This window comes from Mytilus edulis, chromosome 6 (genome assembly GCF_963676685.1).
Source record: "Mytilus edulis chromosome 6, xbMytEdul2.2, whole genome shotgun sequence".
Taxonomy (NCBI): Eukaryota; Metazoa; Mollusca; class Bivalvia; order Mytilida; family Mytilidae; genus Mytilus; species Mytilus edulis.
Genome location: NC_092349.1, coordinates 73,617,018 through 73,689,106, shown reverse-complemented (window position 1 = coordinate 73,689,106; position 72,089 = coordinate 73,617,018). Strand labels below are relative to the sequence as shown.

General features: G+C 31.4%; 1 protein-coding gene across 4 annotated transcripts; it reads right to left on the bottom strand.

The window, feature by feature from the left end:
- Nucleotides 1-17,098: 17,098 nt before the first annotated feature.
- On the bottom strand, nucleotides 17,099-61,743 carry LOC139528382 (T-box transcription factor TBX2b-like). Of its 4 annotated transcripts, none has more exons than XM_071324348.1 (6): nucleotides 61,579-61,743; nucleotides 30,754-31,032; nucleotides 27,739-28,015; nucleotides 23,019-23,242; nucleotides 20,821-20,993; nucleotides 17,099-18,890 (listed from the first exon to the last, which is right to left on the bottom strand). In XM_071324348.1, the coding sequence occupies exons 1-6, from the start codon at nucleotides 61,638-61,640 to the stop codon at nucleotides 17,830-17,832; spliced, it is 2,076 nt and encodes a 691-aa protein (XP_071180449.1). In that variant the 5' UTR covers nucleotides 61,641-61,743; the 3' UTR covers nucleotides 17,099-17,829. The 4 variants fall into 4 exon arrangements, with proteins under 4 accessions (XP_071180449.1, XP_071180450.1, XP_071180448.1 ...); XM_071324349.1 differs by having other exon boundaries at nucleotides 27,748-28,015; nucleotides 61,579-61,728; XM_071324347.1 differs by lacking the exon at nucleotides 61,579-61,743 and having other exon boundaries at nucleotides 30,754-31,404.
- Between the last annotated feature and the right edge of the window lie 10,346 nt (nucleotides 61,744-72,089).

Here is a 72,089-nt window from a genome sequence, read left to right as displayed (position 1 = left end):
TCCCATATTTATCCCCAAAGAAGAAGCGTCATCGTCAGTCAGGCTGGTTTGTAGGTAGACAAACTCTTGCCTTTCATCACCTTTGAATAAAAGAAAGATTTAATAGTTGTAATGTCGGGTGGCTTAAAATGAAATCCACAGACAATTAGAGAAAGTATTAAACAGACAAATTGTTGTTATCTTGTGTAAACTAACTTTGATATCTCAAGTAGTGCATGCTCTCTGTCGGAAGATTGTCTCCGGTTAGTGTATTTGGCTTTCTGTAGACTGTTGCACAACCTTGCTGATCAAAGCCTGATTCGGTGTGAATTATGATATAACGACAAACAATGAACTTCTTGCATGTGTAAAATGATTAAACGAGATTATATTTAAATGCGAAGTTGTAAAGTATATAACAAATATTAGAGTCTGATGTTCAGACATAGTCGTCACCAAAGCCAAACCTGGTAAATGCGGTTCATTGGGTTTTTGTAAATTATCAAATTTTAGTTCCAAATTTCAGTTTTCTTTTCTGAATATTGCAAATAATGGATAACAGATATTATCATAGATTTATTAGGTATCACTGATTTTTAGAAGAATTGCATATTATAAAAATATTAAAATTTAATGAGAGTGTACAAAAATTGGAAAAACAACCAAAGCAAATATACCCAATTATAAACATCAGTTGATATAAATGAAGTTTTATTCGAATTTTTTTTTATCAAAACGTGTTTTACGTATAATTTTTGATACTGAACCATTAATATGGAAATGTTGAATGACTTTGGAAAGTTTATCTCAATAAGTAAAAAATGGCAAAAGGTTGATTCTGCACTCTACTCGTTGATTCTTAATAGCATGTCATTTTAAAACTATTGTATGAATATGGAGCGACGATAACAAAGGGCAAACAAAAACCACAAGTTGAGGAAAACACAATAGCTGAATGAAAAAGGACGAACTGACAACCAACGACCCAAGAAACACTGCACAGGAAAGAAAGAGAATAACAGGGCAGTATCCAAAACGGAATGTCTGAGGTTCGTTGTATAGTTCTTCAAAATAAAATTAATACACATATTTAAATGTAAATATAACAAAAAGGAGGAATAATTCACCAAATAGACAATTAAATAATCTAAGGAATAATTAACCCGAATAATTCAGTCGTTATATTCCGCTGATCTACAAGGCCCCTCGTGTGGGAGAAAATCGGACACGGAAAGGGCTTGAATTATTCGAGTTAAGGAATAATAAATAATTCGAAGTGAAACCCCCAAATATACTATGACAAAAAAAAACCCTACTAAAACAAAATGACAAACAGTTAACAAACAATATATCAAAGCAGCACAGACTCCATACAAAAAATATAATGCTGACCTCAGATGATCTGGGGTTTAATATGGCTCCAAATGAATACAAGAATTCCATTCATTTTTTAGATTTAGTTTATCCTCGAGTTCAATTGCTCATATCCCTTACGGATTGTTTCTCCTTTAACCAGTTTATGATCTTCAGACATAACTATCATCTGGTTCTGTGTGTGTATATGTATATATATATATGTGTACTAGTGTGTATTTTAAAATAACAAGCTATCATTAATTATCATTTTTTAGTCTTAGTAAAACACACAAACAAAAAAATAAAATAAAAACTTTAAATACATTCCATAACAAGCTGTTTGCAGTATTATTAACACAATTTTTTTTATTTTTTGTAAAAGACAAGCAAAAAATAAAATAAAAACTTTAAATAATAAACATCCATTTGGTGAGAAGACGTCAAAGTTGTATAGTAAACAATGATCCACCTTTTCTTTACGACAAATCTTGTAATAATGTTTATTTAGAAATGAATCTTGTTTATTTAAAACTCAAATGATATTTAAAACAAACTACATGTGCAATGAAGGGAAAGTATAAAATATACTTAAGGTGTTAAAATTCGTTATGGCATTGTAAGTATGTGCTGGCTTTAGCCCCAGACTGCCGCCTTTCGTATTAAATTTACACGCGTTAGTAAATTAAGTAAAGAGGGCGTCTAAGTATTGTGGACTCGGCGTCAGGAGAATCTGTTTATCCTCTGGCTGGTCACTATTTTGATAATTTTCATTTCAAGTACTATCCCAGTAATAAACAGACTTATATATGGATTTTAAATATGATTTGGAGTGTTTAAAGAGTGGTGTAAAACGACTTTTATAACCACGTCTCAATAGAAAATGAAGATAAAATTTACTTTATGTGTATACTACTTGTAACGAGTTTTGTTTAAGCCATAATTATAATCACTACCTTCTCTTCAGTCAATATTTCTATTGGTTTTCTGCAATTGCTTCATGCTATGTTGCAATCTTAAAAGTCGTGAATAATGTTGTCGACCTCATTGATATATATCTCAAACTTTCTCTTTCTTTGATTCATAATAATTTCGGATAATTCAAGACTCGTTGTAAATCATGACAAATCATCTTTATTAAAAGAGAATACTCATTACTTGTGCTGCTTGCTGGTATCACATTAGTCAAAGAGCCGAAAGTCTAAGGGCTGGTATCGATATACTTCATCGTGTGCCTAAGTATGATAACTCTAGGGGTATTCAAAACCTGAAACATATGACTGTTGTGGGATACGATGCTTGTAGAGTATTTAATATAGATGTAAACAGACATTTTGTATCAAGTATTCTGAGACAGCAAGAACATATGATTAATATATGACGAATTATTTGTGTACAGCTAAAATATAGTGGTTACTGCTTTTTTCATAGACAGAGGTTTTTTTTAGAAAAAAAACAAACTGTACATCAACCAATATAATTCATGTGTGTGTCCAAAATATATGAAAAATAAAATCGAAAACTATATTGTCAAGACGAAACAGTATGTGAAAAGTTTGATTATTAAAGATTTATAAATAAATGAACTTATAATTGGGTTAGTACTAGGAGGTAGATTTAAGAATATTCGGTATGAGCGCAAATGAGGCAACTCTCCATCCAAGTCAAAATTTGTAAAAAGAACCATTATAGGTTTGTATCTTTGGTTATAGTGATTTGTTTGGGGGGGGGATGGAGAGGAGGATGGGATGGAATGGTAGCTAAATACTGACTAACATCTATATGTATCTCTCTTATATGCTAACCACCCAAGAGGATATTTATTAATGTGTTAATAAACAGCGGTAATTCTTATGATGATCTTGATAATCTAAAAGTCGTCCGTAAAGTTTAGAGAAAACGAATCTGGCTTTCTAAAAAAACATTTCTGTAAACTGCATGTCACGTATCATATAATAAAGACGTCTTTGTGTTGCCTTGCAATCATAATGTTAGCAGAAATTAACATGCATATAAAACATTCTTGACCAAATTATAAGTGCTTTTACTAGATGCGTAGAAAATTATCAAATAATAACTTTAATTCTTAATGTCATTTTGTCTTCAGTCAGGAACCTTGCCAGTGGTTGTCTATTGTTACAGCTTAACGGTGTTGTCCTTCAAGTTGGCAATTGGATCATGCCAAGATGTCATGGTAAATGTTCTTATAGTTACTATTACATTACTTTGCAACATTCTTAGAATCGTTTTGATTTAGAGCATGACATGTATGACCTTATGTTGAAATCTAGAAGTCTTTCGGATGTTTAAGCCTTTTGGTGGCTGTCTCATTGTCAGACAACCAACATCCCTTTTTTTCCTTCCTGTTCACACTTTTGAAGAAATATAAGAAGTGCTACTGCAATATACTGATCATATTTGACAAAAAACAAAGACGCATTTTTATGAGGACATCTATATCAAACATAACGTGTGGTGTATAAATATAAACTCTATTTTTAATAAGCCGTGAAATTGTCGAATTCCGCTGTTAAATTATATTTAACTAAGTTTTTGAGATTTTTGGAATGTATGAGTCTTATACAGTTTTTTTTGTTTTTAGACATATCATCAAAATCGGCTGCTGGAAAAAAAATGGCTGCTATAAGTTATTACTAGTTTGAGTCTGGTTATTTAGCAGCTAGTTTATTTCGGAGACATGAAGGTTTAGGTAGACCTGAAATACCCGAACGGCGGTTACCAAATAGGATTTCATGACATTTCACGCGTTCATGATGGTATTAAATTTAAATCTTAGTCAAGACAATTTGGTGACAGGTTTATATAGTATTAGAATTAACAATTGTATAAGAAAGTGAGAAAAACACCCGCAAGTATAGTACGTACCTATTTTTGTAATAAATAATTGGACAAAAGGGATCAAATATTATAACTGCTTATTATATTAATTAGAGAGTGTAAAATTTAAGTGGTATAAATCTAGTGAGGCATTTAATAGCATTATTTTAACTGGTTAGTCTGATCTCGTCAGATATATTCAGAAAGTATAATCATCTGGTATAGCCTGACGCCTGTATAAGTAATATTTAGTTTGTAGGAGACGAAACTTACTAAATGAGCGACAAAAAGGAGACTTTTAGAGTTTTGTGTTTATGTTAATTATTTTCACCTTTGAACAACTGTAATCTTTATATTATCTTAAAAATTTTAAACGATGAATCAGTCGTAAGGAAAAGATTATTTCATTTCGAGCTTTCACTTTAATATAGTTTAAAAAATGTTATAAGTGGACAGCTAATTGGTCATCTGTCAATTTTATGCTTTTTAGATATATTTTTAATTTACACTTTCCATGTTTAAGATCTATATGTGGGAAGAAAACCGAAGCAGTTGATCTACATTGACGCCTGATTTTCTCGACACATTATCCCTAATTTAATTTAAAACAGTAAATTCATAATTTATCTCAATTTTCAAAATTGCAAAACTGTATCAAAATTCATGTGTTAAATTGATAACGTTATCGGGGCATCATTTGCACTGAACAACTCTCTTTGACATCAAAAGAAAAATATTAATCAATGTTGTCAGCTTCGAATAACCAAAGACAGACAGTAGTATTATTTTATATCATAACACCACTTATAATTATATAATGCAGCATTTTATTACACGCAAACAATCAAGATTGATATACGATTGTGTTGGAAATGTAAAGAAATGTCTGAAAAAAACAAGCACGAACAACTCTTCATTCTTACATTCGCTCGTGCCTGTATTTAAAGTTGAACCTCACTGAGACAGTAACTTTAGATGTTTTCATTCGAATGACGTTTTATAAATATAAGATCAATTTATTCAATAAGTTATTTTGATTTAGGCTTGGTTTTAATTTGTATTTTCAATTCTTTTTCAACATTATTTTAAAAATATACAAATAAAGCTACAGTGGGAAGTTAGTACACACCCATTACAATGGTATACAGTGCAACGCCAATCTACATGTTATACTGACATAGGGTTATAAAGCTGTCCTTAGTATCTCTTTTATTGAACACATGTTGTTTAGGGACAGAGAAGCACAACAATCGGTTTAAACGTATCAAGCTGATTGACTGCTGGTCAAACTTAAATAAGACTTCCAAATATTTAAATCATATGAACCTTATTCACACTTTGCTAAAGAGTATTTCAGATCATTAGAGGCAACAGTAGTTTACCGATGTCCAAAATCTTGCAAATCCTTGAAAAACACCCAGAAGAATGCAACTAACAAAATGTCCAAACTGTTAAGAAACAAAACCTTGAAAAAAATTATATAATTCTTCAGAGTATTAACCCAGTATAGTATTCAGTTTAAGATTTACCACGCTTCCTATACACAGCGAAGAAACTTTTCAATAAATCGTCTGAGGGGCCATAGCCGGTTGCTAAAAATAAAATTACGAAGATACTGAACTCCGAGGAATATTCAAAAAGGAAAATCCCTAATCAAATGGCAAAATCGAAAACCCAAACACATCACATGAATGACTGACTTGGTATAGTCATGTTCTTAAGGAGAAAACGGTGGGTTAAAACCTGTTTTATCGCTAGCTAAACCTCTCACTTGTATGACAGTCGCATAAAATTCCAACGCTAAGTTTCAGAAGCTATCAGATATTAACTCTTTTACCAGTGGCAATCCAAATTTCCAACCCCACAACCCTGTCGACTCAATATACTTATTTGATGTATAGTTCAATTTGTTATTGACTATGCAAGAGATAGCTACTATTTCATGGAAGTTAGACAATCAACAATCAATCAATCATAAAACCAGATTGGGTAGTTAAGGACAGTGGTACCCGTCTTGATGCGAGTATATATTACATGTTCAAATTAAGTAAACTTACACATAATGTGCTATTTAAGTTATTTAAACTGTTCATTACATGGAAAAAGAAGACTTAACCCTTATTTTAGACGACTAAATATCAATTTAATGTATCGAAAAAAGTATGACAAAAGTTCTTAAATGTCTTTAAATGACCCTGTGTCATGTAAGGTCATGTCATCCTTCTTTTTTTGTTTTCTTGCACTTATTATCATCCGCTTTAATCATTATATACGCCGAACATTAATAATGATTTTTACCACTAGGGGACAAAACATAAAACTTTAAGTGGTGAAATTGAAGAAAGTGATAAAGATTAGAATCATAAAAATCGTGCAAATTTCACGCTTCATTACTATAATATGGAGACAGTGCACCACACAAATACATCTAAATACCACAAAATTACTTCACTATCTCTTTCCATCAGACAATAAGTGAAAATGGTTTTATGATTTCAACGAATTAAAAACAATTTTGTTCCTATCAGTAATCTAACTCGACTCTCTGTGGGAACCTGGCATATATTGCATATGGCTGTTGGTATCGAAGAGTCTCCAACAGTCTTTGATGCCTTCCGAACTGTCATATTGAATATCGACAGCAGACGACAATAACAAGATTTAAAAAGCTTTATATAAAATAACGTGTGACAAAGAGTTGCTTCTTCTCGCAAAAACTCAGTAATTGGAGCCATTTTGTATTTTCATTGCACTTTTTTGTAAATCGTAATGATATTAGTATTTATCTCAAATTATATCGCATGTGCTTTAAAAATAGTTGAAAGAATCTCTAACATGATTAACGCTGTCGGGAGGAGTACAGTTGACTGCTATTTATTTATCAAAATAGATCAATTGTTTCTTGACAACTGCAACTTGCAAGGTTTCGAATCTAATTGTACAAGATCTAACCTTTGTTGACAGTATCATATAAAAAACCCGAGATGTGATATAAAGTTAAATAACAAAAATACCGAACTCCGAGGAAAACTCTAGACGGAAAGTCCCTACACTATATAGAAAATGTTAAAATCAAAAGCTCAAACATATCAAACGAATGGATAACAACTGTCATATCTCTGACTTGGTAAAGACATTTTCTTATGTAGAAAATGGTATAAAAACCTGTGGTTTTTTTTGCTAGCTGAACCTCTTACTTGTATGACAGTAGCAAAAATGTCATTATATTTCAACGATGTGTTTACAAAATCAGCAGGCATAATAGTTAAAACTGTCAAAAATAGGGGTACAGCAGTCAACATTGTGTTAGTTATATATGTCAATAAAGATAAACAAAAAACATTTAGACAAAGCATATTAGCAAAGACAAGAACACGAAAATCTACAATAGCACAATTACACAGTGACGGGATGTACAAGTTCCGAGCCACGTCAAATGGATATTTTCAAAAATAGACTAAACAGTAAAAGTAATAGTTTACCAAGACGAATAAAAAAATCATAAAATAATATCATACCACGTTATTAAGATGATAAAAAACGTCGGTACATAAAATCTATACTTGATTGCAAATGAGACAAATGTCCAAATGATGTGAATTTTTAAAAGCAACTATTACATATGTCACCGTACGGCCTTTAACAATGATCAAAATGTTTAACCAATACAGTTTATATAGTCGGCTTTATAACTGGTCCCAACGTGACAAAATGCGAAACAATACAATCGAGAAATTCAACGACATGACTAATGACGAAATAATAAACAAATATGATAGACAGCAACTTATACGACAACAACTAAATTACTGCCAATATCATAGAGCTGGCTACTGGGTGGATTGCAAACTCTTGGGGGGGGGGGGGGGGGGGGGGGTGGACAGATAGTTAACACGCAGGTTAATATAAGTGTGTCAAACCCAAAATAGAACAATGGAGCTTATATAATGAAGAGCAGGAAATAACAAAATTATCTTAAAAGGCAATTTAAAATGTCTATCATTCGAAGACATTTGCAAAACGGAAAAACACTTGACATGCTCGAGTATATGGATAACATCCGAAAGAAGTAGAACTTACATTATATATAACACACATTAAACATAGATCAACAAGGGAAAATGTATGACAAAAATTCCGAACTGAAAAAGAGGGAAATCCATAAAAGTTTAAAAGTGACAAAAGCTATCAATCAAAAGAACGAGTGAAAAACAACTGCCATATTCTTGATTTGGTACAGGCATTTTCTGCCGGAAAAAAGGGTTTGTTAAACTTGGTTTTGTAGTTAGATGAAGCTCCCACTTGTATAACAGGAAAGGAGACAAGGGTAATTAGGATATTTAAAAACATGTAAAGAAGTTATGATCTTTCAAAGATATGTGTTATATTGCAGTTATTTGCTATATAGATATAGGAAGGAAATTCTGCAAACCCATGCTACCGCACTATTTTTAAATTGTCAACAACTGTTTTGTGTATAATCGTACTGACAATGGTGATACTGAGGGAAAAGCGTATGGAAAATTGATCACAACTTGTTGAAAATGTCTTTCGAAATAATTGTTCCGAAATGTAAGTCAAAGTTTTGTCTTACTAGACATATCACCTTTTTTGTGCATGCAAGTTTTCGAAAGTCCATGTTTATGATATTGTTCATATTTCATTCTGTATAAACGGCCAACGTGACTGATTTTTGAATTCTTGTCTTAGCTGTGCTCCCATTTGTCTGAGACGCTAATATTACATCAAGGAAGAGGAGATTACTTGCATCTGTAAACAACGTCGATTAAACGCTTGAAATAAATTTTAAAGGATTTAAGAGAGTTTGAAAAATCGCACGACGGGCGCATATATTTCGTTAGATTTAGGTTGTCAGTTACATCATGGGATAAACCAATTAGTAGTTTAATACATGCATACATTAAAATTCTAGACATGAAATGTGTCTATGTTTATTTCTTAATCCCATTAACATTATACTTCTAACGATTCGAGAATAACTGTATATCCATGTATCAACAAACGCCCATTTGACTTTGAATATTTGACACAATCGTATCTCTCGGTCCTTATCGAAATATGAAAATAATGACATTTCCGCGCCATGTTTCACAGGTAGCGTATTTATATACGATAGTTGGAGACATCTTGACGTTCAGACATCCTTCTTCGATTATTGTTTAATAGCAAGTTCCGAAATTTCACAAGGAAAAATATGTCGTCTTTGTTTGATTTGGGTAGATTTATTCGGTTTTAATATTCAATCTTATGGAGACGTTCGACAATTTGTTGTGGCCAATTTGAATTATAACGTTATTGTTTATCTTTTCATAAATTCTGTTTTTACCGATTTTTGCATTCAAAGGCGACTCTTGACACTTATATCGTAGCTGAAGTACAGTCAGTATAGACAAACTGTGACACGAAATACTTTTCCTTATGTTTGTGTAAATAGTCATTCTGTAATATCTTTTTCTTAGTATTTTGTAAATGAAATAGTTAAAACTTTAAGAAGACAACAAGAAGGCAATCTTAATTCAAAAATCACAAAGGACAAATGAAAATGATCAAAAATAAAAGAACTACCCACAAAGTACAGACTTCATAGTAGAACAACTGCATGAAGTGCTATGGATGGAAAAGCAATTTTTACTTATTTAGTGACCACGTTTATGTTACTTAAAGCTAGTAGACTACTCTCCTCAACAGAAATATCACTGCAATAAATATACACAAATTCCTAACAAAATCGAATAATAGTATTGCTAATCTCAAAAATAAACATACTACATGTGACTTCGATTGCATAACAGTTTTAACCATCTTACACCGACTACATATGAGGGGATGGTAGCGTTAGTTTATGTGAAAGTTTATGAACTATATACGTTCAAAACAATTACCGAAATAAAATTGTGTTCAATAATTAACGGATTGCAGCAGAAGTTAAAACGTATAAATAACAGATAATAAAACAGTTAACAACGGTTATCAAAAAACAAAAAGCAGTGAAAATATCAAGTCACATGAAATAAAACTTCTTATAGCCATCAGACCCATGGTATAAATCAATTTATCCCAATACTTACGGAATATAAGAAAATAATCTCAGTCACTTGAAGAATAAAGCTATCTGCTGAGACCCTCCGCCAATTTTTGAAGGCGATACTATCAGTAGAACAGCAAGGTAAACAAGCAGCTGCATAAATCCTATGCAGAAAATTGAAGCAACCGAGCAATAATTCCAAGAGACTAACAGAATTAAGAAAAGACTCTGATAATATATATATAATTCGTTTTACAGAAACTCAGTGGGAAAAAAGGTTTGAAATCAAGGGATGGAAATGCGAATTCATAAATTCTGTTTTGACATACTTCCTTTATTCGAAAAGTATAAAAATTACAACCATATTAATATATTACAAGAAAATCTATTTCAAGACCCTACATGGTTTATATGAATGCCAGACATCATGCAATAGGAATATACCGTCCAAAGTATTTCCAAAAAACCCCATCCTATTAGATATATGATAGCAAACACATTAGAAATATATGTGGTGTGTAACAGGATTCGACACCAGACTAGTACTTATAGTATGCAAGTATGGATTTAATAGGGAAATTAGAAAAGTCTAATCAGATTTATTTTGGTGCTTTGAATATGAAAATATGGTAGTGATCATGAATTACTTATTTCCAGTGTTAAGATAATTTTTTGTCGACAGAGAGAAAATCAGGAACAGAAGAAAAGATATGACACAGATAACTAAAGATACCAAAAGTTGCACACGACATCAAACTTAAGTTGATGAACATATTTCAGGTATTAGGAGAAACAGAAGGCATAGAAGAACAGTGGATAGATATTAAACAAGCAATATGTGAGGTTGGCGAGCAAATACTGGGATTTAAAGACAGGAAACAACCAGGATGAATCACTGCCAATAGTATCCACAAAATACAAGAACGGTGAACGGATAAAACATAAAAATAATGATACAAGATCACAAAGACAAAAAGAAAAGCTGGAGAGGATCATAAAGAAAAGAACAAGGAGGTAAAATTTAGTACAAGAGATGATGAAAGGAAATATATTGATACCATAACAAAAAGTGAAGAAGAGACAGCAAATAAGGGAGAGCAGAACAAGCTTTATATGCTGATCAAGAAAATTTCCAACAGTGGCATGAGAGGGAACAGACCTGTAAAGTCAAAAGAGGGACCAACAAGAAGGAACAATAAGGAACAATAAGGGAGATGCATGAAAAAACACTTTGAAGAGATTTTAAACTCGGAAGATCCACCAGTACTAGCAGATATTCAACCATGAGATGTTGTTGGTATGAATATTAAAGGCACTCAGTAATGGATAGGCTACAGGTATCGACAACATGAAAGCTAAACTATTGAAAACTGATTAAGCACAATAGAAAAAAGTCTTTTGTCATCTATTTACAAAGATTTGGAACAGGAAATAAATACCAACAGACTGGCAGAAGGGAATAATAGTCAAACTCTCAAGAGCGTTTTACACTATCCATCGAGAAACTTAAAAAAATCATGGCAAACTATGGAATTCCAGGTAAAATAATCAGGATGGTGCAAGCATTTTATGATCACTTCAGTTGTGTAGTCGAACATAAGGGTAAACATTCGGAATGGTTCCACATCAAATCCGGAGTCAGACATGGCTGGATTCCTTTTCTTACTGGTTAAAGACTTGACAAAGAAGAAAACAGCACAGAAAAAGGCGTGGTTTCAGCTGGGGAAGACTAGGGGTATTTGAAGATCTTGATTTTTCAGATGATTTTGCTTTACTTTCAGCAGCAAAAACACAATTGCAAGCCAAAACAGACACAAAAGATAGCTAAAACAACTGGATTAGAAATAAACAAGAAAAAAGTAAAATAATGTGTGTAAAGAGAAACAACATCCAGCCTGTTAAATTGGACAACGAATAAATAGATATGATAAACAGCTTTACATACCTTGGAGCGGTCATAGATACCACAGACAATGCAACAATTGAAAGTTTTGCAGACATAAAGATTCACAGAAACTTGACAAAATTGAATAAAAAAGGCAAAATTTGTTGGTCAAGAATGTCATTTAAGTATTTAAGTGCATGACTCTGATTTTTCTTTATTCATTATTTCACTTTTTATATAGACAAACACAATTCTACAAAAGACAACAATGAGAAGGATAACGATTTAGCCATTCGAACTCAACCAAAACAAACAAAGAGAATCTGAGTTGCTATACTAAAGGGTATAAAATGCGGCTTCTGTTCCACTAGTGATTCTCGTCGTGTTACTCATGTCAAACTAAACAAAAAACAGTGAGAAGTAGCATTCGGTAAATATTTAAAACAAAACAAAAAAAGGAAAAGGAAGAAGGAATTGTTACGGTAGGTTAAACAAGCTCCGAATAACAACAGGTAATATATATATTAACACTGTACGCATGCAGATGCTGCTGATGTGATTACACTGAGAAAGTTATAGCTGGCTAGGTGATTTCTAATGCCAAAAAATTATATTCTCGATCAAATATATCATCGTCTTCTATATTTATTATAAAGTCAAGATATAAAATAGTTTTGCGGTATCCTAAATTTCAAGTTCAATGTAAATAATGTGTAAAACATACGATATTGCACCAAACTTTGAATTATTCATTAAAAGAAATTATTGATATAAAAAGTAAAATCACAAAAATACTGATCTCCGAGGAAAATCCCAAAAGGAAGGTCTCTTATCAAATGGCAAAGACAAAGCACAAACACATCGAACGAATGGATACCAACTGTCATATTACTGTCTTGGTACAGACAGTCATTTTCTTATGTAGAAAATGGTGAATTAAACTGGTTTTATAGCTAGCTAAACATCTCACATGTATGATAATCTCAAAGTACGGAATTGAAAGTAGATGGATAACGCTACCTTCTTTTGATTCTTAGTGAGACTGTATGAAATCTATATCATACTTATAAAGGAAAACGTCCCGAGATTAGGAGCACATTAGTTCAAATGAAGGCATGCCGGTCGTTTGGTGTTAAGCCTGTTCATCAAACATACCAATAGAATTGAGAATGGTAACAATAATGTGCTAAAGAGAAAACATCCAGACCATAATTCAGAAAACAGCCCAAGGCGATTAACGAGTCTTCAAAGCAGCGAGTAAATTCCATACACAAAGATATATATTATAAAATTTCGAAAAAGCATAGTAACGTAGATCTATATGATATTGTATATAGTTGAGACTATTTATGAATGTAAATTGTATAAAACATCAGAGGTATTTTTTGTCTTTCTTAAAATGTCCTGTACCAAGTCAGGAAAATAAATGGCCGTTGTTATATTATAGTTAGTTTCTGTGTGTGATACATTTTATTGTTGTGTTTCTGTTATGTCGTATAGTTTTCCTCTTATATTTGATGCGTTTCCATCAGTTTTAGTTAGTAACGCAGATTTGTTTTTTTTCCTCAATCCATTTATAAACTTCGAACAGCGGTATACTACTGTTGCCTTTATTTACACGCAATAAATTTACAAAAAGAAGCATTCAATTCTTTAATTATATTCAAAACATATTACTTACGTTAAAAGTTCAATACATTTGTTTTAACCTCAGTCTAGAAACAGGCGTTAAAGAAAAGTGTCTTTGAAAGCTGTCAGATAAGAAAGCAATCGCGAATTATGAAAATTAAATTGGAATGTCACGAATAGCTATTTCAAACATTCAACAGGCTACGAATGTACTGCTGGATCGTGGATGTATTATATAATTTACAGATAACAGAATTCATTAGCACCTCCACAGCTTTTTTGTAAAATAAAATGCATGCTTGATATCTTCATATTTTGTTTTGACTTCTATACTTTGAATGTCCGATCTAATTACTCGCAGATCTCAATAAAACCACTAGATACAGTGAAACCTGTTATAAGAGACTACTTAAAGGAGAGCAAAAAAGGTGGTCTTACATACAGGTCCAATCTATATGAAATGAACAACAGAGGAACCTATAAAAATGGTTTAATATCACGGTATTTTGCTAAATACGTGAGGTCTCCCAAGCAGGATTAACTGTATATAAAAACAAATTATATTTAAGACAGCTTGTGTGAGTATATTCAATCACACCTTCAAACTAGTGTAGTTATAATCTAGGTTTGATGTAATCTTACAAGTCCAGCATATTACTTCTGATCAATATTGACAACATGTACTTTTTAAACAACTTATTTGACTTCGCATATCAATGCATGTTATCATGGCTGATTTGGCTTTTGGTTGCACAAGTTGCTGAAACATTTTGAATTCTTATTTTTGATAACATAATGACAAAAAGATTTTTGGGGAGTATTTACCATGTACGATCTCATGTATGGGTGTATACACGCAACATATGCTGCAGATTTACATAAACACAGATTTCCTCATAAAATAAAAAAATAATAACCTACACATTTTGTAATTGCGTCGTTGAGTTGCTGCCTCGTATATAACCAGTATACATTCTTGTTTATGAGCGACTGTCATAAGTGTGGGAGGTTTAGCTAGCGATAAAACCAGGTTTGGTCAATAATTTTCTATATAATAAAAATGTCTGTTCCAAGTCAGAAATACGACAGTTGTTGTACATTCGTTTGGTGTGTTTGATGTTTGATTTTGCCATTTGATTACGGACTTGTGTTTTGAGTTTTCCGCAAAGTTCGGTATTTTTTTAAATTTTATTTTACTTTTTGTTCATATTATACAAATACAAATTTCACTGGACTTGCAAATACACATTAGATATATGTTGGTTATTACATTTTAAGAGAATAACCCAGTTAGTTCTGTTGATGTATATATGATATATGACAATAAACATATTTACCTAGAAGTGTTATAATTCATCAGCGATGTTTGTTGTTTTTGTGGTTAAATTTCACAAATTAACAATATAATACAATGAGTAGATATGTTTAATGTATAGTCAACATTGATATTGTGCCAGTTGTGATTACTGTATGTTTAAGGAGTTAGACCTAGGTTAAGGGAAATAACTCTTAAAATCATCAGTACGTTTTTGTCAACCATTTTCAAAAATATATTCTAAGCTTCTAGGTTACATAGATTATTTTCAATCTGTTTCAGGTAAATGCTTAAAATACATTGATGAACTTGACTTTTACAAACGCTTAACTGATTTAAAGAGTTATCTCCCTGAACCAAGGTCTACCCCCTTAAAATATTGAAAATTTCGGGCCAAACCATAAGTTCAAAACCCAATAACAGTAGATCTGTGTGATCATGTCTATAATAAGATATGACTTGAGCCATGTGATCACGCCTAGTAAAACAATCAAATTTCAATCGAATGGTTAAGCGAGAAAAATACCAGATTTTTTGACACTTCTTGTTGAGCTTTTCTGGTACAAAACATAAAAAATATATAGATAGGGTAAGTCGACTTTTCAATTACGTCAATCTATTGCCGTTCTGTAAATATTTTGTTAAATAGGAAACTAATAAAAGAAGTTGTCTTTTTTCATTACTCGGACTTTAAATTTAAAGACATCAGAATGAATTTCCTCGATCATGTAAATGCGGTCAGCTCAGTGATCAAAATAAAGGGGGAGGGGGTTCTGGGTATGGGCTCCCTACCCTTTATGACAAGAACCGCACCCTTCACAATCTGAACTTCATGCTTATTAGGTGTTTTTGTCTGTAATGATGCAATGTTTGTTTGATTATGTTAGACAGCTGTGTTGTATGTCTGTGATGTATGTTTACAGTTTTTGGCTGCTGGATCCCAATTTTTGTCTCATTAACCAATTACATATAAAAATAAGAAGATGTGGTATGATAGTCAATGAGACAGCTCTCCATAAGACCAAATGACCGATTGAAAAGGTCAGTATACAGCATTCAAAAATTAGCAAAACGCATACCGCATAGCCAGCTATAACAGGCATCAAAATGGCAAATGTTTTACATTTCAGAGAAGAAAACGGTCTAATATATGTACAAAATAAATGAGCGAAAAACAAATACGATAAACATCAACATACTACAGCTCTTGACTCTGTACAGGCACACACTGAATGTGGCGGGGGTAAAACCAGTTTGTCATAATACAACATTAGAACGAATAATTAAAATCTGTAGAAAAAACTCATCAGATGGATATAAATAGAAACACAAAATTATACAGAGTGGACGTGGAAGGGTACTAATACATCCCAACAACAAACAGAAATGAAGTACAGATTTGAGAGTACTCGCAGTTACTGACAGCTAGGTAAAAGCCGAAAACTAATACAAAATAAATCAAAAATTATGTCTGTTTTGTTTTGTTGTTGTGAGAGACCAAAAGATCATCTTTTAAATGTAAATATTTAGTAAATTATCGCATGTAACAAAATTAATGCCATGATATTGCCAAAATTGATGAAAGAGGCGTTTAACACCAACAATCGATCAAACGATCAATGAATCAAGTACCAAGGTTTTTTTTTTAAAGTGGGTGTACATGGAATATACTAAAAGTCTCCGACCAATTTCAACTGAAGGGAATACAATATGGAAGTAATATGGAGTGACCCGATGTTAGCAACAAATAGGCAATCGTCTTCGTTGTTATTAAAGGCAACAGTAGTATACCGGTGTTCAAATGCATAAAACAATTCTGGGTTTCAAACTAAAACAGCGGGAAACACGTCAACTCTAATAGGAAACAAAGGAACAACAGCAACACAAAAGTACAAAAAAAAACAAACGCTAACAAACGAAAACACGAACTATTTGATACAAAAACTGCCTTGGTACATGACATTTTAAGAAAAAATTGTGGGCCGAACATGAAAGACGAATATGTTCACACACTATTTTGTTCAACAACAAAAAAGACTAAAAAAACCCTATATTCTATAATTTTAATATTTTATTTGTTTCTCTGTTTTGATTATCATAATGCAGAAATACAAACATAATAACAATTATCACAACATCATAATAAATAATTTTACACATATACATTTCTTTTTTTCCTATTTCTTAATTTTTCCACATTGAGATAATCTGGATTAAACATTAATATGTTGCACAACATTTAATTCTCATCTTTATGTTGTTTGAAAGGAAATATTTTCCAAGAATATGATTAAAACTTGCAGAAAAATGTACCTGTAAACTGAATGAAGACAGAAATATGTTTATTGTATATAATAAATGACCAGATATTGCTAAAGAAAACATTTAATAATTTGCGTAAAATGACTAGAGAAAAAAGGTTTTCACCTTAGTAACATAGCATATCCTGATCGTTATTTTCGATTTTCTTTCAAACATGAAAATCTTAAATTAAAATTCTAAAGGAACCTGAATAATAAATTATACACGTATGTAATTGCGAAATATGATTACCTATATCATAAAATTGGATTTTCATCAAACTAGCACTAAATTCGGACACCTGCAGTTATGCAACAGAAACTGAACATGTAGCACTGTTAATTAATTTGCATGTTTGATTTTGTTTCTGAATAATTTTTAAAGTAGTTTAATAATTTTTGATTTGACCAGAAAACGATATAAACCAAACGAAAGTGTTTGATAACAATACTGTAAAATAATAGACAATTCAAAATGTAAAGATTAATGAACATCGGCCATTGATCGTTCATGTGATTCCATTCTTTTTCTGTCCAGTACATTAAGCATTCGTTCCATGTGTCTCAGTTCATTATTAGGATTTGAAGAACTTGACATTCCTTGATAGGGCATACGATGTCCTTGAGGACTGCGTGGTCGAATAGGCGATGGTCGACTAATACCACATCCTTCTGCCTCATTTCTCAGTTGACTTCCGGAACCGGAAATGGGTGATGTACTAGGTACAAATGTTTTTGATGACTGTAATGAATACGGTGAGTATCTTGGACTAGTGCGTGAAGGAAAGATAGGTCCCACATTTGTGTTTGATACTTGATTTGGAGATAAAGCACCTCCTCCATTTAGTTCAGAATTAAGACTAGAATAACTTTGTGATAACATGTGATTTTGTAATGTCAGCTGATTTAGTGTAGACAGAGCATGCGCGTGTGAATGACTTGGTGACAAATGACCCATTTCTGAATGTCTAGAGGTAGGTATAAACGGCAGCTGTAAACCTGGTGGTAAAGAAGGGTTTCCTGGTAACAACATCGGACTAAGCGAGTACGGCATTCCGGATGATGAAGACGAATATGGATAGAAGAACGGAAACATTGAATGAGAGGCTGATGGTTGCACTATTGTCACATTTGGGGGACTAGAAAAATCTTTAGACAAAAAATTATGACTTGATCCATGATGCCGTGATACAACGGGACTGTTTGGTGATCTACTCTTAGTTGGAGAATCTATTTTCGAATCTGTTTCTGAATTGTCACTTGGTATGGATTTACTTGTTCTTTCCACACTCATTGATGGCGATACTGTTCTTGAACTCGTTGGATTTTCTCGTCCATGATCAACTAATTCGTGTGGTCTATATAGAGCTTTTGTAACGGGTGTCCTGTTTTTACATATGTCTCCATGACCAGCGTCCGATTCCCCTTCACTTTCTGAAGTTCTCAATTCAATGTGGTTAGTTTGTACTTGTTCTTTTTCTTTAAGTTCCAATTCCTGGTGAGTTTCAGTTTCAGAGGTTTTTGACTTTTCGTTTACCATTGTATCTATATAAAAGAAAAAAAATGTGTCAAAAGATTTTGCAATATTTTTTTCTACTGCACAAATAAATGTGTATGCTATAAACAGACGTCAGTAAGTCCATACAATTTTGTCAAAAACTTAATTAATCTCAAAATTTGTTGGCTGTTTGGATTCTATTTAATGTATAAACATCAAATTAAAGCATTTAATCATTCTAGTCGCCTCTAATCATATATGTTAAGATATTCTCAAAGACACTTCATTACAAATGTAAACTTCTCTGATATTCGAATGCCTTTATCTATAGTATCTATATACATTAAACTTTTAAATGCCTATTTCGAAGCCGGGTGTTAACTAATGTCAAAAGCTTGCAAGTGATATGATACAGAAAGTCAATTTATAAATTAGATTACATAAGCTTCGATCGTTCATCGTTAAAACTAGCACCTACGTTGTTAGTAGGTTCCGGAAAAACAGGGGTTTACCGTGTTTGGTTTATGATAAAGGAACACGACTGCAAGATTTATAAAATGAACAGCAAAGTTTGTATAGAACTTGTATACATTGAATCCTAATTATCACCGATTAAAGGATTGTCAGAGTTTTGATTCGAACCACTTTACTCAATACCACAGTGTTCTAAAGTTAAGCCTTTTATCAGGGATAATACGTTAACGTTCGATAACTTTGTAAAGAAAAACTCTGACCACTATGCCTGTTTGTTGTAAGTCGTCTTCAAAAAGTCAAACAAAGATAAGAAACTGAACTGTATCTTTTAAATAATGGGTTAAATGATACCAATTTTCTTAGGTGAAAAGCGCGCAATAAAGTTAAAGAGAGACAAAAAATCATGTTATGAATGTTGATAAGTGCAACAAACGATATTTTCATCTTTTTTCAAACATGTAAATGTCTAATCTACATATCAATCAAATAAACAAACTGAAAGATACAGCATCTTTGGCGAGCCAGCCTGGCATCAGTTGAGCGTTTTTAAGTATTATGTATTAGGAGGCTTGTAAGAGCTCACGTCAGACGCTGAAGACCAGACAAGAACGTACAAGATATTTGTAGACATCTTGGTACTATGTAAATCCAAAGTGTGTGTAACCATGTTGAGGAAGACGATAAGAATCGGACGATAGTATCGTCTTGTCAGTTAGTGTGGAGACTATGACAGTCATAACTAGATATTGTCAAAAAATGTATTCATCTAGTATAATTATATCGCCACACAAGTCGTAGGATTGATAATATATTATAAAGATACCAACTTGACGAGGCAATTTTCACGGCAAATTAATGATAAAACGGTAAAATATTGATAGGAATGCGACAAAGAAAGGGGGTGGATATGTTATAAAGATGGGTGTTAAACTAGCATGATTTACTATTGTGTGAAGTGTTGAATCATTTAATAGGCTTTTAAAAGGTTGACATTTATCATTTTAATGCTTTCATCTATACCACCTTCTGTGGCATACAAATCAAAATTAAAATTAATTTCTTTTATAAATAAATAATTTAAAGCAAAACACCTTCAAGTTTAATTGAAATGAAGTTTTAAATGGGTGCTTGGTTACAAATAAATTATTCCTCTTCAATTTAAAAGTTATTCTTCATCAATTTAATATTTAATAGAAAACGAATGTTTAATTGGTCTAGTACTTCGTTATTTGTTTGAGTTAAATGTAGAAAATCAGAACTAATTCAACGTTTCTTGGGATTTCTGCTGTCAATATGACAAGCCTAGTTGAAAAAAGAGTTGTTCACTTCATCTTTTAGATAGTGTCAACATTTTCACTCAAGTACTTTCGTCTACGGTTCAAGTGTTTATTTAAAGAATATTACTAGCTTGTTTTATATAAGAAGGCGCCGAATGATAATTTATATCCCCGCCTTATTGTTTACACAATTAAAAGAGAGAGTAAATCCAGTGTAAACGCATACCTTGTGGTAAAGTTGGCAAACAAGTTGATGTCTCTTTCTCATCCATTTTTTCCTCGACGTCATCATCGACGCAGATGTCAGCGTCTTCGTTGTCATCTTCCTCACTATGAGTGTCGTCTGCGGTGTGAGAAGTGTCCACGTGATGTTGGCTTGTAGAGTGAAGAAGCATTCGCCTGAAAAGTAATTAAACTCGTTATAAGTTTTGAATAATTAAAAAACGTTTAAAGAATTTATAAACAACTTTAATATGATAAACGGATCTATACTTAAAATAACACAAGCTACATCTTTATGGTACAGACTCGTGGCGCGACTACAAAATTGAAAGTCTTAGCAACGTCGGAATGCCTCAAGAGCCTACAATAAACACATATAGAGTCTGTCACCCCGAATGGCGCTACATACATATAAATATAGACACATCCTTCCACAATAAAGAGATAGACTTTTGTTAATCCTTTATCAAACAAACACAAAGTTTTCACTTTATTTTAGATGAATATCTAATGGTAGGTGACGGTACTATGTGCTAAGTATGTTAGAGGTATTTGTTTGGACCATATTAATGATCCTCCAGAAGAGTTTACTTTCATTCATGAAATACTTAAGCAAAGTGTTATCTTCAATCCATATACATTAACGCCAGCTTTAATCTAACTTCTACTATGACCATTACTCAAAATGTCTAATACACAACACGATTTATGATATTTTATCCTGACTTTTTTTACGTGAGTAATCGAGTGCACACTGAGAACACGTTATTGAAAATTTCAAAAATATTTTTTTGATTTTGTTTAAATGGTTATATTGCGTTTAATAAGAGAAACAAAACTTCTGAATAGGAACTATCAAGTTTAAATGCATATTTTGTTCGCTGTTAAATGATTATTTGTCATATGTATGACTTTTAGGTCCAAAGGGCCGGGTGTTGATATGTGTAATAACAACCGATTATTGGTATATTGTTTAATATTATAAAACACATGTCACAATAATAAAATATGCTTTCATATATTTCGTCTATCCGACATTACATAAATTTGGCTTCAAATAAGAAATTGGACCAAACGATAGTTAAGTCTGGTTATAAATGATTATAAAGAACCCCACAATTATGTGACCAAATAAGTCTACAAATAACGTCTAAATTTGACAAAACTACAACTTGGTAAAAAATAGTTATTACCAAATGGACGACAGAAGCTTTAATATTAAAAATGTGAATAAAAACAAATCGAAAACTTAATCCCTATATGATTTACAATTTCATTCATTTAGGATTTCACACATTAAACCTTAATAGACAGTATTACTCACTGACATCTCCAATATCGAAAATAACTTCCAAACACAAAATACAGTTTTGTATCATGTGATGTATTTGACAAGCAAATGAAATAATTTGAGAGGATATTAATTAGTTACATTAACTTATCAAGAAATTTGAGTGCCAATTTCTCTTCATAAAAATCCATTTTTACAATCAAATAATGAAGATTTTATGGCATAGTGTTGCTGTACTTGTGTAAACTGGTTCCGATGTCATAACTATCAAATTGTTATGGAATAAAAGTGATAAAACAATTTATTTTTAATAATAGATCATTATTACACGAAGTTTTATCAATTTTATGAAAAAGGAAAGAACAGATACATTAATTTAATTTTTTAATAAAAAAAAAAGTGAATTTTAGTTTTAAAAGGTATTCGATATAACCAACTGATTTATTGAAAAGTATTTCATGTTTATATTTTAGGGGAAAGAAGAGAGCTTAAGGGATTTGAGAGGGGAATTAAAGCAATAAACTTAAAAGTAAGAAAGAAACGTGTATCGTAACATCGTGCCAATAGAAACCTGGCATCGTGAGCACCGTGCCAAAAGAAAAAAGAATAATGACATTAAAGCTACGTCGAAAAAAGAATTAAAAGTATTCCATTAAAGTTGGATTTTGAAAGAATGAAAAGACAAAAGCAATAAACTCCAAACAGTCCAATATATATCAATGAGAACTAAACAAGCTTGTCGTTACAAGAAATACTAGTAATTCTAAAAATACTCCAATGAGAACTAAAAAGAAAACATCCAAACAAAAATAACTATCTCTCTCTCTCTGTATAGACTTCTTTCTGGTCCTTCTGTCATGAATAAATAAGACTATCTCTCTCACACAAACATATTTACAAAGACCACTTACTTTTTCTCCCTTTTTCCGCCACCAGTATCTCTGAATCCTTTGGCAAATGGGTTATGATTTATCTTCAGTTGAGTAATCTTTTCATTTTGGTAGGCTGTAACAGCTATGAATTCCGTTTCTTTAAAGACATACGTTCGGAAAGCTGAGTATGGCAACTTCAGAATGTCGTTGGCTCTGACCAAGTGAAATCGAGGCTGGTACTTGTGCATGGAGTTCAAGATTGTCTGTATAACGAAAAAGTTGAAAATTAAAATTGTTGTAAGGGAAATATGTATTTCAGAAAGATTTTATGTAAACTTTGTAGAGTGCTGTTGCTATATTACATACCTGCAATAACAACCCAGCCATATTAAGTTTTTTAATAATATATATTCATAACTCTGACATATTGACAAAAAGACAAACACAGTCAAAAAACAAAATGACAAGACCCCAAACAATTTCAAAAGCATGAATAATGTCATTCACGTAGGGTTAAAGTGTGATTTTCGACATGCTTTGTATATTTAGTTGCAGTGTTTGAGGAGGTCCCAACTTCGTGAGAGCTTGATTTAAGATGCAAGTATGCCATCTATGAATTTATTACAAAATGTATCGGAGAAAAACATAACCCTTGATGTTTGTACCATTATTTTAAGTACTGTCTATCAAGTATATTACATTATTATAAATCATATCTCAAGTAATTACAAATAGAATTTTGTTACTTTAATAATAATGACTTCCCCTAACACGTTTGGTGTCAATTTTCTGTGTTTCTGATAGACTGTTACATTTGTCTGGGTCCTTTTTAACATGTGTATTTCGTATGCTTTTTAAAAATATTATATATGATATTTAAGTACTTTCATAATTTGTTTTAAACCTTGCCATTTTGGTAAAGGTAGTAAAAAAGTCTGTTTAATAATCTGAAACCCAAAGTATCTATATAATTCAAAGTCTTTATTTAAAAAAAATAACAGTCCTCAAATCTTATTTATTGATTATTTATGATTTTCATGATTCTTAATCATGTTTTCGTTTAATAATTCATTAACTTTTTTATGGTGTCATGTTAAGAATTTTAAAATCATTTGCATGACTTGCTAAATATCAATGAACACGTTAAATAATCTCAATTGACAGTACCCTCAGAGAAAAAAAGTTTGTTCATCTAAACAATAGCTAGAAAATCCATGACAAAATACAGCTAGAGATTGGATCAAGATAGAGAAAATTAGCGACAATTTCTATTAAAGCTGGCGCCATATTTGTGACGCAACACAATATCCATCCTTTCGGGTGCTAGCTTTCTATTTCTCTTGCTACACAGTGTGAAAAAGGTTTTGTTCAATAATTGCATAACAAAATATTTACACTATAATGTTTAATTTATCGGTTTAAAATCGCGTGAATTTCGTCTTTTATTGTAAAATTTGATTGGAGATTATTAAAAACTTTTTATCTTAATTATTCATAGTGAAAATGTCAAATTTCTTTGAATGATTGCTAATTTTGAAATTAAATCCTTTAATTCTGATATATAAAGTGATGAAAATTGCAACTATAAATGTTTTAAAGATCAGATATGAATAAAAGGAGTTGTGTGGTATAATTCAATGCGATAGCAACTTTGCCACTTAGTCAATAAAATCTGGGTGTGAGATTTGCTCTGCACTGGTCTGTAAATGTATTTAATTATTTAACAAAAAATATTAGTAAAATGCAAACTATCTACCAATATACATCAATAAACTAGCTTTATGATCAGTTTAAGCTGCAATATTAGCTGATAAATTTTTATAACTTTTTCTAAACGATCTATGAGGTTTACTCTTAGAAGTTTCAAAACCCAGTAAAAAACACTTTTTGAATTTTCATCAATATTGTAAAGGATGTAAAAATTGACACCTTTTTCTTCATTCCAAAATTCCCCTTTTAATTTCCTCATAATTTTACTATATAGATAAAAACAACTATAGACTTGATAAGTTTCTTCGTCAGAAGTTATTAGACAACCACACAGTGTTGGTCATCCGACAAATCGGCGACAAATTTGGACATGTACTATATTATTACGCTTGAAAAAACAAGTATATATAATTTATTAGCCTCTATATCATTTACAACATTAAATATAATGGCTTAGTAATAACTTGTATTTGATTATGCAATGTAAATAAAGGGAAAAGTGTGTTCCTTGTCAGATTTTGACCAAATTTTAGATAGATGACTGTTGCTAATTCATGGATAGATTACATTATTTCATTTGTTAGTGTCCAATATTGATAATAAAATTCAATTCTTGTCTATCAATTGTTCACGATATTAAATTGTAACATGTAACATTGGTAATTCATTACTAGTAATTATTGTTAATGAGAACATTAAACATGATCAGCCTTATTTCAAAGAGAGGTTGGAAAAAAATCTTCTGTTTCAAAAACCTCAAAGACAGTGACATAAGTTGTGTTTTAGTCTTTTTAGCTTTATTTTAATTCGTTCACTTGTGTTTACCGCCATGGCCCATAAGGATTTGAAGAAGCTGATCAAAATTTCACACAACTGAAAGATTTCAGAATATTTTGAATTTAGAATTGATAGGGACAATTTAAAGAGTAGGAGATTAATTTGTTACTTCTAAATAATTTATCAGTCCGGTTCAAGTGTTTATTTTGACATATTTAAGACCATTTTAAAGTTTCCTCAATAAAAATAATCCACAAGAATTCAAACAAAATAATATCAAATCATCAAATGTCCACAAAGAAAGAGATATGGATTATTATAATATCTATTATCCTTTAAAAAGGTGAGTTAGTGTAGTGACCAATGAACGCAAAAGACAAGTCAAATGTTTAAACAGAAATGTGATCCTGTTTGAACTGAGGGTTAATAGAGATATTTGGACGTTTTTCCGAACGCACCCTACAATTAAGGATCGTATTAAGGTGTATAATTTCAGTCCCTCTTTATATCACACCATGTTCCTTCACTGTTTAATTATAAAAAGGCCTGTAATTTTCTATTCACAATTTTTGATGACCGTATCAATAGTCATAACTTTATCAAGAGATTTTCTGACAATTATCAGCACTAAAATATGTACTCGTATGACCAGAAATTAAAATTTTCTATTTCCTATTCATTCAATATGAAAAATATTGTACGAGCCTACAGGTCAATAGCTTAAAACATGTTATCGGCTTTTACACACGAGATTTGTTGTTGATACCGGAGGGTTAGCTATCTATAGAATCGACTTCCAATTTTAGGAATATCAGAAAATATACGTACAAAACGTTTTCAATAAATAATAAATTCAATAATGAAATAATTTAGAAGTCATAGTTATTTAATGCATTTTCGATGCTTTCCCCTTAATGACCCTCATAGATTTTTCAGCAAACAACGTCAGACTAATCATATAGACTTGTGAAAAAGCGATGGTTTGCTATATAAATCATAAAGTTACTATTGATTAGTAATGGTTTTGTTTTTATCATGAAACAACCTACGAAATACATTACGAGGCTATACCGAGGTCCAACTTCATCTACCAAATGAAGTTTTACTTAAGTAATGAGTGTGGCAAGACCATAAATGTCACAAGTACAGATTTTATTTCATCTGAAATAGTTTTATATTTGGTCGATCTAGTGAACAAAAACACCAGTGCTATAGATCCTTCCCTTATAATTTGGTGCTTATGTTTAAACCTATTCGGTGTTTTAAAATCAAAGCATTCTAACGTAAACATAGTTGTAAAATGTATTTGTACAAATTAGGTTACGCGTAAAGAGAATAGATTGTGCCGAGATAGCGCTTTACAAGTTTTTACAATAATATTCAATCGATCTATTATTATTAGGTGTTATGAATAATTTTTGTTCAAAGAAATGTTCTGAAAAACTATGATTTTATCATTTTAGGTCCAAATGTTGTAAAGCAGGGTGTAAAAATGTTTTAACAGAAGTGTAAAAGTTCTTTATTTTTAATTTGATCGGAATCGAGATAGAAACGAAAATTGAAATAAAACAAAGAGGAACATGTGTGTTTATCTAGGAGATCTTATGTTTTTACACCAATTTTTCCGGAGGATGTATCATCCGTAACAATTTTATTACATAAAAATCAAAAGTACTTGTTCGTAATTAAAAAGATAAAATGAGCCGCCAAATCAAATTTGACACATTTATCTGGAGGTGAAAATGATCACAGGTATAGTACCAACGAGGATGAGAAAACTGTAAAAGTTGATGACCATATGCTCTCTTCACACAAAAATTCGATAAATTAGGTTACGGTTTCTAATGAACAAGTCTGATGTCACAACAGGCAAAGTGTGAATAGACTTGCTGCATCAGTTGGAATTCTTCCTAATATTGTGTCTTATAACAAACAGCGTAAAATCGTATTTGATCAAATGAAAACAGTCTCATTAACACCCAATTTTGATCACAGTTGAAATGACAAGTAAAGTGTTCACCTTTTCGCACCTTATTTCGTTTAAAAACATCTGTCCAATTAATTTATAAATATAAATGTATACTAATACAAGTTTTCCATAGGACATCAATTAACTACATCACAGGACAAATATGTTCATTCAAAAATATTTTGATATACAGAATCTCTGTATTATGACTACCTATCTTTAAAGCTTTTCTTGTGTCCTGTGATGTTTTACGTTAATGACGTCATCAAGAGCACCTGATTTTGATTTGGTGGTAATACTTGCCGTACTTACAAAACCACTTTTGTCGGAGATGTTGTTTGACAATTTTAGTTTGTGGAAGTTAACGACTTTCTGCATCCATTGTTCTCCAGTGGCGGGAGAGTCCGGGTGGATGTACATCCGCTTTGGCATTTCCGGATCTGCTTTTCCTGCGACCATCCACCGACTATTGTGGAATTTATATCGACAATCATCAACGGCAACCAAGTCCATCAACAATATGTATTTTGCACGTTTGTCTAAACCAGAAACTCTAACTTTGCAAGGAGGAAACATTCTCCTAAAATCAAAAGATTATCATTGAAATATTCGGTTTAAATTTTTTTTATAATGTAATAATTTCTGACTTACTTAGCTTGAAAATAGTAGTAATTTTAAGTATAAATAGAATTTGATCTTATATTCCTTATTATCTAAATATCAATGATACCCAGGTTCGAAAAACTGTTTTTTTTTCTTCTGTTTACAATCGATGGTTCTCCCATTAACACAAAATATGCAAGTAATTTTAACAATGGATTGCGTTAGAAAAACATATCTTTCATTCAGGCTAAACAAAATATTCCGTAAGATAAATATCTGTTTACAAATAAATGTAAATGCACGCATAACAAAATATCTGAAGGTTTAAACTGAACTTGTGGACCTTTCAGACTTTTTCTTCCAGTAGCAAAAACCCCGGTGTCGGGTAAATTGTATTTTGTCAACGATATCTTTGAACAATGTCAACCTTTGACCTAAACACAAGATACAATATGCATGAATTTTATTGAGGCGATAAACATTTGTAAACAGTTGACTTGCAGGGTGTTTGTTTTTGGTAAAGTTATTGTTTGTGTTGATGGAAAACATTTGTCGACCATCTTTTTGCTATAGGATGTCATCTTCAATGGACGGAAATACCGGTGCATTACTTTGCTTTTATCTAGATTAATGTGTTTCTCTTTAAATTAATTAAAGCACACAATTTTTGTACTTTTTGTCAAGTGTTTGTAAAAATGGAGAAATGGGATAATTTTATTTAGATTTCTTATCAAGTAAAGAAGATTTAGGATACAGTGTATTGGCAAAACACTAAATTCACAATTTTGGTGAAAAAATGTACACGTTTTTTTTGTCTATGTTATCAATTTAATGCTTTTAATTATCTTGCAGTTATTCAACCTGGGTATACATTTTTCGTCTCATTTCGACTGCAATGGGAACGATATTGAGGTTAAAATTGAAACCAGAAGGGATTTTCCCTTGGTTAACGAATAAATAAATGTGTTGCAACAATGCATGTTTTGATGCACATAACAGAACACATGTACTAATAATAAATATTTGTACCGGTGTCATAAATTGTACAGTGATACTCAAGTATCAACAGCGACACGATTACTGTTATAATCAGTCAATAACACTATACTATTTATTTTTCCCACTGCCAGGTTCATTACATGTTTACATATATATCTACATAACATGCATTTCCAATCAGAATTAATTTATTTAATGCACCTTTTCCGGAGTTATCAGATTAAGAAATTATCACTCGTATTAAATTCATTAGCGTCAACTAGAAAATTTATCTAAATAATTTTTGTCTATTTGCACTTGTACTTAAAATATTAATTTCATATCATACTACGCGGGATAATTTACTCGAAGGCTGTAACTAAGATTTGTTTGCTGTCGAATGGATTTAATTTAATTCTAATAAACCTAATATACCCCCTTAATAAGTGATGTAAGTTTCACCAATGATGCTGTGAAATACTGATTACAGGGACACAAAATGTAGATAGACCCAGTATGACACTAAGCCTATATGGACTAAGGTACTGATAGTGGATATAGTTTCAAGTTAATTGAATTAAAATTTACCAGATCTGGGGATTTTTTATTATATCATCTGGTACAAATACGGCTAATATCGAATGACAAGGGTAATTAGCAAAGGGCTGGGGAAATATGATGGACAACGGACAATTCTTGAGGCAACGCTAGTTTAACATGTGGTTAAAATTGCATTAAATGAATATCTGTACCATGGTGTATTTTTTATAATAAATATGAGAATGTATTAATTTGAACAGCAATCAAATATCAATTATATTTTTTATAAATTATAAAGAAGTTCAATATCAACAAAGAGTATAACAAAATATGTGTTAGCAATGCATTTCATGTTTTCTTTGTCAAATATCTTTGACTCTTCTAAAAAAAAATACATCTATATAATTTATTTTCCATTTTCTTGTTTATATAAAAAGTAAATATTTAAGTGGAAGGTTAAACTATCTTTGTTTATCTAAATTTTCATACTATTTCCTTATCACAAGTCAATGAAATAAATATTGTTTTATATATAGTAATTAGAAGGACGTACAAAGTATATTAAATTGTTGTAAAATATTTTAATATTTGAGCAGACACAATTTATTTGATGCGTTTTATTCTATTATGTTACTATTTTCTGCGAATTAAAAGTTTTCATTTTCTTTTCAAAATATTTTGTATTTTTACATAGGCAAAAAAATATTACATATACGAAAACGTAGCTGTGAACTAATCATTACAGAATAAAGTAAATATTTACTTATGTTTTGTTATTCCGGAAGTTAATTCATTTATAATCAGAAGCTAGATTGAAGCTTTACATGCATGCGCAATTATAAATATTAGAAATAAACAATTTTCCAAATAATAATAATAATTTCGTACAATTTGGAAAATTGAGAAAGATATTTATTTATAGGTTTAGTTACTTCCATGCGTTTTCAGTACAAGATGTAAACTGATAAATAGACCACAAACCACAGTCTCAAGTTCTTAAGGCTAAAATATGAAAGTAAATATTTACAATATTTTCTTATAGAAAATTCTTCGACTCTTAATAATAAACTTAGCATTTAATAAGACAAATGTACTATATAAGTCGTACGTTTTAATGGGTTAAATATCTATAAATCAAAATAATAGCTGAATTTGATCAAAAACAAAAAATCAAGTAAATATTGTTTACATAATTACCTTCCAGACTTTGTAATGACCATTTCGGTTCCAAGTTTATGAAACTGTTCCCAGAGATCCTTTCCTTCCAATTCGACTTTTGGGTCATCTTGGACTTCCGATTCTGGAGGTTCTAGACTCCTAATTGGTCTCTGATACAGAGGGTGTAGTAAGTCTCCTGGGGATAGAGCAGACCGGGCCATACTCTGTTGTAACTTTGGAAACAAAGAAGCTGGCAGTCCAGAATGCTGTACGGATGGAAGATAATGTTGTTGAAGCAGGGATCCATAATCAGTTGGTCTGTGGAATATAAACGGATTATAAGCCATAGTCATTTCTGGATTGGAACCTTGATAAATCATTGAATGTAGATGTTAAAAGAATGTTTTAAAATCAACGTTTCGAATAAATTTCACTAATTTGTCATTTCACAATTAAAAAACATTAACTTTTATGATTTAAAATGTCCATGAAAAATCTAAGTCCATTATAGAGAAAATCGCCAGATTGTGTGTTATCAAACTAGCCGAGGCATATTATTTGTTAGTCATTAAAGTGATATGTTTGCTAAATTATGATTGGTAAATGGAGATATAATTAACCAATGAAATCCTTGGATTTGAGTGGTTCATCTGTTACAAGGGTGGCCCGTCAGCTTGTCGCCAGCATAGTAAAATGTTTCAACAATGATGTGTTAATACGTCAAGCGAGCTGTGATTTACAGGCCTTAAGCTCCGCCTATTTGATCTCCTGTTACAGTGAAATGCTCACGGATAAATATTATTTTATTACAAGTATGTTTTTGTGTGGTAAAATATACACACATTTTACGTTTAGGATAGAACGGAAGGACTTGCATCTGTAGAAATTATTTGAAATAGAATTTGAACTATTTTTTTTAATAAAATGAAAGTTTTATAGGAAAGTTTTATACGTATAAATGTAGTATATAGATATATGGTTATTTTATAGTATAAAAATACGGCATTAATTAAATTAATCGTTAACTTATAAAATATAGGAAGATTAAAAATCAAAAATTATTTTTTTGCTACAATGGTAAATTTTGTGTTAACATAAGCACATTTTTTTCGCGAAATTTCTACAAATATCTTTTTGCATTATTTCAACTGATTATTTCTACTATTCTGTCAGTCTAAGATGCCTTTTAGTACCTTTCTGTCTGTCATGATTGTAACCATTATTTTTATGCTGTAACAAATTTAGAGTGTTCACATAAGAGTAGCATTTTTCAGCAACATTGTAATATTAGTTGAAATTGAAAATACAGAAATTGTAACCTATTGTTGATATAGTCATGTTTAATAGAAATTTACAATAAACACAAATTTCACACAAAGATTTGCAATAGTTTGATAGTAAAAAAATAATATTAAGCACCGCCTTTAAAATATAAAAACCAACAATTTGTTTATAAAAACATTGAAGGTGGGAATTTTACCCTTAAATTAATTATAATCGGATTTTATTTAAAATTTTTGATAAAGTGTTACTTATGTATCTTGATCTTTAAGCCAATCAATAAAACAAAAGTTAACAATAATAAAAGCCTTCTGAAGTGTATAGGCTTAATAAATAAATACACCACATCAGTATTAGGTGTAACCATTCATTGTTATGTATTTTAGCCAGCTATCCATATATAGTCTCTTGCCAATCTGTACGGCGCCGTTAAATATCGACTGAATGAATAATTTCACTGATTTTCATTTAACTTAACGATATATTTGTGTAAACAACTGGACGAGTACAATGTATATGGAAGGTAAAAACTAAAAAGATTATTAAATTTTATATTGCTTCGCTACTTATTTGGAAATTGTTTTAAAATATAATAGCATTCGAATTTCTACGAAGAGACCTGCAAGAAACAAGACCAAAGTGTTTTTCTAATTTTAAAATTGCATTCAAAACTGTTGAACATGTTGTAAAACACAACTTAGAGATAACGAATTATGTTGATGCATATATAAAGTAAGTTTGATAGTTAAACAATCTTCTCCATCTTCATGAAAATCACGAAATACTTGCCACTGAACGCTAAACAATCAACATCAATGTATTAATCGTTTCCACATCGATTGATAAATTGAATTTGCTTGTTTTTCAAAACAAGAACAATAACTATATATGTGTGATTATTCAGTGGTTCGTTAGAGTGTGTCATGCTCTGAATCCCAAAAAATAAAGACAAGTTGGAAATAAATAAACAGAGATGTCGAAAAACCTACTACTAACGTCAAATTATTTCATTGACAAAAAAGCAGCTAGAATTAAAATTAACACGAATTAAAGAACCAGCAGAGTTTACATCCATGCAAAACAAGTATATATGCATACCGAGAGAGAAAACGAAAATATCTATTTCACTGTAATTGTTACATCCTTATTAAAATAAATTTAATAAAATTTTGTACACATTTACATGGCTTTATATTATATACAAAGCCATCCATATCATACACGAAGACAATTTTGTATCATCTCCAAGACTGTCTGTGTCACCAAGTCAGTAATCATGATTAATAAAGCTACATAAAAAAAACCAGATGCACAACCAGCATGTAGTAACAGCTGACGAAACAGTATCTGAGCAAAAGGTAACCGGAACAGCAGAGCGACATAGTATCCGAGCAGAAGGTATAAGCGGAACAGCAGAATATTTAATAGTACATGATTTATTGTTTATAACGAAACATCACTTAAGGTTTGGATAATTGGTATGGTTCAAGTTGCACTGGAATAATAATTTTCAAGAAGATCTGTTGGTCTCTAACGTACATGATATTGGTTATTCCGTGAATAAAATTGAGAATGGAAATGGGTAATGTGTCAAAAAGACAACAACCAGACCATAGAACAGACAACAGCCGAAGGTCACTAATGGGTCCTTAATGCAGCGAGAAACTCCCACGTTTTGGGTATAAGATATAAGATATAAGATTTTATTGATATAAAAATCCAAAATCTGGATTGTCATCAACACATACACAAAGAACAAACAAAAAGTAATCATTACAATCAATTATATGTACATAAAATGGTAATATATATTTTCTTTCTTATCTATCTATTTGACTGAGGAGGTACAGTTTTATATCATAGTTATACAATTTATATACTAAATAACGTAAAATAGCTTAAGTTAGTGAACATCTGAACTTGTACATCTCACTAATACCTTTTATGCAACATTTACTGACATCATAATCGTTACTTCGAAATATGAGGTGAAATTTTTCTATGTCTGAAAGTTTATTGAAAGATGGTAAAATATCTGAAATATTCTGAAAAAATTTAATTCTCAACTCATTGAGTTTGGTACATTTTATGGTGAAGTGTAATTCATCCTCGATAAACAGTATCACAGTTTATTTTTTCTAAAAATGCTGGAATGAATATTCGAATAGCGATTGTCTCTCTTTTCCAATAAAGGATTATGATGCTTGGAAAGAGTGTCCATGGCAAACAGAAAATGCATGCTATAAAATTGGCATGCAGTTGTAAATAGAAATAAAAAAAATACACTTAAATACATTGCCAGCTAAGGGCTACGTTCAACTCTATTTAAAAAAAACTGTGATTTATGAACTTTTTTTTTCACGTTATGTTTATGAAATATCAATTAAAAGTAAAGAATAATTAAGAAATGACAGTTTAAGGTGAGATGCTTAAAATAAAGCTTTTAAAATGCACACAATCGGTGCTAAAACAGTAGTAAATGTCGGTGCTTAATAATAAATCGGTACCGGACGGGAGACGACGGATGGTTTTGTTGATACAATGACAATCGTATACATTTGGAAACCATGTGGAATGCAATCTATTTCAACTTTATCGCCGAATTTATTGTTAACAAATATATATTGCATGAAAGGTGTAGTATTTTCTTGGTGAATTACAGTTCTATAACGTTTAGTTGATTAAGTAATAAAAGTGGAAATTGAATTGCAAAACAAATAGAAATTTCAGGAATGTTCGAAAAAGTGCAACTGCATTGCATTTGATAGCAAAACTTTCCAAAAGTAAACAGAATTTTGAAAATCTCTCGAAATGAAATGCTGACTGCATCATTCTTTAAACGGTGATAAACAATTGTTCCATTTACTTACAAGGCACTTCTTTCAAAAAACCACCCATACGAGAAAAATTTGAACATTGACTTTTAACTTTTTAGTATATATTTCTTCGATGTTGAAATTTTCTATATATTGACGCTTCTTAAATTCATTCTCGTTTTTTGTTTTTTTTGGTTAAAGTAGACCTTTTTGAAACACAGTTCATTCGGTTTATGAATTTCGAAAGTGGTATACTACTGTTGTCTTTATATGGACCTTTCTGAGACGTCTTTTTACTGAACTCAGTTTAAGTGTCCTATTATTGATGCATTAGATTAAAGTATTTGTAAAAAAGAACCCCTAAAAGGCGGTTGTGGATAAACATTATATAATAATTCATCTCAAAGTTAACAACAGCATTGATGAAATTCTTGGTAAATGAAGAACCCGTTGAAATAACATCTACCTTAAGTGACCATCGATAATCAGTACTAATTGGTATATCCTATAACTTTATTGTCATCTAAAATAATATGTACACATCTTAATCTAATGTTTATATCCAATTTATCGGGAAGAAACTCACAATTCTGTAACATGCCGCCGTTTATCTAAACAAACGCCACAGATCTTTGTGTTGCGTTCTGATAAACTGGTATACGATCTGACTATTCAATATTGTCAACGTTATAAAAGTGTACCTATTACTCATTAATTACTAATTAACCAGACTCAACTAATTCTCCATGGATTATCAGACAGACGGATTGATCCATACTCGCGAGGGAAGGCAATATTGTTTTTCATTGAAATATCACCCGGGATGATAATGGTAATATCACCTTTCCAGACAACATACGCTGTATATTCTATGTAATACCGCGTAATTCTAATTTTTTTACGGTATTTAGCTGTTAAAATTCTGCATTATTGATGAAGTTTTCAGGTGCTAATTGCAGGTAAATCGAGTATGTATTACAACTTTCCAAGAGAAAACAATGATTGGTACTCTATCAGAAATGGTTCTTTTGTGTAGTGTTTGCGTGATGCACCGACACATGAGTTTTTATATTGTATGTATTATGACGGGTTCCGTGTGGATGATAGGACAATTATTGTTTTATGTTACCCTAACTGTTGCAAGGCAACCGATCAGATATAAGGCAGATGTTGTCTTGGGATTGTTTTATGGACTTTATGGCTTTAAAACTCTATAATCCACACAAATATAGTCTCACAAATTCATGTTTCAATTTTGAAACCTTGGTCTTCGAAATTGTTTGAAACCATTGGACTCGAAAATTGCTAACTGCAATGGAAACACCAAAATTAGAACAGAAAACATCTTTCTTGGCATAGAAATCATAAATGAAAAACAATAATATAAAAGCTCTTAACAGACAAAAGCATAAGAAGACCTATTTTCATTCCTTTCATATTAGCGACAAACAAAAAAAACCCAAGAAAAACAGCGAGGACAGTGCTACAATGTAAATTCCATTGTTTATACTCAATATAACATACAATTTCCTTTGGACACACATTATGCCGTTTTATATTTGTTTTGTTTTGAATTTGTATATGAGCATAGGTTTTGCTTATTTATGAAGACAGTTTGATGACCTTTAGTTGATAACTTCTATGGCATTTGGTCTCCGTTGGAGAAGTGTCTCATTGGCAATCTTATACTTTTCTGTTGGGGGGGGGGGGGGGAGTGATTTGTCTTGCAGTGTTTTAAATTACTATGACTTTAAAAATTCATTTTGTCCCGTAACCAAAATTCTTTAAATATACAATACCCGGCAAAATCTGTTATTAGTTAAGAAGAGAGATTGATATATAGAGGTTTAACGCAGTATCACCAAATAAGGACTATGTCGCATTGGATAACAGAATTCTTGCAATTTCAAAGTAAAATCGAAAGGATTTACTTTTAATTATTGGAGCAGATAGGTTCTTTTCCATGCCATAATATTTATTTTCAAAATAATCCAGTCACCAACAAAGTATCATTATATTCTATGGCTTTTTTATACCTTTATACAATAGTAGCCTATTTGTAAACAACTATATATGCGGTTGACATATTTATATATTATATGCAATTATACAGTTCTTTTCAAGATAAAGATACAAATTACTAGTTTAAAAAAAATTGTTTTTAGCTTCACTTAACAATTATACTAAAGGTCTGTCGCACATCCAGTATTGAATCGAGGTAACCTTGGTCCGTAACGGTAGAGTAACTCCGAACATCTATGGAATTACGGACGTTTACGCCATATTACTTCATGAAATTTTGACGGAGTGGTTCGATGGTTGACACTTGAAGTTTACACCAAAGTTGAGACAATTTTCTGCAATGTGGAGACATGATTCCCATTTAAAATCAGGACGACACTAAATTAAAGAATATGTATTGCAGATGTCAGTTTGTTCTATCTGGGATATTACATGTAATTTGTACAGTCAGATTAACAGTTTGTTAGGAGAAATTAACAAACTGATATGTTCCTGTTCAAAATGTCTAACACCATCTTAAGTAAGATGGCGACGGAGTTCCGACAAACTTTTCAATTATCCAGCAAAAATAAAGGACTAATGAATTTTGGAGGATATCTTATAAGTATGTGACAAATTTAATTGTGAGATAAATAATGTATAATTATGATAATTAGATATTATTTCTTGATTATACGTCAAGTGTAATCGCACCATGGGATACTACTGCTATAGCAGTCAAATTTAACAGTAAACCTAGACATACAGGCAATATAAAATTTTGACACATTTATGTTTAATTAATTAATAAACATGATATCTTTATTTGAAATATTTATAACTTTTTATCAGGCTACTTATTTTGGCAGAAGAGTTCTTATATTTCGGCCCTTGTATTTTATGCTTTCCTGTTGTAGTTGTTGGTTTTTTTATATTTTGTTTCTATCTCGTTTCGACATGAAAATTGAGAATAGAATTAAGAATATGATTCTAAAGAATAAACATGATATCCAGTTCCAATATTTATAACTTCATGAATTTTTTATTAGACTATCTATTTTGGCAGAAGAGTTCTTATATTTGGTTTGTTTCTTATATTTTCCTGTTTCAGATGTTGTCTTTTTTTGATTTTGTTTTCAATTCTTTTCGGTGGTAAAATTGGGAATATAATCGAGAATTTGATTTTATATACAATACACTTTACAACATACTAAAAAAGTTGTCATACACATAATTCAAACACTTAAAATAAAAGACTTGTTTGTGTTTATCTTTTTACAAAACTTGATGTTTACTGATGAATTTTGTTGGTTATAATTAAAAATGTATCCTAAACAAAATTAATAGAATTTTTGTTTGGGTACATTTGCACTTTTTATATGGATCAAGCCATTTTCCATCTAAAAATAATTTTTGAGAAAATTTATTAAGGCGATTGAATTTAATTTTTTGTCTTTGCTTTTTTTAAATTTTATTTTGATCTCTTCATCCTATTATTATTAATTGTTATACCATTATATATTTAGAATTAACATCTCTAAATCAGTCAGAATGAGATCATGACACACTACAACCCGTCTTGTTGTCTCAATTCATAAAGGCGATTGAATTGAATTTTTAGTCTTTGCTTTATTTTTTTTTTATTTCGATCTCTTCAGCCTATTATTAATTGCTTTTTAAAACATTATAAATTAAGAATTTACATCTCTAAATCAGTCAGATAATGACACACTACAACCCGTCTTGAAGTCTTATTATTAATCTTCAATCAAAAGTTTTTCTAGTTTTTACAAAACCAAATAATAGTGACTACAGTACAGTATGTACTTATAATATATGACAATGGCGGAAGTAAGAAAACGTTAGATTAGAATACTAATAAATGTTTTTGTTTTAGGATATGAATAATTGTGACATTAAGGTGAAATTTCCTGACAAAATATTATCAACCAATTTAGCGGTATAATCCTTAGTCTTAGGATACTTATGTTCTTGTTGGAGGAGTCATTTTTCTGACATTAATTGCACAATTTTACAATATTTAGAGACGTGTCATAATAATTTACGAGTGTCTCATAAGAAGAGAATACTTTTTATTTCCTGGCTTAAATAATTATGAATGCTCTGCATGGTTATTTATATAAGTTCTGATGATATAAAGTTGGTTATTTATATAAGTTCTGATGATATTAAGTTAATATATTCAGAATATAAGTACAGAATTCGTCATTTCCATGTATTTACTATTTATTTCAAATAGTTCGTTATTTTTCTATACAACCATTTAGTATGGAAACTGGCATATTATAGAGAGAGATCGACATCTAAAATGGACTCTGTTTTGAAAAGTTAAATTCACCAACCGACGCACAAAATTGTCATTTAGAAATAAATGCATAAAATTCAAAAATACAAGGACAACCTCAAGCAACACGTTAGAAACAATAAAACGAAATATTGAAAAATGTAGATTTCTTCAAATTTCAAAGCAACATGCAGTGCTTAATTGATATTGTTAGAATTTTGGATATCATTTTTATTTTTCAAATAAAACATGAAATTGTTTCGAAAAGAGGGTCAATATACATGAAAAAATTGTTCCAAACAGTTGTTACAAATGCGAGTTGTATTATTGCTTGATTTAAAATTGTGGAAAATTAAAAAATAACAAAGATTTCAAAATTATGTACCAAGGCAAAAATGTACCACCTTTTACCCCAATATTTAATAACTGAATAAAGTGAATTGTTATTCAAAGAAATTTGCATATGAATACAGAATAACATTAATATCATAACAACACGCGAAATAATTTGAAACCCGATATTTTGTTATAGAATTTGTGTGCAGTGATCGATTCTAATCCATTGATATTCAAATGAACATGTGCTTTCAAGCTTTTTATGTCACATAAAAGCAATACAAGGAATCCATTAAAGATTCAAAATTTGGCCAATCACCTTCGTCGAGGGTACAACTAATATCCTTGACAAGGGATATAGTAACAGAAAAGACAATGACGGACATCTTCGAATTAATTTCGGGTTTAACAACTTGATTAGTGAGTCAGCAATTAATTGGAAGTCTCTATCTAGGAAGAACACATTACGAATTCAATACTTCAATCAAATTTAATATTTCATAATGAAATAAAACGCCCTCTGTGATGATAACAGAATTAACTGAAAAACTAATAAAACTATTTGTTCATTTTTTTTTCATTGCCACATGTCACAGCGGCTCGCAAAAATATGCTCCGTTGACGCGTTTCTAAAAAAAATGATACAAAATATGGTCAGTGTTCAGTGGCTGTGTTCTTTGAGTTGATTTTTTATGACAACAAGTTTGATAAAGATTGTCCAAGTGTTTTAGCTGGTATTGTGTTGATGAAGTCTTGACAATAATCTTGACATAAATATTGACCTTCGAAACTGACCTTGACAATTAATAAGAGTGATATCTCTTCATTGTAATTATGAAAAGAAGGAGCTGTGAAGTATACGACAACGAAAAAAACCCTCAAACGACGCATATAACTTAAAGACATCTACACAGGTCAACATATGCAGTCTTCAAAAATAGGCAGTTGTTTGTACAAAATAAACTCGCTATCTCCCAGAGTAGATAACATGAAAAAATATTAAACAAAAACTATCAAGTTGTTGCCATCAATACAAAATTATCCAATTACCAAAACCAACAAATTTTTCCTACTATGCACTGACAACTTTCCTGACAACATACACAGAAACTTGCATATGACGGGTTTATACAATAAGATTGCCTGTTTAGTTATAGTCGGTATCGTTTTGTCAAAAAATAGATTTTGACCTTTGTACTAGACTTGATCTTGCTTCGATTTAATAATTTTTTCATTTGGACCTTTGAACTTAGCGTGACATTGATAAATAGTACAGTGTCGAGGATATTTGACCAATGAGTATTGTTTATATCAAAATTACAAATTGTAGTTAGGCCAGAACGACCATTTGCTATTCTGGTAGGGGTTTTAATAATCTGGCCTGATGAGAACAGAAAACACGTAACCTTGTAAAAAAACCAATGCTCCTACCCCTTCTAAATGTCAGATGGTCGCCCCCTTATTACCAATTGCAGAACTCCACACATGTCAATAAATCTCGTTGCGCAATCAAGTTCATCGACATGCATGTCCAACATTTACCCCCTTAATATCAATAATCTCGCGCCATTATTTTTAGAAACAAAATGAAAATAAGTCTATTATCGTAATCTAAGTATTCTTGTCACGTGATTGTTGCATATCGTCATGACAATACGATGAAGAATTTAGAATGGAAACGGGGAATGTGGCAAAGAGACAATAACCAACCAAAGAGAGTAATACAACACAAGTATGATATTCTATAGTGCCATTTTAAATATATTTTTTTAGAAAAGAGGTAAATACAGAAATATACAGCACATGTAAGAAAAGATGGGAAAACAACAGAAACAATAAGATTCTTCTTTTCATTTAATATAGCTCCATTTAGCTTACATGATAAGAACTAAGCATATTTTACTTTTTTATCTACTAGTATTCCAAGCTAAGATTAAACATTTCTCAAGTGAAAGCAATATTTAGTTTTTCGTGTAATACGGTACTCGTATTGATGTTTAATACGTCAAAATGACAGGAGCCCATCATATAGAAGAAAGAAAAAACACCGTCTATAGGGAACATCATTCCGCCTTCAACAATAGGTACGTGTCTATATATATTGTGTCAAATTCTTAATTATCCATCCCGAGTCTAAGAAACTAGAAAACAAATGATTTAATCAGAATTATCAACGAGGAACTTACTTAACCCCTCCCAATATCGATCAACGAGGAACTTACTTAATCCCTCCCAATATCGATCAACGAGGAACTTACTTAACCCCTCCCAATATCGATCAATGAGGAACTTACTTAACCCCTCCCAATATTGATCAACGAGGAACTTACTTAACCCCTCCCAATATCGATGAACATCATTTGCTTACCAAACTTTCTGCTCAAAGTAATTTTGATAAATGTTAGCCTATGCAGACCTTTAAATCGATATGTTTAACTTTTAATTTGAGCTTTTTCCAAGTTTTTTTCCTGTATTTCCGTGTTGAAAGCTTTACTTAAAAAAAATCACCTTAGGGTGGTAGTAATAGATCAAATGAAAAATGAGGATTGCTGAATCATTATAATAATAAAAGATCATGGAAGTCACATTCGAAAGAGCGAGGGATATGATTTATAGACACACAGACAGAAGTACATTTTATGTTTTAAAATGAAGTTGCACTTAAATTTGCAGAAAGATTTACGATTAACTCTTGACAAATTTATCAATTACAAAGTAACCGGTTATATAAATACACTAGAGATAGTTTATAAATCCTTAAAGGCGCATGGCGGGTGTTTAGGAACAAACAACCTACCACTTAACTAACAATTTTTTGCCGGCACGAGTCTGAATGGGTGACATATATAAACATATTACTTACAAGAATTTTATCTTTTTCAATGTATCAAAAGTAAAAGTCGTCTTAACTCGTCAGTTGGTGGTGTAAGCGTAAGAGATTCGGCGACGAGAAATCGCTGGGAACACTCTCAGGCTAGGACAGACATAGCAGGTCATTTTGTTTCTTGTAACCACCCAACAGTCAACTTAAACAATACTTCAAAGAAAATTAAGTAAATTAAAGCATTATAAACTGTAAACACAAGTGATATATGCATTTTCAAGATGGCAGCTTAAATTGAGAGGTTGTGCAGTCAGGATTATGAGGTTTTAACTGCTGAATAATTGCTTGGCAGTTGTTTGCGCTATTAGTATTTAGCTCGAACAAATATTTTTTTATATAGAATTTCTTCCTTCGAAGTCTTCAGGGGACTTCAAAGGGATACATACACATACACGTGTGATAAAATGCACTCAATGTTGCAAAAATTAAGATTCACCAAAAAAGCAACAGATATTGCCAAATATGATCCTTTTTGAGGCTCACTTCAAAGAGGAAATACAGTGACAGAAAAAAATGTTGACGTGATGAAATATGAGATCATATATAATCAAAACTTTGTTCATAATCGGCAAGGAACCCATATTACCAAAAGGAAACGATTTTTCAATCACACATTTTGATCATGACGCTTTGTTGTCTTAACGTGACATACGGAACTTTTAAAAATATGGTTTACGTTGCTGTTATTTTTCAAGATATCTTTTTCATTCCCAGCAGAAAGATAATGAAATGAATTTAGTTTCCTTTGATCACAAAACAAAATTATGTAATAACGTGTACATGTCGTCATAGCTTTATAACCAGGGGTAGAAAAATTATAGGGCATATAATATTCCGTGAAGGAATCGTGTCTTGCCCGTATTTGACTTTTAGAATTTATTAATCTTTTCACTGCTGCGAGTGGTTTCCAAAACCAATAAACATCAGGTGTTCAAGCTGAAATGATTATAAGTCCTTTGATGTTAATTCATAACAAATTACATGTGGGCTTCAATTGTAAGATTCTTGAAGGTAAGGTGTAACTATCGCACCTGAATGAGCTAAGATGACACAAACCTACGAGAAGACGTTTTTCACCTTTGAAATTCGAGTAATTAGCAAAGGTAAATGATTACCTATTATTTATTGTGGAAAATTGCCAGTGTAACCGTTCTGACGTATACCTTGCGTTTTATTACAATTAGTTTATTTCATCTCCGTGGTGAAATGTCAGCTTTTGATACATAAATCCGAAGCCTAATGGCGATAACCATTGTTATAAAGATAGTATGATGATACGTTAGCAAGCTTATATTATATACCAGCACAAGAAAAGTCTACTGAATGTTGACAAACCTACATTTCTATCAGCTATGTAAATTGGTCTGAACAGAAACCATGCTTTAAAGGAAAAAAACGTACAGTTTTTACCTGCAATTATGTAACTAAAGAAATCATCTTTTACAAATGCATATAATGTGATGCATATATCTTGTCAGCAAAACCTTCGAAAGGTATTTCAAAAAAGTGAGACAAAAAAAATTACCAAAGTGGTATTCAAAGTTTTTCAGACTCATTAGTTGAAAACAAGCTGACAATGCAATTGCAAAAAATACAAGAAAAAAAACCCAAGACAAACAGTACCCAGAACACAAAATAGATACCTATAACAAAAACAGCGGAGAACCACAAAGAGACGATGAACAACAAAAAAGTTATACTTCGAATAAAAGCTAGATTTTGATTATGTCGTCTGTCGTTTAGCTATTGCATTCTTCAAACAATTTCTGAAAAATTAAACATAAGAACAAAAGCTGCAGTGAAAACCACGACGTCTTGAAAAATATACTACGCATTTGTTATCCATGCACTTCATGATAAGAATTAACATAACAATCCACGCAGATTATACAAAGCAATGAAACAGATTTGTTTTTCGCAATGTATTTAATTATATACTGATTAAAGCATGGTGAAAATGTTAGAAAAATAAACATGAAAATACGATGAAACAATTAGTTTTAATGAAAGAAAACGAGAGGTCATATGATTTTAGACAAAAGATGAACAAATCGCAGCATTTGGGCTCCAGAGAAGTCGAAACAGGCGAGCTGTTGAGTAATTAAGACAAAAACGACTTGGCGTTTATTTGATAGCAATTGACATGAAAATTGACAAAAATGTTGTTTATTTTTGTATTTAACTGATGGAATGAACACTTTACTTTTCAAATTTGACGAATTCGTAGGATTTGTCTGTTTTCCACTGCCTGACTACAATACAGATGTAAATTTCCTATAGAGGTGGCGTCTATCCCAAGCAGAGGTTGTCCTGTTGCACGTGGTTTCTGGAATGATATATCCGAATCCCAACAGTGACGTTTAATAAATCGTAACAAGTACAACGATTAGGAAGGTCCTGTTTATGAATAGAAAATTGTTTAATTATCACACAATAATGAGGTAATGAGTGAATATGAATTTGTAAATGATGAAAAATGTGTCAATTAGATCTTGAAATGACAGAAACAGCAGTCCTACGTGTTGTGCAATGTAACACGAACGTATGAAGATTGCCATTCATAATTATAATTTGTATATTGGAGGAGAAAGAATAACTGTTGTACTGTACTATTCCAATAATGTGCGCATTATGGTAGAATAAATGACAGAGCGGCCGATGTCGGTCTACATATAGATATGGACTTGAGCTCGAACAGAAATTTAACGGGGGATCATTAGTAAAATTTCATTCAGGTTTTCATTTTTCGGAGGATTGAAAATGCTGATTTGAATTGCAGTGAAACGAACTTAATTATGCATATGAAAATTAAAAAAAAATAATAAAAGCCCGGGTAAACTAATGTGGTTAAGCAGTCAGTTATGTTTGCGATACCCGTTTGCGATACCCGTTTTATATTGCGAGTTTATTAGTGTTTTAGAATAGACGAATGATACGATATATAGATCTAAACGTTAGCCTAAGCTCAGCCGAAAGAACACAATTCCTTCTGCATTACTAATACAAGCTTGCAATTGTAGATGGGTAATGCAATCATTAAGACAAACGAAGAGAGAGTGCTAGAAGAAATCTAGGATTGATTAAGTCCATATATACACAGATATATCAGTTTCTTTTAAAAAGACAATGCAAAATGAAGTAAATTTGTTTCATGATGATACAAATATTCTAAGAAACTTGTTAGATATTGACATCATTGTCATTATATCAGTTTAAATACAATTGACTTGGTTTAGGCAACCTTAACTTATAGATCTAACATCAGCTTGTCTTTGAAATCAAACGTCCCCGCAGCTAATATCAGGTGGGGTTTCTTTATTTCACACACATTTGCCAATGAAGAGCTTCTTATTATTGTTTTCAAGAATGCATGTGGTCTAACTCTGCACTAAGGTAGAAAATAAAATTCATGTTTACCAATTGCACAAAGAAGGAACGTGAAATGATGATAATCTTAAGATGAAGAAATATTACATACTGTTATATATTTAAAATTTTCTTTAAATACAGTAATAGTATCGGCAGATAAGAAGATACTTATTTCTGCAACAGAAACATTTGTTGATTGGTTTTTTTTCTGTTTTGCATACATACCCCAAAAAAAACCAATTTAGGAATGTCTTTCAGCCTAGCGTTTGTGCTTTTGCAAAGAACCATATTGATGGTAGAACGCAATGTTTCATCAATACGTATAGTCTGTTCCAGAGCACACAAACTATTTGTATGATATATATTCACTAAGAGGTGTCAGGCCTATCAATAAGAGGTTTCTACAAATAACATTATTCAATCATTCAAGAAAACCTGTCAGATCTTGGCTTTCCCTGATATTACTTTATACTAATGAATCATATATCAATTTCAAATGGTAGGACTATGAATCTCGGAGGAATTGTCAAGAGCAGAATTCGATCATTCATTTTATATAAAATACATTTATAGGAATTGCAAAAGGGTCTAATTCATTTAACATCTATACATATGCGATAGCGGGTAAAAAAGAGAGACTTTCATGGTATTTTCTTATTAACAACGAAACTATCCAATAAAGGCAAAAAGACAAAGATGTGAACAGCATTTAAAACCATTCAGATTATCTAGTGATTTGTGTAGTGTTAAAACCAAACAGGAGACTATAGTACTGGTATCATAAGTCGAAGAAAATTATAGACAACCATGAATATATAGCCAAAGAAATAGACGAAAGAAACAACAGGTGATACTACACAGAAAACTACAAATTGAGCAACGTGAACATTCTCCAAAAAAGCCGGCAAAACTGAAGTGCTCTTGAAAGGTATTCATTACTAACTCCAATAGTGACACTCGTCGTGATCTCATTGGAAGAATAAGAATGTTACGTCGCATTCGATGACATCAGAGTCAAGTTGAATAGGACGTGATTCCATATCCTTTGTGTTAAATGTCATACACAGATGTGTCAAAAGACCAGGATGCGAACAGAATACTTTTTTGTTTAAGGCTGTTGTTTATATTCAACTTTAATGAATGCAAACCAATATTTTATCGAAGACATTTCCGGGTTTTATTCAAAGATTAACTTGAATGAATTTCAAACAGGAATGCAGGTGAATATGGAAGCAAAACAAATAAGTAACCTTTCAAAGAAATTATTTTCCTTTTCATGTACGGCCTACGCATTCTCTGGTATTATATCTAAGAAATACCATAACACAGCCGAAAGAAACTCCTGTAGTGAATTCAGGCAAAGTAAGAAGCATTGAAGTTTTATTACAAATGAAAATGTTTTGTGTATTTCTATTTTTAAGTTTGAAACAACATTTGATGACATCCATGATTCAAAATTATAGTACATTAATTTCAGCATAAGTGAAAACAAGTAAAATTTTTCCAGCTTGCTCGCAGAAACAAAATTGTCCAAAAAGTAGAGAGTTACAATTTATTGGAGGAAAAGCCCAGTGGCATTTCATGTAGTCAATTTAATGCATTATAATTTAAAATCTATTAGTGTGTTAGTGCACTTGTTTTTATTTGTTATTGTGACTTCTTAGTTTACACATAACGTCAAAAGTATTTCTGGCATTCGCTCTGTATAATCATGCATTGATTTGCTTGAGTACATTGAATGCGTTTTTATCATGAAACCACTATTGCATACTTATATGTATACGGTTATCTCTGGTATCAAACAATACCAAGAATATTCATACAGTACTCAAAAAGAGATGGTTAATATATCTCTTCTCGTGCTTTTCAATATCAATAAAAATATCTCCCGGTTCACACAATATGAAAACAGCACGTTAAACCATTTCATACGTTCGTAGCGCTTTACTGGATGTACCTTCATCAGGATAGCTCAAAACCGAATATTTGAAACAATTTTGAGTCAGACATATACTTTGATCAACAAAAGATTGGCATATAAAAATAGTTTGCACTTGCTTCAACGACCAGAACAAACTGACCTTACAAAATAATAATAAGAGGTCATTTGGACAGACCGTTCAATCACCAGCGTGTATAAGAAGATAGTACAAAGGCAGAAAATACTTCACATAAGAAGTGCAGTCTGTTTCATCTTTGTATAGTGCAAAAGAAGATGCTTTCAATGTAAGAAAAACCACTAAAACATATGAAATCAATGTTAAAACACTTAGAATTATGGCGTGGAGAAATATGCATTCACTTGTCTAAGTGAAACATGGAGTGTACGAATACACCAATACCTCTTATGCTTTAATAGCTTTGATTCCTGTGACGAATGTCCATTTCAACATCAAAAGGTTAATTATTGCAACCCACAAAATTACATTTGACAAGAAACATGTCTTAGAAACAGCATGAAACCACAGTAAATATTTTAATTCGTTGCTATAGACATATGAAACAGGCTCTAACGAGCCAGTAGGTATAGATCTGGTAACCGTAGGAGCTTTATATTTAAGTGTTTATAAGTACCAGGAGGTTTTTCACACTTATGTGTAAGAGGCTTTTATAAAAATTGTTTCCTCGCGCCCAACAAAATTAACGCAATTAAAATAAGGATATCCTTCGTTAAAACTGAACGAGAAAACGACGGGACGGGTAGTCACTTTTGAATAGGTTGACGCCATTTTGAATTGGAACCCATTTGAAGACAAATAAAAATGTCACTTTAAAAACTGACACGAGGAAATATAGAAAGAGAAGTTATTTTTATACCTACACAATTGCCACTTCAGGATGGTACTTGACAATTTATGCTTATACTCGCGCGTCAACTTGTAGTTTGTCTGAATCTTACTTTACATACTTAAATGTTTCATCAAATTGCTTTTCATTTTTATTTTGCAGGATGTTGTAAAAATGTTATCATGCAGTATCGAAGTCTTCGACAAAAAACTTTTATGAAAACAAATTAAATATTAAAACTGTTGTAGTAAACGAAGACAAATAGCTAAACGGGGAAAGCCATACAGATAAAAAAATTTGCAAGACATATGAAACGAAATGATATAACTGCAAATCTGATTAAAATTAACTAATTTGAAAAGAAGGATTCGCATTGAAAACCGAGATTTTTTTTTGTATCCGCTTGATTTTTTTTCTGTTTTTTTTTGTTTGGTTTTAACTATTTACATTTCAGATTAGCATTTGGCAAGCATAGATAATGAAAACATACATATAGATCATGAGAGAAAAAATACCGTAAAAAGCAGTCTGCAAGATAGGGATGGACGTACAAGACAAACATTTCTTTGAAAACAACCAATATCGATGTACACTTACTTTCTATTTTAGGAATTTGAAAATTAAGCTTTAACGAGTTTATGTATAGATGTTTTACATTTTTTTCGTTTAAAGCATTTTATAGCTGACAATGCGGTGAAGGCTTTATCGAAGGCCGTTCTGTGACTTAGAGTTGTTAATTTCTGTAGCATTTGGCGGATCCAGTGAAGGGTCGAAGAGAGTGTACGCCCCTTTTGATCGCCATATTTTTTTTTATTATATCAAGTTTTTATATGATTTTTAGCAATAAATCGTCCATGTATCGTCGACGGTATGTAATCTATATAATGGAATTTCGCCCCTTTCGAAACTCATGGATCCGTCCCCTTCATAAAATATTGTATGAATACCTTCATTATATATATGCTACAAACTACATATATTCACCCTCTATAGATGTTTTTTAGTTGTTTATACCATTGAATATTATTGTTGCATTGACGCATCCCATTTCTCTTCATTTATTCATATAGTTTATATCATGCTTCCTCGCTGTTTCATCTAACTTAATTCAGTCAATATTTCGCCTAACTATAGATTATCATTAAATATGTTTTGAATTGCAGACTTCGTGTAATATTCATTTTGGCTAATCAAAATTTGAAATATATAAGTGTTTCCTACTGTGTCAGCATAGCATGTACCTCACTTTTATTCTGTCATATTATAAAAGTTTCGTCCCTACCAGCGGTATGTTGAATTAACCTGATCAAATATAAATGACGTTAAGCTATAAATTCCAGGCAGCAATAGAACATCTAGGTTAGTTAGTACACTCAAACATCAAATTTGCTGTCAATTATTCCGACTAACAATTTAACGACACTTTATGAGTTAGTACACTCAAACATCAAATTTGTTGTCAATTATTCCAACTAACAATTTAATTACACTTTACGAGTTTTTAAGAAATTTCTCTTTTATACAGAATCTGCATTCTTGTGATGAATACATGTTTTTCATACATAAAGTAAGAATGCCTTTTCTTCATGCATTTTATCTGCTTTATACTGCAAATGCACTATACATTAAAGTAATGCACAATTATTTTTTTCACACAAAGCTATACAAGGCAGTCCAGAAATGCCAGATTTGTAACTGATATAAACGTTCGAATATTTTGCAAACATCAAATAAGAGTATAAAGGATTTAATTATGTCATGATTTGAACGTTCCATGGTGTAAAAGAATGTCACTGAGTTCCTAGGTGTAATCAACATATCATGTAGTTCCAACGTAATACAATGTAACCGAGTTTCAATGTGTAAGAAAATGTCAACAAGTTCCAAGGTGTAAAAAGTAATATCACAAAAATACTGAACTCCGAGTAAAATTCAAACCGAAAATTCTCGAATCAAATGGCAAAATCAAATGACAAAACTCATCAAACGAATGAACCACAACTGTCCATGTGAGAGATTGTCAACATGTTCCAATATATAAGTATCATCAGGTTCCTATGTGTAAGAGAATATCGCAGAGCTCCAATTTGTAAGGGAATGTATCGAACACATTTTGTTATTCCTCATTTTTTGCGTTTTTGCTCTCTATTGTATAAACCACATTCAGACCCTCAGCTTAAACTCGGAATCGCCTATTTATAGACAATATCATTGCAGGACAAATAATTAATGGTTTGTCTCACCTCCAATTTTCGTATATAAATTTTCTATAAGAATTTACTACAATTTAAGATAACCTTTTAGACACATATATAAGCTGTTGCTTGAAATTGCAACACAAGACAAAAATAACCAAAAGACATCTAAATAATTTTTGTTTTACCTTAATTTTGGCATGATTTCATAAAAAGAAAGAAATATTCCAAGATTTGAAGATATGAAACTATTAAAGTCATAAATAAGCAGCAAACGATCTAACAATGACCTAAGTTGCCATATAGTTTGAAAAATGTCAAATCACAAAAATACTCAACTCCGAGGAAATTCAAAATGGAAAGTCCCTAATAAAATGGCAAAATCAAAAGCTCAAAATCAAACGAACATAGATAACAACTGTCATATTTCTGAATTGCATCCCAGGGTTTGAGATTTTCATTTCTAAAAAGCTCTAACTTGTGCTAATCATCTTTTGAAAGAAGTACTTTACAAGCATTTTACAAATGTAGTACTTACAAAACAACTAAACTTTTGTATATAATAATACAGGTTTGTCTCAAAATATTCGTTTGCAAGAAAATTTATTTCAAAATAAGTAAAAAGAAACCTGAAGTATATACATCAATAAAATCTTTCAATATAAACGTAATTTATTTTTATTGTATACAAACATGCGATTTGATAAAAAGTTATCAATGAACGTATATTTTATATAGATAGCAGAGAAATTTAGCTGATATGAGAAATAAATGATTGTGTCTTAATTGAAAGTAAACATCGAGTTGTAAGTATATGTAATTGATAGAGAGCATGACTTTAGTAAACACAACGACGACATAATGGCTAACAATCTTCTTCACAAAGTATAAACTTCAATTATATGTAAGAAAAATTTACCCCTGAAAATAAGGCAGTTCTCAGTTTTGAAAGTCAAAAGATAAGAAAACATGTAACAAGTTTTTTGATGATTTCACCTGAACAACAACAGTAATTTATGTTTAGTTTTTAGAAGTTACTTTTGAAGCAAATTAAAAAACACAAGTCGAAAAAGGTGAAAATAAGAACAACATCCAACATTATACTATAGAAAAGAAAAGTTTAATCAACACACATATAGCCAACAGATTCATGTCATGGACTCATACAGGTGGTCCGGAGGAGTCAGTATCTCCCTCTCAACTGACGAAACTCGTATATTCAAGAAGAATACAACTGTGAATAGGCAACAAGGGAGATTGTGGTTTGGATTCCAATTCATTTTCACGACGTTTACTGACTTAAAATTTGATATTAACCATTGGTAATTTTTTTTTATCAACCATGATTTTCCTTTGTAAAAAAATATACGTTTGTAACCAGAAAATCTACTGTGAAATATATTAGAGTGTACAAAATATTTATATTTCCAATGTGTCCCTTTGTACTGTCTTCTTTTCTTTAGTTAGTAAAAAGTTAAAGTAACTTTAAAAGAGTGATTGCAAGACTCGAGTGCGGTTTCAATCCCTGACCAGATCAAATAAAAGATTTTTCAGTTCGTTTATTTGTCTCTGATTTACCCTACCAACTTACATTTCAAGGTAAAAGTGACAAGAAGACTCAAGAATACACAACAAGAATGGGCATGGCTTTCTATTATATATATCTCAAAAGAAAAGGAATGCATCGACAAGAAAAAAATTCAACTATTATGGAAATGATGGCAGTTACTATACAACAAAATGGTGGTATAATAATTTGCAATTCAATATTTGATGAAATAATTAGTGCGTCCTTGATATGGATATTTGAATTGTTTTTTACACAACACAAGAGAACTCAATGGCTTTCAATTTAAAATCGTTCATACATATAATTCTTTTTTAATATTTACAATAATGATTTCCATTTAATGCTTTTTTTGCACATATAATATCCTATTTAATGGACCACTATATACCGGATATAACCGATAACATTTTGACATGCGCAGTCTTTTAATTGTTGTGATTTCAGATCAGGTGCAAAAGAATTGTGATTAAAATCATGAAAATCAGATCTGTTGACAGTAATTTGTTAGGTTTTCCTATTACGCTGAATTAGTCCTATTCATTTGAAAGAACAAGATCGTAGCAAGTTTCTATACAAAGTCAGAAAATAGAACCAATGAAGTGGAAAACTTAATCAATATACAAAGGCCAGAGCAGTGCCAAAGAAAAGTGCTAAAAGATATATAGATATCAAATATTTCAATGCAATAACTTTCTGTCGTTTTATGGCAATAACAGATTTTTCTCTCCGATAATGTTTATGCTTTGTTCAAAAGAGAAGTCCCGAAAGTTAAAGGTGTGAGAAGGTTCGTAATGTGCCATTCGAGATGCACTTTTAATTAAAGATAAGATACAAACGACATTTAGGTTTTGAATATAGAGAGCTTTGTCGCGTGATATCGGTCTCGTGAGGGCTTGCAAAATATTCACTGCCGTTTGACTTAAATCTGTGCGCCAATTGCGTGGCCACTTAAAATGTAATACTGCATTTGTGAGTTTATTTGGTGTTAAATCTTCCGGAGCATTTCTAATGTAACAGAGATATTTATCTCTTAGGACTATAGGTGACAAAACCAATTTACGCCTGGTCTAAGTATGAGGCCACATTTTATCACAAATGGAAAATTCTGATTATCAAAGAAACTCAGATTTGGTTCCAGTGCATGCTAAATGGTCATTATTCCTAAGCTGAAATGGTACTGACAAAATACATTTATCTTTTTCTGACATTCTCATACTTTCATTTCGTAAAAACGTTCTGAATATAATCCATAATATAATTTATCATACAAACGACATTGCAAATCCGATTTTCTATTTTGGATGCATCATATATTGTAGTATATTTCGTAGACCTTTGCCACATTACGTGCCGTGAATACAGGTTAGTTTCAGCCGAATAAATACTGTTTATCACATATTTGTTACGAATACGTCTAGTTTTGCATATGCAATAACCTCAAAATTGCCCGGGGCAAAAAAGAGCATATTGATATTGTGCCCTGACTCTAAATGATGCGACGTCACTGCGTCCTTAACGACACGTTTGTGATAAAATGTTTAAGATTTTACCATTTATCTTTCATTAAATTGTTATAATTGACCTTTTTTTCTCTTTTCTACAGAAATTAAATATGTGATAAAAAGATTATAACATGTCTTTTCCATATTGGCCCTGGTATCATCCCACGACCCATATCGGCCCTCGGCTAAAGCCTCGAGGCCGATATGGGAGTCTCGGGATGATACCAGGGCCAATATGGAAAAGGGCATGTTATAATCTATACATATATAGGAACACATATCAAATAAAACGTTGGAATTATTGTCTGATATTTAAAGGAATATTTGTTGGATACCCTTTATAGAATCTATATTTTTAAAACTTGGGCTAAAACTTAACTTTATAATTGTTTCGAGAAACTTCACTGTCATATGCAGCTATCAATACAGGTCTACAAATAAAGTCATCGGTAGTATACCGTTTTTCAAAAGTCATAAATCGACCGAGAGAAAACAAAGCCAGGTTACAAACTAAAGCTGAGGGAAACACATCAACTATATGAGGAAAACAAAAGAACAAAAGAAAAACTGAGGTGCAACAAAAACGAACACCAACATTCATAGAAACGCACTATTTAATATACTTGAAAAAATATATATGTTGCTTTTATGACAAGATTTCAATTACTCGTGCAATTTGTTAACGAACCACACAAAAATGCACGACACATAGATATCTGATATTTGTAGAAACATCACACAAACAAGATAAATGAAATGGGGTATATCTGAATTTTTCCCCAACATGGATTGAATTACGCTTAGGATAAAAAGAAATGTGATCGAAAGGTATTTTAAAGAGAAAATCGCCTCTGAATAGCAGTCTAACTGTCAAAAAGTATACTCATTTCATTACTTCAACTCAGTACATTAATGTGAAAATATAAAGGGCAGGGAGCATCTGTAAACGAAACTATGAATAACATTCTAACTGTCAAAAAGTTTACTGATTTCATCAACTCAATACATCACAAGATACACACTCAGTTAATAAATTCGAAAATATAAAGGGCATGGAGTATGTGTACATCAAAATTATCTTGGAGGTCGCAGAATGGTTTTCAAAATAGTCACCTTACCTCTGTGCTGACTCATAGGGCATTACGTTTATTAGCTGTTAAATTTATGGTAGGCCGTTTTGACTTATATTCTCAAATTTGATTTATAACATACTAAAACGTATATCCAAATTGTTAAAATTAAAAAAGAAACAATTAATTATCAATGCATTAACTCTTTATAATGAATCAGAATTTCGTGTGTATTTTAGACTAGACGCCATCTAATTAACCATCAAGATGACCTGCAAAGACTGTCGATGGTCTTACGACCTGATATAAAATAGATATAAATATAAATATTAACAGTCAGACAAGCACGTGCTTATCTTGTAATGACGATTTGTCTAGGTCTGTTTGATTACAAATTGTAGATCAAAAATGTAAACCATCGTTTACTTGTACATGAATGATTTGTTTTGTGGGACGAATCAGTCAACATAAGGGGATTCCTATCTGCTGCCTTGCTTCATTTTCTTTCTAATAACTGAATACAATTCACTCTTACGTAACCCAGGGTGAAATTAAAGGTTATATATAAACGGATTTAAATGAGGTTAAGTAAAGTTATCAAACGTACCAGGATTATAATTTAATACGCCAGACGTGCGCTTCGTCTACATAAGACTCACCGGTGACGTTCAGATCAAAATAGTTATAAAGCCAAACAAGTTCAAAGTTGAAAAGCATTGATGACCCAAAATTACAAAAGTTGTGTCAAATACGACTAAGGTAATCTATTCTTGGGATGAGAAAGTCCTTAGTTTTTCGAAAAATTCAGAGTTATTGATAATCGATTATCATTACGTTATCTTCAGACCGTTAGACAATACTTCGGTACTGAGATAGAAATATAAAAATCAACATAATAAAAATACTGAACTCCAAGGATACTTTAAAACGGAAAGTCCTTTATGAAATGACAAAATCAAAAGCTCAAACACATCTAATGAATGGAAAGCAACTGTCACACTCCTGACTTGGTTTATGCGTTTCCTTATGAAGATTGGATTAATCTAGGTTTTATAGCTAGCTTAACCTCTCACTTGTATTTCAGTCACATAGATCTATATTATAATACACCTTTCTAAAATAGTCCGTTTATAAATCAACAAGTTATAGAAAAATTATAAGGTTTAAAATTCCTCTGTTTTAAAAGTAGCTCTCAAATTGATTCTGCTCGTATACGACCTTGGCTTGCACGTATACGACCTTGGCTTGCAGATATTCCTGATGAAAGTGTACCCAGACATGTGCTTCTAACGCATAAACTTTAGAAAGTGATGTTTAAATTTTTGGACTTGCTAGCCAATCATATATTTACAAGTTAATTTAAAGCTATATATGATAAAATAATGAATTAAACTGACAACTTATAAAGAAGAATGATTCAAATATACAGCTTTTGTGAAAACATGTTAGAAACACAATCAGTTTTGTGTACTATATCGTAGCTAATACCCTTTTAAAGTTTCAAGTTGAATGTGACCCTTAGTATCGATTTAAGGATTTTGTTGATGATATAAACAAGAAAATACTTTGATTGCTCGTTTGATACTTTATATGTAATAAATATGCATCAATAATATAGCAACCCAGCGACTGAATAACCGCAAGACACATACAAGTCAATATATACAGTCTTCATACCAATAGACGGGTTTATATTCCATAAAATGTTTGATTATGTCTTCTTATGCTTGCATTCATTTGTTTTCTGCAGCACTTATGGTGCTTTTTTCTTTTTATACTATTCTGATTTATCCCCCTCCCAATTCCATTCCTTTCAAAGGGTCGTGTATGTATTGCCTTTTTCAGTGATGGAAGAAATTGATTTTTTGGCCATGCTGCTTCAGATGAATTGTGTACCATTCTTGAGCATTTAAATTCCCATCTGTTTTTCAAGGGATTTTAATTTCTGAATATGTTTTTTCTGTCTTAATTTAGATCATGGTATTTTTGTTTCTTCTACATACTTTTTCAAATAAAAAAATCTCGATTTTTTCAAATTTTGCTTTGAAACGTATACAGTTAATTCTTAAGACAACTCAATCAAAATCATTCATACATTTAATTACCTAATTCCTTTAATAAAAATATCTACGATTATACGATCACTTTAAGTCTCCTCATTGACATTACATGCAATAGAAGATGCCTCTCAATTTAAATCGTGGCGAATTTTACTTGGCGCATGAATCTTCGTTAATGAAGTGTCAACCTAATGAAGATGCGTTATGTAATGTCGTGACATATAACTGCAATTATTGGACCAAAGTTGTCTGTCTAAACACTGGAGTATTTGGTGAAAATAATCATACAGTCTATATGATTAAATCACTGTTTTTATCACGCTTCGCAACAAACAGTGACGTGCATTTCTAACGAAAAGTCTACAACCTCAATTTTATCTGCACACCAAGGAAGTGGAATTTTGAAATCTGCTTCAGACATTAACAGTAAGAAAAAAATGATATGTAAAAAAAAGAAATATAATGCAATAAGAAAAAAGGAATTAAAGAAAGTAAAAACTGTCGTCAAAAGATAAAAGAAAGAAGAACATTTTGTAACAACACTTAATAATGAAAAAGAAAGAAATGAAAATATCCAGGAAAAAAAAGAAAAGCAAGAAAGAAGACATTTTGTAACAACATTTACCAATGTTAAACGAAAGTAAAAAAGAGAGACAAAGAAAAAAGGGAAGTTCGAAAGAAGACATTTTTGTAACAACAGTTATCATTTACTAATTTTTATACTTTCATTGAATTAGAAAACAAAAACAAAAAGTGACCATATATATAAAATCAATGAAGCTGCGGCCCAATATATATATATAATTACATTAGATGTATGTTTCATTACAATACGTTATTCTGATTGGCTAACTGCACACCATGTGTTATTCCTTAAGCAGTTGTATCACTCAATAAAACTTCTCATTCATGATGACACGAGGTCCCACAATAAAGTGCACAGGTAAATGAAATAAAAACTTGATAAAAGGCGTGTTTTCATGATCCTATAGGTAAAAATGTAATTATAAGTATTGAATGCTTTTTTTTTGTAACTTTATAGGGTTGTAAAAGCGTTGACCGTGCGTACTTCGGTCAACGCTTTTACACCCCAATAAATTTACAAAAAAGAGCATTCAATTCTTAAATATTTGTTATTTTTGAAATTTCCAATATACAAGATAGGAAATAAAACACATAATACATTATATAAAATAAACCCACAGTCATTGCACTAATATGTCTGTATATCATCGTTTGTATGTTTTATGTAGAAAAAGTATAAGATTTGAATAACTTTTGGGTAACACATTAAAATATTTTTTCATGTAAAAGAATTGAATAAAATATTCCCATGTTTCTAGTGTTCCAAGGAGGAAGTAAAAATATCACTTTATAAAGTGATTTCAGAGAAAAACAGGATTTAAAGATATTACATTGAATATGCGTGGTGTCGACATGCTTTAGATTATATAGATAACCTTTTTTAAAACCAGAACAAAACATGCAAAAAGATAATACCGGTTCAAAGATCAAAGAAAACATTAAACTAGATCAGTAAATGAGCTTAAAGATGGCATAAGTCATTAAAGATGGTATAACAGCTACTGTATTACATAAAAAACATACATGTCACGGAAGAAAAAAATACATGGGCCTTTTGGCTTTATACGCATGAAATACAACCACAAATTGACTACGGTATGCAAAGGGGCCGTTAAATAGTAAACAAAATAGATTCATAAACTATCTTGTTCTTGAATACATTCGAATGTATAACACAAAAGAAAACAAGAGGCACTGGAAAACATTGCTATTGACTTAATTGTAAACCCCTCCTCTCCAAAAACCAAATACAAACATAAAAAAATCTACAAACAAATATGATAAAATATAAGAGTAAATTTTGATTACCGAAGAGGTATACCTATATGTCCCTTTTTTGTTATACAATGTAAGTGGTTGATCGAACGTAAAAATGTTAAGCATGGAATAGCATTTGGGTATTATCTATTGTATTTATTTCTAAATTTTCATTGTTTGTTTATCAAATCATTACTAGTGGGGATTGCATGTAAATAAACTCATCATAGATACCAGGACTAAATTTTGTATATACGCCAGACGCGCGTTTCGTCTACAAAAGACTCATCAGTGACGCTCGAATCCAAAAAGGTTAAAAAGGCCAAAAAAAGTACGAAGTTGAAGAGCATTGAGGACCAAAATTCCAAAAAGTTATGCCAAATCCAGCTAAGGTAATCTATGCCTAAGTAAATGCAACTAAGTTAGTTTTATGTCAATAGTTTATTGAATCAAAAGCATAAATGGACACCATTCAAACGTCAATAGTCAAGCTACTTATTTTTAGCACATTATATCATTTACTATTATTCATATGTGTTAACCATGTAGAGGTAACAGTTTTTGTGTATTTGTCATTTTGACTATGCAAATTTCCATTTATTTTATAATAATGAGTAGTTGCATGGCTTTTGAAAGCACTTTTCGTGAAGTTATGTAATACAAGCACACACCAGCACTCACATACACACACACAAACCAACATTCACAGAAACCTTACATGCCCTCTTGCGATCTCAAAACTGGATTAAAAGTAATAGTCAGAAATGTGCAAAGAATGGATAAGGAGAGTGAATATGTATTAATATGTTTTTTTTAATTTTTGCTAAAAATTTATATCGGTATTTAATGAATGCAGTCATATTTTCTATCAATTCGTTTGTAAAAATGACAATTAAAAATAGAGAGAATTTTTTTTAGAGCACGTGTAATTGTCAGTGAAAATCAATAAGCTAAATCAATATATAAATTACAGAGAGCAAATATGGTGATGGTCGTTAGACATCAGAATGAGGCCTTCTTTTTGTAATGTAACTTGATACATCAGCCTACTTGAAAACAAAATGAAAATAATTCTAATATGATTTTCTACAAACAAAATTTCTACTTTCTAAAAAAATCCATTAATTGTTAATATTTTGCAAATATTCAAGAATTTGAGGCTTCACCATATGGCATTGGATAACATGTCCACATGCAATCGTCACAAAATTTTCGATATAGCTTCATTTTAATTTTTTCGATTATGGCTTCAATTTTCTAATGTACAGATACAAATACAAAATACTTAAATTTGATGTTAGTATTTTGTATTTGTATTTGTACATAGAATAAGTTGGCAGTACGGTTAAACTCAAGTTGTCATGTTTGGTTTTATGTGTTGCATTTGTAATCATTTAACAAATAAACATTTATAGACAAAGATGGTAATGAACTAAAAAAAACTAAGACATAAAGGAATGAGGAAATTACATCAATCTCATTTAAACTAGTTTGAAAAGGGTAACTTTTCAGTGCAGTTTTTAAGAAATTAATTTCACAACAACGCCGCCATTTTGCAGGGTTTTGTTGTTTTATTTCAACATCTTTTTAGTATATTTTGTTACTGAGCGGAAACATACATGTGCAAAAAAGGCTTCTGTGTCTCTACATAAATAATGACACAATATTTCTTAGCTCACCACAAATACTTCAACATTCAGATTCATTTGAGTTGTGCATTTGAAAAATATTATTTTCGAAAACATTTTATTGTTGAAATATGAAATACCAAGGACATGAAAATATGCATCATAAGGAATTGTACTATTTTGTTTTTATGCATTTATTTTAGAATAATTCTTATAGAAATTCAGTTACACAGGAAATAGATTTGTTTACAATAAAATTTTTTTTATCTAATCGATTTATTTTGTATAGTAACAAGCACTTGTTTGTTTATCCTTCCCAAAAGCATCAAGTCACAAATATGACAAATTGAAAAATCCAACATGTTGGTATAAAGACGAATATTTGTGATAATGGTATGTGAATAATTTATGTTTCCTGAAATTTATGTTTCTGGGCATGGTCGCGATTAAAATGTGTTCTGAAAAAGATCAGAATCAAATTAAACACTTTTTCCTAATTCCAAGTTTCATTTCTAACATGTTATCCAACGTTTCTTCTGCTCATGGTTCATTTTCGTTTTAATCATTTATTAGATAGTTTTTATCATCACCTTTAGTCTCCAGTTTATTTGATAGTAGTTAAAAAAAGATTAAAAAAAAAACCAATTTGGGTTAAATTGATGTAAATAAAAGCAATAACATATTTTGTGAAATGAACAAATGCAGGTTGTTAGGAAAATAATAATAATTAAGTAAATAATAATTTTAGAAAATCCATTTTGTAACAGATTGCGAACAGAAAACATTAAAATTGTTAAAATAATGCTTTATATTATGCGTTACATTACAAACAGTATATTAATGAAAAATATAACAAAACAAAACCAAACATTATGTAAACACATAAACATATATATTCATGTATGAATAATACATAAATACTTTGAAATTTTAATAAATAGTTAGTATTTCAGACTTTGAATGCAAACCCACATTTTGCAACTCGAATGCACTTTTCAAAGCTGTAGACCAAAATCATCCGGCTGTGTTAGCTGTTATTTGTTTTTTCTTAAAAAAAAATGCTAGTTTCAAAACATCCATATCAAAGGTTACAGAATTTTAATGAGAACAAAATTATATGTTCTAGCTATGTTCCAAATCGAATCAAAACATACCAAACAAACATTACAATGATAATTACAAGGTCTAAAATAATGAAATGACCATAAAAACCCTTACCTGTACCATGGAAACGAATGCCATGCTGAAGACCAGTCACCACCCCATTCCATATTATCCATATTATACAGGTACAATTATATCAACATAATAAAGGGACAAGTTTTAGCCCTTTACATATTATATTACAACCATGTGTCTCGTAATCATAAAGAAAAAATACCTAGCAAGCTGTTGGGTAAGATGGTCACATGCCAGAATTGAGCTCACCGCCCATATTTTTTACCTATTAAGTGCAACCAATAAACATACACGACTGTCCCAAGATAACCCCAAATTTAACAACATTTACTTTTGCTTCACATAATTTTACGTTATTTAAATGAATGAAATATTGTACATAAATTTAGATAAGTTGTGCAAGTCATCAACTCGTCAAACAGCAGGTGAACAAGGGCGTCAGTTAGGTTCAGGGACGTCCTTCCTATCGCAGGATCGATTGCCGTACATTTTACATGGAGACTTTAGTTTTTATTTGAAGAAAAGATAATGGAAATTTACATAAATATTTAATAATAAAAATTTCTATCAGTGATAAAATGGAATGACATAGAGCAAAGTTAATTTAGGTAATATTCTTTGTTTAAAGATTTGAGTTGTTAGAAGAATTTTTAATTTTTAATTTTGTATAATAGTCCAACAATGGAATGTTCAAATTACATTTGTAATGTTTAAAAAAATACATTTTTTTATTCGAGCGTCACTGATGAGTCTTTTGTCGACGAAAGGGTGCGTCTGGCGCAAATATAAAATTGCAATCGTGTTATCTATGATGAGTTTATTTAAAAATAAATTGAAACTGGAAAAAAAAAGAAAAAAAAAGTGATGCTTCATATATCATATTTACAAAATCATAGTGTATTTTTTGTGTATAAATGTCATACTGCCCATCAGGGGTCATTATTTAGAACAATACATGTTCGTTATTTTTATACACTTGTGAGCTAGAGAAAACAGCAGTGTACCGATGTTCAAATCTCATAAATCCACAAAGAAATACAACTCAATGTTAACACCAAAATCACAGGGTATCGCAGGAACTCCAGATAGAGCAAGCCCAGTTCTTCATTGGGAGACTAAATGTCTCCTGATACTAGTATATAGATGCAAGAAGATGTGCCAACGAGAAAATTGTCCATCCAAGCCACAATGTGTAAATTAATCATTTTAGGTCAAAGTACAGTCTTCAACACGGAGCATTGGCTCAAACGCATGTTTCTCGCTGCATTGAAGACCCATTTGATGGCCTTCGGCTGTTGTCTGCTCTATGATCGGATTGTTGTCACTTTGACACATTCCCCATTTCCATTCTCAATTTTATTTCTTGCTAAAAAAAAGTTCAAATGTTTGCAAATGAATTGATTCATTTGTAATAATATATAAAATCACCACGGATAACCAACATTAAATAAAAATAAACAGCACTAAAACGTAGTAGATAACAATGTTCTCATGCAAAGCTATACCGAAACATTAAAGCACAAACACACAAGAAACAAAATAAAAATGAATTATCCATCTCCAAAAAAAAGCAAAATATAAACAGAAACGCTGGATAAAATCATCCTGGACAACCAACATCAAATAAAAAGGTATTAACCTGCACTAAAAAGTTGTAGCTAACAATGCTCTCGTACAAAGCTGTACCAACAAATCAAAACAAGAAACAAAAGAAAAACAAAATACCCTTCCCCAAAATAAAGCAAAAAAAAATACTTTCAAAGTTAAAGATAATCCCTTTCTTAAAGCCGCCATGAGTTATAACAGTAAGTAACGAATATAATAAAATTGAGAATGGAAATGGGGAATGTGTCAAAGAGACAACAACCCGAACAAATAAAAAACAACAGCAGAGGGTCACCAACAGGTCTTCAATGTAGCGAGAAATTCCCGCACCCGGAGGCGTCCTTCAGCTGGCCCCTAAACAAATATATACTAGTCCAGTGATAATGAACGCCATACTAATTTCCAAATTGTACACAAGAAACTAAAATTAAAATAATACAAGACTAACAAAGGCCAGAGGCTCCTGACTTGGGACAGGCGCAAAAATGCGGCGGGGTTAAACATGTTTGTGAGATCTCAACCCTCCCCCTATACCTCTAACCAATGTAGTAAAGTAAACGCATAACAATACGCACATTAAAATTCAGTTCAAGAGAAATCCGAGTCTGATATCAGAAGATGTAACCAAAGAAAATAAACAAAATGACAAAAATACATAAATAACAACAGACTACTAGCACTTAACTGACATGCCAGCTCCAGACTTCAATTAAACTGACTGAAAGATTATGATTTCATCATATGAACATCAGGCACAATCCTTCCCGTTAGGGGTTTAGTATCATACCATCATAACATATATGAGAAGAACATAACCCGTGTCATGCCAACAACTGTTTAAAAAAAAAAATAATGTGTTTAGTTCCGATGCAAAGACCTTATCAGTGACTCAATATTAACGCCAAAATATGCAATCTTTAATGACTTGACAACAGTATCGTAATTATATCCCTTCTTAATAAGTCTATTCAAAGGTTTTGTAAGTTTCTGAGGTGAATACTGACACCTTTGTGCTTTATAAAGAATATTACCATAAAAAATTGGATGTGAAATACCTGAACGTATTAGAAGTCTGCATGTTGAGCTATATTTACGAATGATGTCTTTATACCGATGATATGTTTGATTCCAGTTGGTCTATCTGGTTTATTGCATGATGGTTCTTTTTTTTTTTATTTCATTGCAAATCAATTCCAAAGCAGAATATAAAAAAAGAACCTGCTGCTTTTGAGACCGAATACTCCAAATGTACGAATAAACAAGTAGATTAAGATACAGTTCCTACTTTTCTTCAATTATTGGAAGTTGAATTGTTTTGTGCATTTTTCAATTCAATATTTACCGGGATAAGTGCTAAAAAGTCTCAACCTTTTATATTGGCCATTACTTACTTTCAATTAATGTGATAATTAACGTTACTGCCAATATGCTTTCCCCATTTTATATGATACTTTTTCAAATTGTTTATAAAATACACAGATTTTCAGTTGATAGCATATTATGAGAGTGGAGTGCCACCGGTTCAAATACTGATCAGATCAAAGAAAAAGATTATAAATTTGCGTTTGCGTTTGCTGTTTTCCTCACAGTATCAAATAGCAGGAGTAAAAAGTAATTGGATTTGAGTCAAAATATGTTACCGGATAGAATGATTCAATGCAGGGTATATGATTATATCACATTAACATGTAATCTCCAAACATATGCATATAATAATTACCAATTGACGTTAGCATTCATCGTCTTCATCTTCTTTTATAAGCTAGATTTACCATCTGTTATGCATACCTTAAAATGCATCAATTAGAAATACCACATCTCTTATATTGATACTTTGTCGTCGATTACGAGCATTTTTATTCCAAATTCTTGCATCATAGTTCTAATGTAAGAGAGCACAATAACACTAAAGGTTCTCCCATTGTAATTTTTCCGTTTATCAGGAACATTTCAATAGCATTCAAAACAGAGAACTTAAGGTCCAGATTTTCTATCAAGTTAGCAAAATTTGATGCAGGAATGCAGATACTAAATTTTAAAGAACCAATTTATATTAATATAACTTATAAATATTAATATTTTTACAAGTGTAGACTATTTTTGGTCGTTTTAAAAAAATTCAAATTGGCATTTAAAGGGGAGGTTACTCTAAAACAGTGCATTTTCTGAAGGAATCTACATGAAATTTTCCTATTTTGTATTTTAGCCGGATAAAACGGTCGGTGACCCTACCTTTTCTTTTGATATTCTCAAAGCATTGTGTGAAAGCTATCTTTTCCAAAATTATTTTACAATTCTATCATTTTGTTTAGTTTCTAATCACAAAATGGTGTTTTTTTCCTGTATAATCCATACAAAATGGGTTATTTTGCCCTGACCTGTAATTTGAGAAAATGCGCGGTGACCTATCACTTTTATTATATTTTTGAACATATATCAATAGATACTACGTTTTGGCAAAGTATGAACAAATTCTATCATTTTTATTTTAGACTCCCATACCACCTTAAGACGTTGGTATTTCGTATTGAGATATAAAAGGACAGGTCGGGGAGGAGGGATTCCGCTGAAAAGAAAGCTATATATACATGAAGGCAACAGAAGTATACCGGTGTTCAAAAGTCATAAAACGATTGAGAGACCTGGTTACAAACCAAACCTGAGGGAAACACAGAAACTATAAGAGGAAAACAAAGGAACAACAGGAACACGGAAGTGCAACAAAAACAAACGCCACCAAACATATGTAGAAACTAACCATTCTCATCGTCGTCGTGGTATAGAGAGTAATAGTATGATGAAATACTTTGTCAATTGTTCTGCCGACCTTGCATTCATATCTCAAATATTGTCATTTTATGTTAAAGTAAAACATCCGACATTTATCATATGTAAATCAGAAACTGATGCCAGTCTCGGAACGTATAGTCACATACTTTGTATTTGGCCGAGTTTGTACAACTTGTTTCTCGGTTCTAAGTAGAATTAATAGGGGTGATGCCGGAGGCTGAATCCCCTATGGATTTTATGCACCCCCTATGGTCCGTAGAGGGTCCGTAGGGGGTCAGTAGTTAGTCGTATAAATTTATCGCACTCTGGACTTTTCTGCTGAGTTTTGTTGAAAAATAAACAATGAAACACGACACCATTAATATATAACGTCACCATTAACAGTAGATGTGACGTCATGAACACCCTATGAAATTAACTAACCCCCTACAGATCCATAGGGTCAATCAGTTACTGATGGTTACCGTAAAAAAGTGTCGATTTCAATCGTTATTTCTGATAGTCTGTTGGAGCAGTTTTTTTGGTGTAAAGAACACATCCCTGTTGATCAGAGGGTATGATATTGTTTAGAAATGGAAAGGTGAGAACTGGTTAGTTAAAATCGTCACGTTTGTCACGGATCCTGGTTTGAGGTTTGAATTTATAAATTATAAAATGTTTTATCTAAAATACTACGGTTTTTATAAAACTAGAATATATTGCCTCATGTAGCCTTTCGAGCTTGCTGTTCGGTGTGAGCCAAGTCTCCATGTTGATGGTCTTTTTTTGACATATAAGAGTTTACTTTTCAAAATTGTGACTTGGATGGAGAGTTGTCTCATTGTCACTTATACCACATCTTATAGGGGTAAATTCAGTAAAAAATCTTCCATTGACTTTAATGCTAATCTATGTGTGGAAATAAATAAATTTATTCCTGATTTACCTTTAGAAATTAAAAACTTTCATATATCATTCATTAAAGTACAAAGGTATCCCTATCCTTTGCAACAATAAAAACATAGGGTCATGCGGCATTTTTGGGCATTCACATGGCCTTGTTTACAAACAATGTAGATTCGCACTGAATTCCTATACTGACCCCATTACTTTTCAACCCTGTAGGGAAAAAAATAGTACATTCAGCATTTATTTTTTTATTTTTTTATTTTTGATCCATCTACCAAAAAATATTTATTACAAACATTATCTACCAATCAGAAGAGCACAGGAATTCACTTTTAGACAGAAAGCTCTCCCCCAAATGGGCGGTCCCTGATGACGTATATTTATTTACTGAATTAACCCCTATAGCTATTCTTGGAACACATTTTTGACAGTTTCCGTTTTTAATACCCTTCAACTTTTTATTTAACTTTGCCTTCCAAATTGTTTTTATTTGAGCGTCACCGATGAGTCTTATGAAGTCAAAGGGCACTTATGGAGTACAAAATGATAGAACCTCGTATCGTTGATTTAGTTTCTTCATCTATCCAATGGTCTTGTTCATACAGTTGTATAGTTAAGGTCTTTCCCCTACATGGGAAAGACCTTATTGTTTTTCTAATGTTTTTTCTTTTTCTTTTTTTCTTCCAACATTTTTTTGACATGCCCGCCTCTTGTTTCTGTTGAAGTTATTAAGACCAAATATGGACCATCGCTAGACCTCACCAAGATGTATTATCAATTGACCCTGTTAAGGATTTCATCATCCCCTTTAGGAGTTATCTCCCTTTTATTGATTTTTTTTTGTTTTTGTTTTTACATTGCAATGATAAAATGATAGATATATGCCAGTTGCTTTCTTCGTATTTTGTTGCCTTTATTCGTATTTGATTATAATTGCACAAAATTCGTATTTCTTTAAAATGGTGTGATGTATCAAAGACAAATAACTATTGAATTCTCTTTGAAATTGAAGTTCCAGATCTTCCCGGTTGCTGCATCTTCATAGGTCCACGGAAAGCTAATGGCTTTTGGCATTTTCACATGAAACCAGACATGTATATATGACCTCTGCAGCAACAGTTTACCCCAAAGTTAATAGACGAACATTTGATTTGATGGTGGCAGGAGGTTTTGAAAAATGAACGATATATATATATAGGAAGATGTGGTATCCAAATAACAATATATAAAAGTAAAACATTTTTTATGACTTCAGTTAGAAACGCGAGGAGAATTCTCCTTACACGAGGTGTCTGATTTAATATCTTCACGTATTTATGATATTGACACGAATGATAATTCCAGTTAAAATGGACACATTTTTGGGATTGGACACGTTTGGTTTTTTTTTTAAATGAACACTTTCGGCGTTTATACAAATGACAAGATTTGGCGATGTTTTGCAACTAGACATGTTTTGCAGTTCAGTGACGTCGATGTCGACACGTTTGGGGGAAACGGACACGTTTCGGAGTGTTACATATAAATATATATATATGTTGGCTGCATCCCAATTCATCCTTGTCAAAAATTACCCTAAGAACTGCTATATACATTAATTCAATACTAGACTTTCTCAATGAGGATCGTTTAAAATGCCTATACCAAGTCAGGAATATGACAGTTGTTATCTGTTTAATGTGTTTGAGCTTTTGATTTTGTCATTTCAGAAGAAACTTTCCGTTTTGGATTTTCTCTAGATTTTTGTGATTTTACTTTTTAAAAATATAGTTTACGAACAAAAGCTTTTATTAAAATTTGTCATTTGTGGACTTTTATTTTGAAGCAAATTTTGGAATCAGTAGTTGTGAACTTTTATTTGTTTGTTTGTTCTTTTCCTTTTTAGCCATGGCGTTGTCCGTTTATTTTCAATTGTGATATTGATTGTTCCTCTGGTATCTTTCGCCCCTCATTTAGTTAACTGGTGTTCTAATCTCATCAATCGATAAAAAGTTTAAATCAAGTTACAAACAAAATCTATGGACAACCGAAATTGAATCTCTATTCGTCGACATACAGTCGTGCACTGCCCTTTAAGCTGTCTTTAAATTGTATCTACATCCCAGTAGTCAGCACTTTTGTGTTAAAATGAACTATCATTGATATGGTCATAATTATTAATAAACTGTTTACAAAAGTTTGAATTTTTGAAATACTAAGACTTTTGTAACTTTAAAAGATAACCTGAGCTGTATTTGGCAAAACTTGTTTTGTCCTCAATGCTCTTTGATTTGGTTTTTTTACTTTCTTGAATTCGAGCGTCACTGGTGAGTCGGATGTAGACAAACCGTGCATCTGGTGCAAACATAAACTTTTAATACTGGTATCTATGATGAGTTTATTGACGCGATATTTCAAGGTTATTGCCCTTCAAGCTGTTCCCTGATATAGGGTTATTCTTCATGCTAGCTACTGAATCAAAGGGAACTAAACAGTTAAGTTAATGTAATGCAATGGTTGGTCATATCCTGTGACAGAAATGACAGTAATTGTAATAACATCGAAGGTTTTCATTTTGACAAAATTTGTGATTAAAGATACCAAGACGGACATTTATAAATCATGCAGTAGCAGATTAAAATGGACGACACCATGGCCAAAATAAAACCAATGGAAAGATTAAACAACAGCCCACACAATAATACACAGAAAATTTAAGTTAGGCAACATGAATTTCTCTACTAATCGTGTTGTTCCCCCTTCAGGATGGCCAATATAGGCAACAATAGAATACGACTTCCAAACGTCATAAATCGAGTGAGAGAAAACAAATCCGGGTTACAAACTAAAACCGAGGGTAAAACATCAACTATAGGAGGAAAACAACGGAACAACAGAAACAATGAACACAAAAACAAACGCGAATGCAACATATATAGAAAGAACTATTAGATAACAACTGCTATATACAAGGCTAACAAAATTTCGATGATAAGTCGTATTGTGTGATTTCGCATTTGAGGAACAATGACGTTGTGGCTATGACAAGTTGAACATATCTTTGGTCATTTGCAACACAAATGATTCATAATAATCATGTTGGTCTCTACATGAATGCAGCCTTATATGAATATAGGAACATTTATATCTTTAAAAATTGGAGTAAGTTATAATGATATGCTGTCTACCAGTTGAATCCGTCCATAAAACGTACCAAATATATACTGTCACTACAAAATCAAGTGTATCAGTCGAACAGAACTAGTTGTTTTAATTGAATTGTAAAACTTGTATGCATGATTTATTCCTTCTAAAACAAAAGAGATGTTTGTTTCTACCTTATAACTTTGCTATGAAACAAATTTGGATTAATTTTGTCAGTGTGTCTTAAAATTTAGAAAGAAGATAACTTTTAAGAATGGTAAAAACGTCAAAGGTTGTATACTGTTGAACTGGGATAGTGAGTTACATTCCATGTTCTTTTTAGTATAGACATCTGTTTCACACTGTCTCTAGAATAGTAGGTCAAACATTTACTTTGCAGCCAAGTGAATTAAGATCCTTGGTTGAAATTATTTTCAAAGTATCATTATTATTATTATTATTATTTACGCATTGAATCATTGACACTTTTTCTTTTTAGTAAGTTTTCTTGGAAAATATGTTTGGTTCCAAGTAAATTGTCAAGACATAATTCCCGAACAAAGCCGTTTATATATTTTCAGTAGAGCTTTTCTGTCGGAATATTTCAATATTTGTCTTGGAGGGAGCAACATTTGGGTCAGAATAAACCGGCTGATAATTAAAAGATATTGCCTTAACTGATAGTATAAATACTGGCAGAGACAAAGCTTAGAAAATACATACTCCGTTACATTTACCCTACAGATGTGTCTATATCAGCTAGCTTCCAGTGAAAGCAAGCACATTGTGAACCTACTTTTATTAAAACAGGTACCGTCGTGATAATTATTCAAGTTAGAGGTCAAAGTGGAAATATGATTTATTTAAAATTAGGTTGATTGTAATAATTTTAGAATAAACGTCGAGCCTTCGATATTAGAATTATAAATAGGAGAACTGCGAACATAACAATGATGAATGTACTCAGAACATAGGTAACGAGAGAAAGTGTTATACATAAGAGGATGAATTACCCTAATTACATCAAGGGAACCATCAAGTCGTTTTTAAAGTGGGGGCTCGTATTATCATCATATATGGCCAATTGTATAATACCAATGTTTTATAACGTTATGAAAGCTGACGCTGAAGGGGAAATTATAAATTCAAATATCAATATTTCTGCTGCTTTTGAAAAGGTAAAATATAAAATACAGAGCTCATAGGGAAAAAGAAACCATAGTCCTATATCAAATGGCAAAATCAAAATCACAAAACTTCATATGAATAGAAAACAACTTTCATATTCATGACAAGCATTTCCCTAACACTATAAGACAATGGGGATGCATAAATACCGAGCCAAACTAAAAGTATTATCTATATTACCAAAAATGAACTTAACAGTTAAGTTTGTTTTGTTAAAAAGTTTTGAAAATATGAAAGTTTCTAGTGTTATAACCATTTTTACTTCAAATGTCGACCCTATAAACGTTCAAGTTAATTGAATAATCAATTTTTAAGTTGTTTTGATACTCAATAAGTGTTTGGTATAGTGTTTTCAATATTGATAATAACAATAACGGTACCAATTTACTGGAAATCCATAACCCAAATACAAACGATAAAGGTATGGTCAAACAAAAAATCAAGAATATAACCCAAATGAAGAAAGAAATGCATGATGGAGATACGTTTCTTGATATAAAAAATAAATTCACAAAAATACACCGACGAAAACTCAAAACAGAAAGTCCTTAATCAAATGGCAAAATCAAAATCACAAACACTACAAACGAATGGATAACAACTGTCATATTCCTGACTTGGCACAGGCATTTTCGTATGTTGAAAATGGTGGATTGAATCTGGTTTTAAAGCTAGATAAACCTTTCACTTGTATGACAGTTACTTCAACGAAAAATATCTAACTTTTGTACCAAAAAACTAAAAAAAACCTTGGCACTACTTGCTTTTATGACAGTTGAATCAACGATGAGTATTTAACTTTTGTACCAAAAAAACTAAAAAAAAAAATAGCACTACTTATCTAGTGATAACCTTTAGAGGTCAGCAGGGAGAAGTACCGTCCCACCGATAGTATTTATAATAACGGTACCAATGTTAATGTACCAAGTGCGAATGTCGAAGAGTAATAGCTTTTC

Bases quoted from the DNA above. Each gene is read 5' to 3' on its own strand.
- LOC139528382 (XM_071324348.1), bottom strand. From the start codon at position 61,640: ATGGATAATATGGAATGGGGTGGTGACTGGTCTTCAGCATGGCATTCG. The intron at 28,016-30,753 runs GTAATTATGTAA...TTTTGATTTTAG, and splicing joins GTCATTACAAAGTCTGGAAG to GAGAATGTTTCCTCCTTGCA. The intron at 20,994-23,018 runs GTAAGTGGTCTT...ATTACTTTTCAG, and splicing joins GGCGGAAAAAGGGAGAAAAA to GCGAATGCTTCTTCACTCTA.